The following is a 67,829-nucleotide window of genomic DNA, read 5'->3' as shown; positions in this document are numbered from 1 at the left end:
TTGAATTCGACCTAATGGTCGGAACAATAATGAATCTTTTTTTCTTGCATGATTTGAAAAAATAAAATATGGCTTTCTAAAACATTGGAAACTGTTTATTGAAAAGGTTGTGCCTTGGCACCTGGGGCGATGATTAAAATAAATAAAAATGATTTATTCAAGGCAGAAAATCTGCATTTTACAAAAAGTGAAGAAACGAGCGGGTTTTGAACTCCGATCTGTTGGAGCGTTAGCAATCTTTCTACCATTTGACTCGGGCGCGGATCTAAGAATTTCTCGAGGGGGATTTTTAAAAAAATTGAAATTTTCTTTAGGTCGACCAAATTGATTTTCTGAGCTCACACAAATCACTATAAAGACCCTTAATTTGACAAAATTTTCTGCGCCCCAGACAAAATTTTAAAAAAAAAACAGGGCCAAAAAAGGCGTTTTTAGGCACTATTTGGAAAATTTTGACCAAAAATCGCGTTTTTTTCGGCGCGCGCTCCCCCCTTAAATTTAGTATGTTTTGGCGCCAAAGGCGTCTTTAGAAAAATTTTAGGGTCAGTCAGCCAAAAATGGATATCTCAAAATAAAACAAAAGGGGGACCCTTTGGGTCGGCTGGGGGTCGTATCTCTGTGAGGAAAAGACGTCACCCCCCCCCCCCCCCCCCCCCTAAATCCGCTACTGATTTGACTAATTGATTTTTTCATAATGAAGAACATTCAAAAAATAATTTGTTTATTGGATGAATTTATAGTTCGTTATAATAAGAAACTTGCTCTAGCAAGTGCAGAAATATCGATTGGCGGTTGGAACAAGCAAAAAATTGCTCTTTTTTGTCTTCGCCCCACATTCACACCACACATATGAGAATAAAGCCTAAAAATGTTCTGTTTGTGTTCAGTGATGCCTAGCATCAATAGTATCTTCAGACAACCTGAGGGGGAACTGGAGGTGGGGAGCAGTGTGACCTTGACCTGCGAGGTGGATGCACAGGACTCATCTCCTACCATCTCATTGTGAGCAACTTTTATTTCTGACAACTTTTGATCTTTTTTAAATCATTCGTTTCCACTTTTGCTAGTTACGTCTACTCTGCTGCATATATGTGAAGAAATTAGATATTAGGACAAGAGATGCACTTATGTTATACCATGAGCCTACATTTTATACATTAGTTGTTTTAGCTTCCAGAAAAAAGAGGAGTTTGGGAAGGGGACAGAACGATTTGCTTCCCAGAAGCCAACATTCACCATCAATTCCGTCAGCATCTCAGTAAGAACAAATGTGGCTTCCCTTCTACTTTGTTTCTGAGACAATTAGAAATACATTAAGCATTTCGTAACCGTATATAATAAATGTACCAGCGGAAATATTGTACAAGTTGTTTCAAGATATTATACTTTGTCAATAAGCTTCGAAATCCTCAGTCGCTATCTGTTTTAGAATAAGTTTTTACTTTGAATGAAAAAAATAACTATAAATTGGTTGCAGGATGCCGGAGAGTGGTACTGCTTAGCCGAAAACTCAGTTGGAAGTTCGCAGTCCAGTAAACTCCAGCTCATTGTGAAACGTAAGTCACAGATACTTTTTCAAACATAGAGAACACCCGGAAAAAAAGGGTTGTTCTTTTGTAATATCATTTACTAAAATTTCAGACTTAAGAAATCGGATGAGATAAAATATAAGGAATATGGCTTTTTTCATTGTTGAGCTCAAAAATAGGAGAATTTGTCATTTACCTTTTTCTAAAACTTTTATAACGACGGCGTGGTTTCAGACATTCCTTTTGCTGTGAGTCAGAACCCGAGGCAGTTCAATGCGTCACTGGGAACAAACGCGAGACTAGACTGTCAGTTCGAGACTTACCCCGCCTTAAAGAGATCCACTTGGTATCAGGTACAGAAAACGTTTTTTCATCTCCAAAAAGATATCCATCTTTAAAACGAAATTGAAGAGATTTTTATTTCGATTCCACCTTAAAAAATGCTTTTGATCTCAAGCAGGGACGGATTTAGGGGGGGGGGGGGGGTGGGCGGGGGGTGGCGGACGCTTCTCTTTCAGGGATTCGAACCCCTGCCAACCCAAAGGGTCCCCCCTTTGGTACTTTTTAAGAAATCCATTTTTGGCCGACCGACCCTCAAATTTTTCTAAAGGCGCCTTTGGCGCCAATATATACTAATTTTGAGGGGGAGCGCGCGCCAAAAAAAAAACGCTTTTTTGTCAAAATGTTCCAAAAAGTGCCCAAAAACGGCTTTTTTTACCTGTTTTTCAAAAACTGCCTGCGGCGCAGAAAATTTGGCCGAAACAGGGTCTTTTTACTGCTTTGGGAGAGCTCGGAAAATCAATCTGATCAACCTAAAAAAAAAAAAAAAGGTCGTCAAAATTTTCGAAAATTTTTTGAAAATCAGCCCCCCCCTCGAGAAAATCCTAGATCCGCCCCTGGTCTCAAGTACCTATTATTTGATATTCAACAATTCCTAATTTCTTTATTGTGTAAAAAATGATTTTAAAGTTCAGGGTATAAAAACTAAATTCTTCATAAATGTCTGGTTTTCAAAAGTGGAGGAAAAAATGAACAATTTTTTTTGATTTCTTGTCAAATTAGTGTATAAAAAGTATGAGCTCAGTTCTAGCTTGGTTTCAGAGAGAGACGACAGCCTTCGGAAGAGTGAACTGGCTACCCGTAGAATCATTATCCCTAATTAGTCCCAACTCATTAGAGAGCAGCGAGGGCAGCAGTAGTAGTAGTTATAGTGGTGGTGGTGGAAGGTTCAAAGAAGGTGTCGCGGGAGCAGACACAGCTGTGTTACATATCAGGGCAGTGGAGGCGGGTGACTTGGGGGTGTACAAATGCAGTGCCGATAATGGGGTGGGCAAAGGGGAGTGTGAAGTCAGACTAGAAGGTATGTTCAATCATGCGGGCAAAGGAGAGGGGGTAGGGGGTAGGGGGATAGAAAAACTACAGCATTTACACAGAAGGAGCAACAGAGGTTACACTAAATATTTAGGTAAAGAGGACTGTTCCGATCTATGTCATTGGGTCGGAATTTTCTGGTTTGAATGAGTTCTTCCCGACGCAAAACTTGATACTAAAATAAAACAACATTTCCTTTTGAGGCCTTCTTGTCGCGATGTTTCAAGCCAGCCACATTGTATAATGGTAGTCGACGAAAACTGGGTTTGTACTTTTTTTTTATTTTTTTTTTTCCACGAGGGATAGGACCAACATACGAGCTGTACAGCTCATCACGGCGAACCGCTGTTGTGCCCCTGCTTAAGAACTACATGCAATTTTTTTTGGTTATTTTTCTGGGCTGGGTAATGTAGCCTCACCCTCAAGCAACGAGCACGGATCATGGTGGGCCTCGAACATCCGACCTTTCGATTGAGAGGCGGAGACGTTAACCACTTCACCACTGCTCCCCCTACTGTAAAGTTTGCAGTTTTTGTTTCTGGAACGCGAATTTCTAGAACAGAAAAAAAAAAACGACATAAAATTTTGTAAGACGATACGAGGAGCTCTTTATTAGAAGAAAAACAAGAAGGGGTAGAAGAAGAAGGAGGAGAAGAAGAAGATTTAATTCTCAAGCGATTCGAGTTATAAACAAACTAAACAGAATATGTATAGATCAAATAAATATGAAAAGACAGCCAGCGAACCATTATTAGCAATTCATGAAACGAGAAACTCCTGTAGCCCTGGACTGTTTCTGATAAGCCTTTTCTGATAACCTTGAGAGCCTAAAAAGCCATAGATTTTTCTCTTTAGTCAAAAAACTGAGATAAGCAGCCGGCATACGATAAAAGAATAACTTGTGGTATGTTTCAGAAGGCGAAGAGATCATTCCAAACACGAGCAGTTAGTATCTGTTTTAAATTTTTTAAAATGCCTAAAAACAAGAATCCGCCGTTATCTTCATTCATATAAAATTATTTTCCTTTGCTCTATGACAAAAAAAACGCAAAAACAGGAAATTGGAATCATGCAATTGAAAAAAAAGTACAATGACTAGTTAAACGTTTTTTTTTTTCAGAAAGGACATCTGACAAGTCAGTTTCGTCAAGTCCCAGTCACGGTTTTACTCTAACATTGACTTTGATTTCCCTTCTACGGACGTGTGAACTGTTTTGGTGACGCAGTTTGGCAGTCGACAGCTTTCCATTATCATCAAAAAAGCATCAGAGGCTCTAGCTTTTGGTTAAGCTCAAATTCCATTAATGCTTCAGACTCATAAACCAAGAAAATGCCAAACAATAGAAAAAAATGGTTGCCAAAAAACTCTTCTTTTATTATTTCTGTTTTCATTTTTCTGTTTCACTCAAATTTTCAATTTGAACAAATTAAATTTGTAACCAATAAAAATCGTAAATTACTTCAATGACTGATTTAGTTTGCTTATATCAAAATTATTTATGAATTTTACAAACTTTTTACTGAGACAAACGAGCGGTATGTGAGCTACTTCGATCATCAATTTCGAATATTTCCACCATCTCAATATTTTTTGGCTCTATCAACAAGAATGCTTTTCAAGTTGTCAAAAAAATTGTCAAGTTTTTTTTATTTCATCTTAGCATTTGGTTTTGCGCCTTCAAGTGATTTTTTTTACAATTGGGTAGGCGCACAATTTTGTGTCTGTATGTTCCTGGATTCCAGAGACAAGTCTTTAAACATGTCAGAAAAGGTAAATCGATTCCACTTATAAAACTTTCGTGGGTTCTGCGTACAAATACCTGTAACATAAATTTGTCGGCACATTAGTATTGTCGCGAATTCCTCAACGAGCGAATAAAATTAGCTGGTTCGGATTCCGCAAATGTAAGTAGATTCCGGAATGGTAAGTGGATCCCGCAAAATTGTGCGGGCTCCGCTTACAATTTGCGGATTCCGTTTACAATTTGCGGATTCCACTTACAGTTGCAGATTCCACGACAACAAATTTTGTTGTAGATTCCGCAAAATTGCCTGCTTTTGGAGCGAATTTGAGCAAAAAGTAATTTAGCTTGTCTGTGGAATAAAAAACATCAACGAAAATAAAATAAAACTGGCGATGTTGCGGATTCCGCAACAATAGTGTTTTTTGGCCTGTTGCGAAATTATCTTACTCTTCACAAAATGCACAGTTTGGCCTTGTAATGAAGTTTTTAACAAAAAATGATGATTTTATCAAGTGTTTTTAACAATTTTTATAAAATCCTTCTCCACATTTGCAATCTTGAATCATAAGTGATACAAATTGCTTCCATTCTAGTAATGTCTTAACTAAGCCCGTAAAACTTCAATTTAATTTATATAATATTTTTTCGTTAAAGCAATGAATCAAAGCTTCAGATCCCAGAAAATTGATCAAATGGTAATTTTTATTATCAATTTCTACTCAAGGCAGTAAAAATTTTCTGTCAAAGTTACAATTATGTGGTTTGAAGTTCGTTTAGAGATACAGTTTAATTTGCATAAATTTTCCTTTTCTTTCTTCCTAATCCAATAAAAAAGTATCATCTTAACTAAAAGCGAAATTTTTTCAAATCTTTTTAAGTTTTTTTAAGACTAATCCATTGTTTTTTAAACTTTGTAGGCTATTATTTAGTTACAAAACGAGATATTTTTAATACGTGTGTTCAAAATTTCTAAAAAAAGTACATTTTGTAAAATCTTCTTATTTAAAAAACTTTTAAGAGTTGATAAGAGCTCTCATCTATTCAAGTTTTTTTGTTTTTTTTTTCTCATTTGCTTGTTCCTAAAATAATTTTTTTTTCATAAATTTTTCTGAAAGTGTTATCTTTCAAAATTACTGTTCCGATATAAACCTCTAAATAACGCATAAAAACTGCTCCTCTATAAAAAAATTGAAACTGGCTAGAGAAAAGGTTATCAGAACCTCCAAATGATGAAAAAAAAAGAAAAATCTTCTTTTGAGGCAGTGGATTGATTTGTTAAAAAAAGGATATTATCAAGAGGCAAGCCAAAGTGAACTAATTTTATACTTTTTTCCTGAGACGGGTTCTTTTTTCTCAAATTTTAGTCCAGACGCGTATTGAATGGTCTTTTTTCAACTTTTCGCATTTTTCCAAGCCTGAACTTAGCGTTGGTTATCAGGCATAGACTTTTCAATGAAATAATTTCAATTTTTATCAATAATTTAAAAAATATATATATATATTTTTTCGTCATTTTGCACAAAAAGAGGGATTGTTTCGCGGAACAACTCAGCAAAAATCCGAGTTTCAATTTTTACGATTGCGTTGAGTTTACTTTACTCAAATAGAAGATATCAGCACAACAAAAAGATAGCTTCATAGCTGATGCCGTACCAGCATGACGTACAACAAAGAAAACTATTTAAAAAATTTAATGAAAGACTTCAAATACCTTTGCAACAGGAAAAAAATAGATATTTTGTGATGCAAATTAATTATATCTATTTAAAAGTTTTTCAAATTCTATCTAATTATTTCAGAACCTGATAGTAGGTACTTTGCGAAGTCAGCCTTAGAGGCAAACCGCCATGGATATGTGAAATAAATGTGAGATAGCAGGCAGAAATTCAAAAAAAAAATCACATGCAGCAACCAGATCTTGGAAACTCTTTGAAATGCTAGTCAAAAAAATACCATTAAAATTTTGTTATCTCGTGTTTTCTGCATTGTCTATTTTCCTGTGTCTCCTTGTAATAGAATATGACCCTGTTCTGCTTCAGTATTTGATGCGCGGTGTAGAAATTAAATCTGGTGATGATGATATTTGAAAACGAGATTCCGAACCGTTATGATGGCAAAAAACTTGTAAAAATAAACAAATTTTTGTTGGGTACTCTTTTTCTAAATTACACAGCGCTGATGATTTTTTAATTTTAAGTAGTTAAAAAATTTGAAAACGCAGACATATTCATTATACAACCATATACTGTGAAACAAGATATTGAAATGTTAAAAAACAAAAATCATTTCTTCGTTAATTTTCTAACAAACATGAGCGCTTCGTATTTTTTTGAAAAAACAATTAAAGAGATATTGAATCACAATTGAAACAATTTCTATCTGATACATATTTGATTCGCATCGAGTTTGGCGTCAACAGAAACAAGGCTTAGCCACACATCTCATCTTTTTTTTAGAAATGAGCACAATCACGTGTGTTTAACGAAGTTTTCTACATTCTTAAAAGATCTTGGTCCCAAAAAAATCCTAGTCCCCCCAAAAAAAAACCTGATTTTTGCAGAAAAAAAAACAAATAAAATTTACTGTTTTCAAAAACTTTTACATCTGATGAAAACAAAAGTACAATCCATGAAAAAAAAACTAAACTAACTGGAAAAACGGTCTAGACCACTGCAGAAAATTTATTCGAAACAAAATCAAATATAGCCAACATACAATGGGAAAAGCGTCAACGATTTCAAATAGACCAAAAATGATACAGTCAATTTAAAAAAAAATATTTGAGTTAGACACTTCGAACTGCAAACTAAGTCTGAGGATTCACTGTTTTTCAAACATAGCCAGCTGTCAAGGAGCTCAAGGAATGCAACAAACTATTTGACCCTGCTGTTCTTCAATCTTTTCATTTTGAAGGGAAAAAATAAGTCGCTTGAAGATGTTCACTTTTTAGGAATATTTTATGGTTGATTTTTTTTTCATAAAACCAACCCAGCTGCAGGACTCTACTGATTAGAAGATTAGAAACCTCTTTTCAATTCAAAGTCCATTCACGTTTTTTTTCCTATTTCAGTAATACGCTTGAAAAATTAGTTTTCTTTTTACCAAATAAATTTCAACTGAATTTTAAGGTAACCCAAAGCCAATTTGCGTTTGGCGGTTTGTTCTAAGCTCGCCAAAACGTATATCAGGGAATATCTGTCCCTTTATCACTAGCAAACATTTGTAGGCAGATTGATAAATATTTTAAAACATAAATTGTGGACCATTTTGAAATTTGAAGTTGCCAACATTAGATCAGTATGCAATTATTACGGCAGATTAGCTTGCCTCAATTCACTTTCGAATAATATTGTAGCGCGGGATGATTCAACTCGCATAGAAAAATTGCTTTTTATTTCAGCATCAAAAATCCCATTTTAGCCACGTTTATGATACTGCCCGAAACATGACCATATTGGCAAATTCAAATTGAACTTGGGCCTTAAAAATGTTAGTTGAAGATCAAATTTTATGTAGATTTGAGCTCAAGGAGTTGACTTTTTAAAGGGGATAAAAACTTCAATTAAAACGTTTTAAATTTGGTTGCCGATTATTCCCTGAATTCAAAAACCTCAACAAGCTTAAATAATCCCTTTTTTCCAACTCGAAAAAATAATCCAGAAAATGTTGTGGTTGTTTGTCCAAGATAAAATTATTCCTCATCTCATTATCCAATTTCAAAATGATTATAATTGTAAAGTATAGCTACCAAAAGCAGAACCTCATAAGCTGGCAAAAACATACTCTTTTCAATCATCGAGGCATGCACACGTCCTGGTGCTGCAAAAAGTGTCAAATGAACCAGCGCTTTTTTTTGCAACTTGGGTTGGAAAACAATGGATACCCTAAAATAAAACTAGGCATGGTTTGCGTAAATAGGCAATTTTGGGGATATTTTGTTATTTTTTCCAGCCTTTTTGACAACTTTGCCAGAAACACAAAGTATGCAACCGGCCGTGGTGCACCTCCTCTAGTGCTAACCCTTATCAGCTGACAAGAAGATAGCAAATTCGCAGGAGGACATTTGCAGACGTTTTTTTGAAGAAAAAAAAAACGTTATTTTGGGTACAACCGAATAGTAGCTGACGGTTTGGCTGGCAATACAAAACGTGTTGATTTACTTTTCAAATAAGACTTGAGTAATATGTATGATATTAGCAGATTCCGGAGAAACTGTTTTTCCGTTCCGGTATTTGATTGAGTTTATAGCAGCATGCACCACATTTGGCACATATAGCAGCATGGAACATATTTGGCATTATCATTTGCCGGAAGTGATGTAGCATACGTACACGAGGACGGGTCTAGGACAACAAGCCGACGGGACTTCAAGCCGAAGGGACTTCAGGCCGAAAATTAAACTTTACAAGCACCTCAAATCATTATTTTTTCGTTGCTTGTCAAAATCGTAGGCTATTTTACTCCATAATAAGCGTTATTTATGACAATGAATCACTTGAGATTGGCATCCGTTAATAATATCAGCCGGTTTTTGAAATGCATAAATTATAAACAATAAAGTAGCCTTCAACCCTGTTTTATTTTTCAACTTTCCTAAACATCATTTGGAGGCTTAAAATTGATGAAAACGCTAATAAGTACCGAATAAAGATAATGAAATTGAGAAATTCTTCAAAAAAAAATTCAAATTAATCATATTCCATGACTAAGAGAGAAAATTTTCGGCTTGAAGTCCCTAATTTTACGATTCGGCTTGAAGTCCCGTCGGCTTGATGTCCGGCACCCCACGAGGACAACACTAAAGTAGGTAGGTACTTGGATATAAGATTCCACTTGATTCCGATTTCAGAACATGCTAGCTGAATTTAAAAACAATGCTTTTCGCAATATAATAATGAAGCTTTTGTAATGAAGTAACCAAATTCTACTCTAAAAACAATGGAACAAATATTTAAATTATTTCAACTAAATTTAAGGTATTTGCCATAAACTTTATCACAAACTATTTGTATAATTCGAGAAACTTATTTACAAAATTTTTTAAAAATTAAATCAAAGCCTTGAAATACATTTGCACATCAGAAGAAAAGTTAAATTATTTTATGATGCAGAATTATTTAATTCTATTTATAACTAAAATTCAACTCTATTTAATTACTTTAGATTCTAATGGTAAGTACTTGGCGAAGTCGGCGTTAGAGGCAAACTGCAACTGATATGTGAGATAATACTGAGAAAGCAGACAGAAATTCGAAAGAGAAACTCACATGCAGGCACCAGATCTACGATCTCTTTAAAGTTTTCTTAAGGAAGAAAAATTCCCCAATTGAGAATCAGAAAGCTGGAAAAGATGAAAACATTTTCGTATGCTAACTTTATGTATCGTGCATGATCATGTGCCTCCCTGTGATAGAAATGTGACCTGCACTGCTTCAATATGTGATGCGGTGTAGAAGCTAAATCTGGTGATGATGAGAAAAAGCGCAAACAGAATCAATTCAACCCAAACCAAACAATTCACCCACTAACTACAAAACAAAGATAGAATGAAACCACCGAAAATTCAAAAGTGCACATCGAAATCTTAATATAATGATCATGTAACTTAAATGAAGCATCACTTCTTAATAGATGAAAAATGAGAGGTTCAACTTTTGAGTTAACTGATTCCAATCAATATATGAAAGAAGGTATTAGGTAAGTAAGCAAGGAAACTAAGCTGCACTTCGCAAGTACAAAAAAAAAATGATGAACTGAGCTTCAAAATTGCTTGAGAACACAAAAATAAATAGAAATGCTTGGAAAATCAAAACAGACTTGTCATTTAATTGTCAAATTGCAAAGCTAGGAAAATCAAAACAGATTTGTCATTAAGTTGTCATCACAATTGCAATTTAGGATCAGAAACTTTAGGTTCGAAAAAAGTAAGCTCGTTATAAAACACTAGCGCTTGCTTGTGCAGCATATGAAAGAAGATGTTTGAAATAAACATAAATACAAGGTATTTGAAATTGGCATAAATGAAGGCATTTGAAAATGGACTTGAAATTCAAAACAGCCAACAGAAAATTGGAAAAGTGTCAATAAACTCAAGAAGAGCAAAAGCGAGACAGATAACTCTTTAAAACTTCAATTTGTTAAGTTTCGAAGAGAAAAACATATAACCTTAAAGCTCTTTGAGCTTCCAGAATTGTTAATATGTTTTGTTGCTTAAATTTACCCAAAACTGGGTCATGAAATGAGTTTTTATTTCGCTGGGAATTCGAAAATTAAAACACATTTTTAAACTTAAATTCATACATTCAAGCTTCATCGCCCCATTTTAATTTTGTTACTGGAGAACATAATTTGCCTCACATATAGCAGACGAACTTTAAAAGATTTTAGCAATGAACAAATCAAACCACGAAAAAAAACGAATTTGGGTTTTACTTTTTTCATGCAAAACGTACAAAAACACGACCTAAATGAGTGTGTTCATTTTGTTTATTGACACTGAATCAAACTATTTTACAAATGAGCTGGTTAATCATCTAAATATTTAATCTCACTGATAATATGTTATCTGTCAGAGAGGGAGTCCATTAAAATGTTCACTTCTTCCAACTTGATCTATCTAAATTCACCCAAAGCCCTTACAGGATGGACGACATGTTTTGACTCCTTCCGTATGATCGATGGATTCGCTTCATCTGGCATGATCGGCCTGATCAGAGGTTTCTTCTCGGGTGCTCGCATTTTCCACACGACAACAGCGGAAGTACTATTCGCTCCGCCTCTATACTTGGTGGATGCCACGTAAGCTGCCTTGACAGTTTGCACGACTGCCTGCATTAGGTTCTTAGCTGAGCTGATGAGAGAGATTGCGGATTCAAGTCCCGACAGGACCATTTCGCCGCCGATCTGCGTGATGTCCGTTTTGACCTAAAATTGAATTGCTGAGTAAAAGCTTCAAGGAAATTTCAGAATCACTCTTTTCATCTGGACGTTTTGAAGTAAAAATAACTAGCACGTAAACAATCTTTCGATCACTCACATGAAGTTAGAGCCATTTTGCTATTATGAACTTCTGTACTGAATGTAGAAAAATCACTCGGAACTTCAACCTTACGCATCATATATTTGATGTGGTTTTAGAAAAGACACTTCAAACATCGCCCACTTGAAGAAATTTTTTGATTAATTTTCAGCAACCAACCTTGCTAGTAATGTTGAGCTGATGTGTGTAGAGTACTATATTCTTCAAGTAGTTCTGCAGATCAGTCTTGGTCCTGGACTGGACACATTGTTCCACAATCTCACCAGCCAACTCCACCATTTTTTTGCCCAGTTGCGAGATGTTTTGGGCAGCCCCGATAACGTCCATAGTCGTCTTCAGAGGACCACGACCTGCAAGCGAACCAATCAATGAGAACATCATGCAAATTTATTTAAAAAATCTTTGAGCAGACACAAGTTAAGCCGAAAAAAATGAACTTCCCCCTGAAACTACTTCCTCCCGACTTTGAACAACACTTGCACTTGCACGACTTTGAACAAAGCTTTAAGATAATTTTGTCGACCTCCATTCTAAATCCACCCATAGAAAAAGCAATCAGCATCTGAACAAATACTGACCCCTGGTGAAGTCTGTCATCTCCATCATGATGATGCACATCTGTTTGGCGAGGGTGATGATGTCGTTTCCTGTCTCGTCCCATTTGGTGATCTCCGCATCCAACTTCGCCTTTTCCTGCTTGAACACTGCCACCTCTGCCGCGATCTGCTGCTTCTCCTCCTCTGGCAGAGACCTGATCAAACAAAGGTGTCTTTGCAAGGGGTTTTAAAATGAGCCAGGAGTCACAGGAGACATTTGCAGCTCTGCTAATTGCCTTACACAACTTCAAAAAATCAAGGAAGCAGCAAATTGAAAATAAAAAATTATCACCCTATCAACCTCCTTCAAGATTCTGTTTTTAATGGCACTTTTTTGGATAAAACTAATAAACAGAATTGTTGTGATTAACTTGATGTCCAAGAACTCAAATTACGCAGATGTGATCACGAACTACCTGGCTCAGTTTTTAGTCCATTGCAAGAAATTTCGAAGACGAAACAAAAATTTCATGACGAAACGAAGTTAATATTGTATCAGCGGTGGAAAACAGCATCCCCAGTATTATACAAACTATGAAAATTGAATTCATTCAAATGACTAAGGATATCGTTGAGGATCAAACTACTAAATCTAAAGATATCCTTGCCCAGAGTTTTTTTTTGGTTTTTTAAATTTATTCGGAGGCCAAATTAATTTTAAAAATCCAACCGAAGCGCAGATAACAAGCACATCCTAGGAATACCAAAGAAAATCTATACAGGTCAAAATGCAAAAAGTAGCTACGAGAATAACGAAACCTCGACAACAAGAGTTTTTTAGATATGTCAGCAATTAGAGCGATTGTTGAGAGAAACGGAGGTGAATCGAAGCTTCACATCACTTGCGATAAAACAAACAGAAAAAACATAAGACGAAAAAAAAAGAATTTCTCGAAGTTCATTATAGGCAAACATGCCATGCAAAACATTTGAATATTAAATTAGCAAGCGAACAAAACTTACGAAGAGGAAACAAAGCCGACAATCTTTGAGCATAGACCAGTTGAGCCGAAAAAATTGCTAAAAAAATCCACTACCACCCCCCGAAAATACAATGAACAACACTTCTAACTATAATCAAAATTGCTTATAGCACAAGAAAATCCGTGATGTGGCAAGTAAGCCGACAAAACTTGAGCGAACAAACAAATCAATATTTACAGGAAAAAATTAACTAAGGGCACCTTTGGGGCCAATATGAATAAATTTGAGGGGGGAGCGCGCGCATAAAAAACGCATTTTTTTTGAAAACCGCCCCCTCCCCACCTAAAAAAATTTCTGCGCACGCCACTGATCTTAAATAAACTAAATAAACAATAGACATGGAAGAGGCGGACGAAAAACGATTCAACTTATTATCATCTTCATAGGTATTGAGAATTGAACACAAACTGATTAAATCTGAAAGTTTTGAATTTTTTTTTCAGCGTAAAGCTTAACTTCCCACATCACAAAGAGTTCCGTAAAATTTTAAAAGACAAAAAAGTGAGGCCTAGTCCAACTATCATTTTTTAACGCAGAGGCGAAGCAGTGCTTCGCAAACTCTAGCGATAATACGACAAATAGCAGCTCTACAAAGTTCAAAGGAAAAAGTAGAAATTATCCTCGAAACAGTAAAAATTCGGCTACTTCTCGGATTCGATGCTTCGACCTACTGCGACATATAGAACATGATTCTCACTCACTAACCACGAACGCTTAATCGATGACAAACACTAGCCACAAATAAACCAGAGAACAGATGCTATGCAATTTCCAAAGCTACAGTGAAATATCCCTATAAGTGAACATTTTCAATGAACACTTATTTGCGAGTTAGGTTTAAAAAAAGAAGGTTCGTACTAATACGCTAACGCTCGCAAGATCGCTACTGTGAAAAATGATTTATTCCGTCCATACTTTTCGCGATTTAACATCACAAAGAATAAGCGAATGAGATGTCTTTTTTCTGAGGACGAAATATAGGGTTTGGAAATAATATCGTATCTAGTTAATTGAAACTTTTTAGTACTTAGAGTTTTTGTTTGACAGTGTACAGCTTAATTACGGCACACACGACTAGGCCAAACTGGCTTTTTGATGACCTTACAAATCAGAATTATATAATTGATAATTGTCTGTTGAATAATCTGATATGAAAATAATTTAAAATTGATCTTTTTTCCTTTCATGCATAAATTTACTTAATTTGCATTATAAGAAACTTAAAAAACTTGAAAATCGTTTTGTAATTTTTCAAACTGATGGAGCGCGGCGTAGTTTTATGGTAACTGCATGGTGAGAAACACGATGCATTATACCTCATCATCGCCCTGTTCACTTGGTTGTCCTCTATGCTCTGTTGCCACTCCTCAGCACTCATGGGCGGCCCCGCCCCCTCCCCACTCATACTGGCAGTCCTAGACCTCGGCTGACTCAGAGTGTCTCCATTGTTCACTTGAAATGTTGCCGAAGAAGTGTGAGTCCTACTGCCTCTGCGACTGTTCCCATTGTGGTTTCCTGAAGACATTGAATGATAAATTGAACATATGTTCATAGTCAACATAATAACAGGACAATCTATTCGCTGCTTCATTCAACAAATAGGCCACATTTCGCCCCAGGTTCATTGCGGGACTTAGTGTGTGAGAATTTAGAAGCAAATAGGCAAGATACAAAAGCGTCACGAAATTTAAAATGAACGAAATGTGTTAAGACCGTATCTAACCACATTTCAGCATTATTACTCTCAGAGAACCTTACTCCGACATATTGGGTTTGAACAATTTGAACTTATTTGCTCTGAAGCAGTGTTTTGCTGTTGTGGTAGTTTCGTAGTTTTTGTTGTCTGAAGATCAATTTTGGTTCTAACTTCGTTCTAATTGTCGCACCAAATATGTCAGTTTAAGTTTTGCGACACTTTACCAACCTGTTCCAGCCGAGTGGTTCATGGAAGCCGACTGGGATTGAGTTCTTGCTCGTTCTCGTTCCGCCTCTTCGTCGAAGTCACTGTCCGAGTCCAATTCGTCGAACGCTCGGTTGAGCAACACACATCGGCGGATCTCACGTACCTAAACAGAATTACGTCCATGTTTCTCTGTAATTATTTCAATTTGCAAAAAAGGCAATGCCTGAATAACAAAGAGTGTATCACAAAAGTTTTTTTTTACAAATAGTCAATAACAAACAAACATATCCAGAAAACCACCCGCATCTCAACACATTTTTATCTCTTCCATGAGTAACAAACACAGCAGAGAGACAAAACCTACTGAGGTGAGACAGCCATTCCTCTTTATAGAGTTTGCCTCCTTTCAACAAAGAAAATGAACTGAATTTAAAACATAGAGGCGAAGCGGTGCTTCGCATTACTAGTACCAAACAAACTTGGGGAAAAATTTTTAAGCGCATAATATTTACATCTACAAAAATTTCAAGGATTTTGTCTCGAATGATGTTCAATTTAAATTAAGTTTCATACTTGAATTTCATAAAACTTGCAACTCAAGTTTCATAAAACTAGCAACATAATGTAACTGTTTCTCGTGAAACCAAATTAATTCTAGGGGCCACTTTTCACACAGGCGTAGCTAGACTTGGTTACAACAATCAAGGAAATGGCAAGAGGCCGCTTTGAATTGCAAGAAAAAGAAAAGCCGGTAAAATTTGAAAAACCGCCGCTTATAGTTAGATTCTACGGTCTTCATAAATGCACCATATCACCTTCCTGTCTTCCGACCAATGCTGATAATACACATGCTTTTTAAATGCCGCACATTTAAAGCAATATACAGAAAGTTCAGCTTTGTTGAGCACTAATTAATACGAGTTATATTGAAAATGTTAACTCGTAATAAAACACATGCATTTGCTTGTGTAAATTTCAAGCAAAACAGTTTCAAGAACCACATCTGTCTCTATTATCAAGCGGAAAAATCAATTTGACTTCATTTATGAAAATAAAATTACATTGACACAAAGCTGCACTTCACAGAGCCAATTCCAAAAAAAAACAGTCAACAGACAGTTGGTAAAAAGTCAATAAGTAAACCGAAAAAAAAAAACTTAACTTTTGAAAATAACGTACTTTCAAAATTCAAAAAATGTCTCGAAGCTTTTTTAAGTTCTAGAACAATTTATGACTGCGAACATTTGACAAAACTACCAAAATTGGAAAAAATGGATAAAAAATTCTTTTATTTTGCTAGGAAATCTGATAGTTAAAATCCATTTTCGAAATCAGAAGACGATCACGTTTTTCGCGACCTTTACACTTTCGCTATTCAATAGTACAGTTTCTTTCCCTTTAATCAATGGAAACGAATTGAACTTAATAAAAAGTCAAAAAAGAAACCGCGAAAAAGTAAACTTCAGCCTGAACAACTTTTGTGAAAAAGAAAAGACGGTAAAATTTGAAAAACCGCCGCTTAAAGTTAGATTCTACTGTCTTTATAAATGCATCATTTCACCTTCCTGTCTTCCGACTAAAGCTGATAATACATATGCTTTTAAAATGCGGCATATTAAAAGCAGTACACAGAAAATTCAACTTTTTTCAGCACTAAATAATCCGAGTTATATTGAAAATGTTAGCTCGTAATAAAACACATGCATTTTCTTATGTAATTTTAAGGCAAAACTGTTTCAAGAACCACATCTGTCTCTATTATCATGTTGAAAAATAAATTTGATTTCATTTACGGAAACAAAAATACACACAAACGAAGCTGCACTTCACAGAGAAAATTCTAAAAAAAGAACAGTCAACAGACAGTTGGAAAAAGTCAATAAACGCAGGTAAACACAAAACAAACTGACTTAATTTTTGAAAACAATATGTATTTTAAAATTTCAAAAATTGTCTCGAAGCTTTTTAAAGTTTAAGAACAATTTCTGATTGACAAAATTACCCCAATTTGGGAAAAATGAATCGAAACAATTTTTTTATTTTGCTGGGAAATCTGATTATTGAAATCCATTTGCGAAATTAGAAGTCGATCACGTTTTTCGGTACCTTTAAACTTTCGCTATTCGATAACCACATTAACCACATCTGTTTCATGAACCACATCTGTCTTTAAAATCATGTTGAAAAATAAATTTGATTTCATTTACGGAAACAAAATTACACAAACGAAGCTGCAATTCACAGAAGAAATTCCAAAAAATTAAAAAGTCAACAGACAGTTGAAAAAAGTCAATAAACGCAAGTAAACAGAAAACAAACTGACTTAATTTTTGAAACCATTATGTACTTTCGAACTTCAAAAAATGTCTCGAAGCTTTTTGAAGTTCTAGAATAATTTATGACTGACAATGATTGACAAAATTACCCCAATTTGTGAAAAATGGATCTAAATAACTTTTTTATTTTGCTGGAAAATCTGATAATGAAAATCCATTTTCGAAATTAAAAGTGGATCAAGTTTTTGTGACCTTTACAATTTCGCTACTCGATAGTAATTTTTCCCTTTAAATAAAGGAAACGAACTGAACTCAAAAAAAATCAAAAGTCAATGCTTTTGAAATGCCGCAAATTAAAAAAATTACACCGAAAGTTCAATTTTTTCAGCACTAATTAATCCGAGTTTTATTGAAAATGTTAGCTCGTAATAAAACACATGCATTTGCTTAAGTATTTTAAGGCAAAACAGTTTCAAGAACCACATCTGTCTCTATTATCATCTTGAAAAACAAATTTGATTTCATTTACGGAAACAAAATTACACACAAACGAAGCTGCACTTAACAGAGAAAATTCCAAAAAAAAGAACAGTCAACAGACAGTTGGAAAAAGTCAATAAACGCAAGTAAACACAAAAAAACTGACTTAATTTTTGAAAACAATTTGTACGTTCAAACTTCAAAAAAATGTCTCGAAGCTTTTTGAAGTTCAAGATCAATTTATGACTGACAAAATTACCCCAATTTTGGAAAAATGGATCAAAATAACTTTTTCATTTTGCTGGGAAATTCTGATAATTTAAATCCATTTTCGAAATTAGAAATCGATCACGTTTTTTGTGACCTTTACATTTTCGCTATTCGATAGTAATTTTTCCCTTTAAACAAAGGAAACGAATTGAACTTAATGAAAAATCAAAAGTCAAAGCTTTTGAAATGCCGCAAATTAAAAAAATTACACCGAAAGTTCAATTTTTTCAGCACTAATTAATCCGAGTTTTATTGAAAATGTTAGCTCGTAATAAAACACATGCATTTGCTTAAGTATTTTAAGGCAAAACAGTTTCAAGAACCACATCTGTCTCTATTATCATCTAGAAAAATAAATTTGATTTCATTTACGGAAACAAAATTACACACAAACGAAGCTGCACTTAACAGAGAAAATTCCAAAAAAAAGAACAGTCAACAGACAGTTGGAAAAAGTCAATAAACGCAAGTAAACACAAAAAAACTGACTTAATTTTTGAAAACAATTTGTACGTTCAAACTTCAAAAAAATGTCTCGAAGCTTTTTTAAGTTCAAGATCAATTTATGACTGACAAAATTAACCCAATTTTGGAAAAATGGATCAAAATAACTTTTTCATTTTGCTGGGAAATTCTGATAATTTAAATCCATTTTCGAAATTAGAAATCGATCACGTTTTTTGTGACCTTTACATTTTCGCTATTCGATAGTAATTTTTCCCTTTAAACAAAGGAAACGAATTGAACTTAATGAAAAATCAAAAGTCAAAGCTTTTGAAATGCCGCAAATTAAAAAAATTACACCGAAAGTTCAATTTTTTCAGCACTAATTAATCCGAGTTTTATTGAAAATGTTAGCTCGTAATAAAACACATGCATTTGCTTAAGTATTTTAAGGCAAAACAGTTTCAAGAACCACATCTGTCTCTATTATCATCTTGAAAAATAAATTTGATTTCATTTACGGAAACAAAATTACACACAAACGAAGCTGCACTTAACAGAGAAAATTCCAAAAAAAAGAACAGTCAACAGACAGTTGTAAAAAGTCAATAAACGCAAGTAAACACAAAAAAACTGACTTAATTTTTGAAAACAATTTGTACGTTCAAACTTCAAAAAAATGTCTCGAAGCTTTTTTAAGTTCAAGATCAATTTATGACTGACAAAATTACCCCAATTTTGGAAAAATGGATCAAAATAACTTTTTCATTTTGCTGGGAAATTCTGATAATTTAAATCCATTTTCGAAATTAGAAATCGATCACGTTTTTTGTGACCTTTACATTTTCGCTATTCGATAGTAATTTTTCCCTTTAAACAAAGGAAACGAATTGAACTTAATGAAAAATCAAAAGTCAAAGCTTTTGAAATGCCGCAAATTAAAAAAATTACACCGAAAGTTCAATTTTTTCAGCACTAATTAATCCGAGTTTTATTGAAAACGTTAGCTCGTAATAACACACATGCATTTGCTTAAGTATTTTAAGGCAAAACAGTTTCAAGAACCACATCTGTCTCTATTATCATCTTGAAAAATAAATTTGATTTCATTTACGGAAACAAAATTACACACAAACGAAGCTACACTTAACAGAGAAAATTCCAAAAAAAAGAACAGTCAACAGACAGTTGGAAAAAGTCAATAAACGCAAGTAAACACAAAAAAACTGACTTAATTTTTGAAAACAATTTGTACGTTCAAACTTCAAAAAAATGTCTCGAAGCTTTTTGAAGTTCAAGATCAATTTATGACTGACAAAATTACCCCAATTTTGGAAAAATGGATCAAAATAAGTTTTTCATTTTGCTGGGAAATTCTGATAATTTAAATCCATTTTCGAAATTAGAAATCGATCACGTTTTTTGTGACCTTTACATTTTCGCTATTCGATAGTAATTCTTCCCTTTAAACAAAGGAAACGAATTGAACTTAATGAAAAATAAAAAATCAAAGCTTTTGAAATGCCGCAAATTAAAAAAATTACACCGAAAGTTCAATTTTTCTGAGCACTAATTAATCCGAGTTATATTGAAAATGTTAGCTCAAAATAAAACACATGCATTTGCTTAAGTATTTTAAGGCAAAACAGTTTCAAGAATCACATCTGTCTCTATTATCATCTTGAAAAATAAAATTGATTTCATTTACGGAAACAAAATTACACACAAACGAAGCTGCACTTAACAGAGAAAATTCCAAAAAAAAGAACAGTCAACAGACAGTTGGAAAAAGTCAATAAACGCAAGTAAACACAAAAAAACTGACTTAATTTTTGTTAAAAAAATTGTACTTTCAAAGTTCAAAAAAATGTCTCGAAGCTTTTTGAAGTTCAAGATCAATTTATGACTGACAAAATTACCCCAATTTTGGAAAAATGGATCAAAAAAACTTTTTCATTTTGCTGGGAAATTTTGATAATTTAAATCCATTTTCGAAATTAGAAATCGATCACGTTTTTTGTGACCTTTACATTTTCGCTATTCGATAGTAATTTTTCCCTTTAAACAAAGGAAACGAATTGAACTTAATGAAAAATCAAAAGTCAAAGCTTTTGAAATGCCGCAAATTAAAAAAATTACACCGAAAGTTCAATTTTTCTGAACAGTAATTAATCCGAGTTATATTGAAAATGTTAGCTCATAAGAAAACACATGCATTTGCTTGTGTATTCTAAGGCAAAACAGTTTCAAGAACCACATCTGTCTCTATTATCATGTTGAAAAATAAATTTGATTTCATTTACGGAAACAAAAATGCACACAAACAAAGCTGCACTTCACAGAGGAAATTCCAAAAAAAATAAACAGTCAACAGACAGTTGGAAAAAGTCAATAAACGCAAGTAAACAGAAAAAAAACTGACTTGATTTTTGAAAAAAAAATTGTACTTTCAAACTTCAAAAATTGTCTCGAAGCTTTTTGAAGTTCAAGAACAATTTATGACTGACAAAATTACCCCAATTTGGGAAAAAAGAATCAAAACAATTTTTTTATTTTGCTGGAAAAACTGATTATTGAAATCCATTTGCGAAATAGGAGTCGATCACAATTTTCTTTACCTTTACACTTTCGCTATTCTATAACCACATAAACCACATCTGTTTCATGAAGTTTCATGAACCACATCTGTCTTTATTATCAGTATGAATAATCAACTTGATTTCATTTAAGGAAAAAAAATTACACACAAACGAAGCTGCACTTCACAGAGGAAACTCCAAAAAAAAAGTCAACGAACAATTTTACTGTCTTTTTTCAAAAAAAGACGGTAAATTTGAAAAACCGCCGCTTAAAATTAGATTCTACTGTCTTTATAAATGCATCATATCACCTTCCTGTCTTCCGACTACAGCTGATAATACACATGCTTTTAAAATGCCGCATATTAAAAGCAGTACACAGAAAATTCAACTTTATTCAGCACTAATTAATCCGAGTTATAATGAAAATGTTAGCTCTTAATAAAACACATGCATTTGCTTATGTAATTTTAAGGCAAAACAGTTTCAAGAACCACATCTGTCTCTATTATCATGTTGAAAAATAAATTTGATTTCATTTACGGAAACAAAAATACGCACAAAAGAAGCTGCACTTCACAGAAAAAATTCTAAAAAAAGAACAGTCAACAGACAGTTGGAAAAAGTCAATAAACGCAGGTAAACACAAAACAAACTGACTTAATTTTTGAAAACAATTTGTACGTTCAAACTTCAAAAAAATGTCTCGAAGTTTTTTGAAGTTCAAGATCAATTTATGATTGACAAAATTACCCCAATTTGGGAAAAATGAATCAAAACAATTTTTTTATTTTGCTGGAAAAACTGATTATTGAAATCCATTTGCGAAATAGAAGTCGATCACAATTTTCTTTACCTTTACAGTTTCGCTATTCGATAACCACAAAAATAACATCTGTTTCATGAAGTTTCATGAACCACATCTGTCTTTAAAATCATGTTGAAAAATAAATTTGATTTCATTTACGGAAAAAAAAATTACACAAACGAAGCTGCAATTCACAGAAGAAATTCCAAAAAAAAACAAAAAGAGTCAACAGACAGTTGAAAAAAGTCAATAAACGCAAGTAAACAGAAAAAAAACTGACTTAATTTTTGAAAACATTATGTACTTTCGAACTTCAAAAAATGTCTCGAAGCTTTTTGAAGTTCTAGAATAATTTATGACTGACAATGTTTGACAAAATTACCCCAATTTGAGAAAAATGGATCAAAATAACTTTTTTATTTTGCTGGAAAATCTGATAATTAAAATCCATTTTCGAAATTAGAAGTGGATCACGTTTTTTGTGACCTTTACATTTTCGCTATTCGATAGTAGTTTTTCCCTTTAAACAAAGGAAACGAACTGAACTCAATAAAAAATCAAAAGTCAATGCTTTTGAAATGCCGCAAATTAAAAAAATTACACCGAAAGTTCAATTTTTTCAGCACTAATTAATCCGAGTTTTATTGAAAATGTTAGCTCGTAATAAAACACATGCATTTGCTTATGTAATTTTAAGGCAAAACAGTTTCAAGAACCACATCTGTCTCTATTATCATCTTGAAAAATAAATTTGATTTCAATTACGGAAATAAATTACACACAAACGAAGCTGCACTTAACAGAGAAAATTCCAAAAAAAAGAACAGTCAACAGACAGTTGGAAAAAGTCAATAAACGCAAGTAAACACAAAAAAACTGACTTAATTTTTGAAAACAATTTGTACGTTCAAACTTCAAAAAAATGTCTCGAAGCTTTTTGAAGTTCAAGATCAATTTATGACTGACAAAATTACCCCAATTTGGGAAAAATGGATCAAAATAACTTTTTTCATTTTGCTGGGAAATTCTGATAATTTGAATCCATTTTCGAAATTAGAAATCGATCACGTTTTTTGTGACCTTTACATTTTCGCTATTCGATAGTAATTTTTCCCTTTAAACAAAGGAAACGAATTGAACTTAATGAAAAATCAAAAGTCAATGCTTTTGAAATGCCGCAAATTAAAAAAATTACACCGAAAGTTCAATTTTTGTGAGCACTAATTAATCCGAGTTATATTGAAAATGTTAGCTCATAATAAAACACATGCATTTGCTTGTGCATTCTAAGGCAAAACAGTTTCAAGAACCACATCTGTCTCTACTATCATGTTTAAAAAAGAAATTTGATTTCTTTAACGGAAACAAAATTACACACAAACGAAGCTGGCTTCACAGAGAAAATTCCAAAAAAAGAACAGTCAACAGAGTTAGAAAAAGTCAATAAAAGCAAGTAAACACAAAAAAACTGAATTAATTTTTGAAAACAATTTGTACTTTCAAACTTCAAAAAATTTCTTGAAGCTTTTTGAAGTTCAAGATCAATTTATGACTGACAAAATTACCCCAATTTGGGAAAAATGGATCAAAATAACTTTTTTATTTCGCTGGGAAATCTGATAATTAAAATCCATTTCCAAAATTAGAAGTCAATCACGTTTTGCGTGACCTTTACACTTTTGCTATTCGATAGTAAATTTTCCCTTTAAACAAAGGAAACTAACTGAACTTAATGAAAATCAAAAGCCAAAACCGCGAAAAAGTCATCTTGAGCCCGAACAACTTTTATGAAGAAAAAGAAGAGCAGATAAATTTGAAAAACCGCCGCTTAAAGTTAGATTCTACGGTCTTCATAAGCGCATCATATCACCTTCCTGTCTTACGACCAAACCTGATAATGCACATGCTTTTAAAATGCCGCACAATTAAAGCAGTACACAGAAAGTTCAATTTTGTTGAGCACTAATTAATACGAGTTATAATGAAAATGTTAACTCGTAATAAAACACATGCATTTGCTTGTGTAAATTTCAAGCAAAACAAATTCAAGAACCACATCTGTCTTCATTATCATGTTGAAAAAGCAATTTGACTTCATTTACGAAAACAAAACTACATTAAAACGAAGCTGCACTTCAGAGGAAATTCTAAAAAAAAACAGTCAAAAGACAGTTGGAAAAAGTCAATAAAAGCAAGTAAACAGAAAAAAAAAATTACTTTCAAACTTCAGAAAAAGTCTCGAAAGTTTTTGAAGTTCTAGAACAATTTATGACTGACAACATGTGACAAAATTACCCCAATTTGGGGAAAAAAAGATCAAAATAACTTTTTTATTTTGCTGGAAAACCTGATAAAGCAAATACATTTTCGAAATTAGAAGTCAATCAAGTTTTTCGTGACCTTTACACTTTCGCGATTCGATAGTAGTTTTTTCCCTTTAAAGAAAGGAAACGAATTGAACTTAATGAAAAATCAAAAGTCAATGCTTTTGAAATGCCGCAAATTAAAAACATTACACCGAAAGTTCAATTTTTGTGAGCACTAATTAATCCGAGTTATATTGAAAATGTTAGCTCATAATAAAACACATGCATTTGCTTGTGCATTCTAAGGCAAAAACAGTTTCAAGAACCACATCTGTCTCTACTATCATGTTGAAAAAAGAAATTTGATTTCATTTACGGAAACAAAATTACACACAAACGAAGCTGGCTTCACAGAGAAAATTCCAAAAAAAGAACAGTCAACAGACAGTTAGAAAAAGTCAATAAAAGCAAGTAAACACAAAAAAACTGAATTAATTTTTGAAAACAATTTGTACTTTCAAACTTCAAAAAATTTCTTGAAGCTTTTTGAAGTTCAAGATCAATTTATGACTGACAAAATTACCCCAATTTGGGAAAAATGGATCAAAATAACTTTTTTATTTCGCTGGGAAATCTGATAATTAAAATCCATTTCCAAAATTAGAAGTCAATCACGTTTTGCGTGACCTTTACACTTTTGCTATTCGATAGTAAATTTTCCCTTTAAACAAAGGAAACTAACTGAACTTAATGAAAATCAAAAGCCAAAACCGCGAAAAAGTCATCTTGAGCCCGAACAACTTTTATGAAGAAAAAGAAGAGCAGATAAATTTGAAAAACCGCCGCTTAAAGTTAGATTCTACGGTCTTCATAAGCGCATCATATCACCTTCCTGTCTTACGACCAAACCTGATAATGCACATGCTTTTAAAATGCCGCACAATTAAAGCAGTACACAGAAAGTTCAATTTTGTTGAGCACTAATTAATACGAGTTATAATGAAAATGTTAACTCGTAATAAAACACATGCATTTGCTTGTGTAAATTTCAAGCAAAACAAATTCAAGAACCACATCTGTCTTCATTATCATGTTGAAAAAGCAATTTGACTTCATTTACGAAAACAAAACTACATTAAAACGAAGCTGCACTTCAGAGGAAATTCTAAAAAAAAACAGTCAAAAGACAGTTGGAAAAAGTCAATAAAAGCAAGTAAACAGAAAAAAAAAATTACTTTCAAACTTCAGAAAAAGTCTCGAAAGTTTTTGAAGTTCTAGAACAATTTATGACTGACAACATGTGACAAAATTACCCCAATTTGGGGAAAAAAAGATCAAAATAACTTTTTTATTTTGCTGGAAAACCTGATAAAGCAAATACATTTTCGAAATTAGAAGTCAATCAAGTTTTTCGTGACCTTTACACTTTCGCGATTCGATAGTAGTTTTTTCCCTTTAAAGAAAGGAAACGAATTGAACTTAATGAAAAATCAAAAGTCAATGCTTTTGAAATGCCGCAAATTAAAAACATTACACCGAAAGTTCAATTTTTGTGAGCACTAATTAATCCGAGTTATATTGAAAATGTTAGCTCATAATAAAACACATGCATTTGCTTGTGCATTCTAAGGCAAAAACAGTTTCAAGAACCACATCTGTCTCTACTATCATGTTGAAAAAAGAAATTTGATTTCATTTACGGAAACAAAATTACACACAAACGAAGCTGGCTTCACAGAGAAAATTCCAAAAAAAGAACAGTCAACAGACAGTTAGAAAAAGTCAATAAAAGCAAGTAAACACAAAAAAACTGAATTAATTTTTGAAAACAATTTGTACTTTCAAACTTCAAAAAATTTCTTGAAGCTTTTTGAAGTTCAAGATCAATTTATGACTGACAAAATTACCCCAATTTGGGAAAAATGGATCAAAATAACTTTTTTATTTCGCTGGGAAATCTGATAATTAAAATCCATTTCCAAAATTAGAAGTCAATCACGTTTTGCGTGACCTTTACACTTTTGCTATTCGATAGTAAATTTTCCCTTTAAACAAAGGAAACTAACTGAACTTAATGAAAATCAAAAGCCAAAACGGCGAAAAAGTCATCTTGAGCCCGAACAACTTTTATGAAGAAAAAGAAGAGCAGATAAATTTGAAAAACCGCCGCTTAAAGTTAGATTCTACGGTCTTCATAAGCGCATCATATCACCTTCCTGTCTTACGACCAAACCTGATAATGCACATGCTTTTAAAATGCCGCACAATTAAAGCAGTACACAGAAAGTTCAATTTTGTTGAGCACTAATTAATACGAGTTATAATGAAAATGTTAACTCGTAATAAAACACATGCATTTGCTTGTGTAAATTTCAAGCAAAACAAATTCAAGAACCACATCTGTCTTCATTATCATGTTGAAAAAGCAATTTGACTTCATTAACGAAAACAAAACTACATTAAAACGAAGCTGCACTTCAGAGGAAATTCTAAAAAAAAACAGTCAAAAGACAGTTGGAAAAAGTCAATAAAAGCAAGTAAACAGAAAAAAAAAATTACTTTCAAACTTCAGAAAAAGTCTCGAAAGTTTTTGAAGTTCTAGAACAATTTATGACTGACAACATGTGACAAAATTACCCCAATTTGGGGAAAAAAAGATCAAAATAACTTTTTTATTTTGCTGGAAAACCTGATAAAGCAAATACATTTTCGAAATTAGAAGTCAATCAAGTTTTTCGTGACCTTTACACTTTCGCGATTCGATAGTAGTTTTTTCCCTTTAAAGAAAGGAAAAGAATTTAACTTAATAAAAAATCAAAAGTCAAACCGCTAAAAAGTATGCTTGACCCTGAAAAACTTTTGTGACTTTTTCATCACGACCTATCTTATGTAAGAATCTGAATTACGTTCAATGATTCTTAACAAAATTGGAACAAATCTATCAAAAAATGGAGCTTTATAAAAAAACACATGCCAAGGCTATAGAAAGCAATATTTGCAATGGAACAAAATTTAACAAGCGGCAACAAACTTGAGCAGATACACTTAAATCCGAAAAAAAAATCAAAGACCTTAAAACATTTATTAGTCCCCCCTCGAAGCACACACACACGGAAAATCAAAACAATCACTCCTCAAATGACGCAAAATTTGGTCAATGAGCCGATCTAAACAAGGAAATGTATGAAGCCAAAAAAAGCTAACAACAAAACTTGAAATTTTAGCAAACCGATTTGGTAAAATTAGAACCAACAGAAAAATTTCCACTACGAGGCGAAGCTTCGTTTTGCAAACGATTGCGAGAATACGACCAAAAAGCAGCTCTGTCAAGTTAAATAATAAAAAAAACTAAGCCTCGAGTTACCAAAAACTCGGCTACGTGTCGGATTCGAATCAGCAACCTAGCAAATTTGTACCTAACGCACTAACCACTGATGCTTAAAATCCCCAAAACTAGCCACCAATAACGCAGATACATATGCTAATAAATTTCCAATTCGATGCAGCAAAAGTAGCACTAAATACAAAAATACACAATTGTGCAAGTAACAAATTGGAAAGCATAAAGCCAAATTGTATAAATTATGCATTTCAAATATATGCGAGATCCATTGAGTTTGAAAATTTCTGAAATCGAGCTTTTCATCATTGTACTGCTGCTCGAAATAACTTTTTTCGGTTCATTTGATGAACTAAAAATGCATCAGCTGTGTTAACTTGTTACTAATCAAATTTTAAAGCACATATGATATTATACTGCTACCGCAACCTACCGAATTCAAAATTGCCACCAAAAGTAGCACTTTTATTTGCAATTTAGGTTGGAAAAAAAGAAAGTTTGTACTAATACCCTTTGCTTCGCAATTGTAAGTAGGGCGGATATTTAGAATGCTAACCTGGTCAAAATATATCTGTTGCAGTATTTCCAACAGAGGGGACCAGGAGATAAGCCCCTGAACAAAGTTATTTCCGGTAAAATGTCTAGTACCCGGTTGCAACTGACTTGCTATCGCAAGTAAAAAAATACATTAATAAGCTCAGAAAGACAACATGAACCCACAACGGGATTCGAACCTCGGAATTCCGAATTGTGAAACATGCGTCTTCCTGGCCAAGCTGATTTATAGAGTAAAAAACGTGCTGCCAAATCACTCGCCAATAAAACAGCACAAATTGCAAAACTACGAAGTGAAAAAAGTTGTCTTATACAGGAAAAAGTCTAGTTTCCGATTTAATAACATTTATTAATAGCTAGTGTAATTATGCATTTCACAGAGAAAACCTTATTCATGTAACCTTTCATTTTCAAAGTCACGTTCCCACTTTCGAAGGTTCAAGCAACCGAAGGTTCAAACAAGGAAAAAGTGTCAACAAACTTGGACAATATATGCTGTTTTGTCAATCTTGAACTCAGTGGGAAAAGTAAAAGAGTCTAATATGAAAAACAACTTTATAAAAACGAGAACCTTACCCCGTCGTAGACCCATCTGCAGGCATCTATGAACTCATTCTCATCCATAGTCCCACTCTTATTCACAGCCAGACTCTCCATCGCATTCTCAACCACCTTACTATAATGAGGCATGATATTATCTCGAAACGCATACACTGCCTGCATAGTTTCGTCTGTGTATGCACTGGGCTGCAAAGCGTCCATTTCTTGACTCACTACATGACAGATTCTGTTAGCTCGACCTCGAACCACCGCCGCTGTTTTGTCCAATTCTTCGCCTTCCCTGTCTTGCAGTGCGAACACGCACTTGTTTACGTCATCCAACATGTGACTCTCAGAAACCGACAAGAAATCTTCAATCGTCAGAATATTATCAACCGAAGCAATCAGAATTCTCATTTGCGTTTCCCATGCAGCTTTGAACACCTCCATGTTTTCATTGGCCACTTTATTTCGAGGACTTATGCTCAGAATCTTCGCCGCATTTATGACTTGAGGGTACAGTGTTTCAATTTCCCGAACTGAATACCGTACCAACTTCACGCCTTCTACGTCGCTACTCATTGTACAAGCGAGATCCGCTACCTCAATGATTTTCTTCGTATGCTCCTCAAAAACAGCGGCGAAATCTGGAAACAATTTACCATTTCCCTGTTTTGCCGTTTCAAACATCATTAGAATCGGGACGTCGGTTTGGGCGAATGAATCCGACACATGATCAACAACTGCTCGTCGTAACTGACGTCTCAAGTCTTTGGACTTTTTCTGCGTTTTACCCAGCTTCAATTCCAGTTCTCGACTCTGCTCGGTCTTTCCCGCATCTTTCTCGTAGCCACTCAACAGATCCTGTAATGCTTGACGAACTCCATTGCATTCGTTTACGATTCGTTCTCGTCTCGCGTCCCGTGTATTCGGCCGGTCGGCCATGTGAGCAGCAGAAGATATTATGGTCTCCAGTCGCTTTTCCAGAACAGGCCTTGATACCGAATCCTTATAAGTTGCGGTATCCGTAACACATCTGCGGTCAAAATCGTCCATTGCTGCAGCTAAGAACCCGGGCCCATCTTTGTTTCTATTAACCCCCGATGGCTTGTTAGTTGTCACTTTACCAATAGTGTTCACGGCGTTTTCCATTTGTTCGAATGCAAAGTCACGATTGCCTCTTGCTTCGGGCGCGTTCGGGTTACTGATGTATGCTTTAGAAGCAGTCAATAACATCATGCTATTCTTCTTCATCGTTGCTCTCGCAGATGCCATGTCGTCTCTTTGCTGCGGATCTTTCAGGTCCATTTGTCTGTAATATGCCTTGTGATCTAATTCCATCATATCTTCACCAAACGTTTGAAACTTCGATGTCAACTCTTGCTGCGAATTCGCCTTTTTCATTGTATCTAAATCCTCCCGCACTACTTTCAAGGAGTTCAATAGAACATGGACGTCAACCATGTCAGCAATGATAAGAAGTCTTGTAACTGCCGAAAGAAGCTCTCGTGAAGCCTTCACGAGATGTTTCCGAACATTGGCCGACAAGGGATCCTCGCAGAAATCAGTAGTCACAACTCGCATTTTATCGCCCGAAGACTTGACATCGTCAAGAGCTTTCATGATATCATTTTCCACAACCGGGTTCTCTTTTGCGATTTGCTCTGCCTTTGATATAAACTCAGCAGTTGCTCTTTCAATTGCTAGAGATAATACATGGGCGTTTTTGGATTTTCCCTTCTTGAGTCCCGAGTCTCCGTTTGTGTTCATAAGGGCAGTCACTTTGTTCACAAGGGGTTCTAGAGCCAGTTGTATGGACTTTGTATGGACTTCGACTGCCTGTGGATCCCATTTTATGTCCAGAGACATCTGTTCAAGGTTCCCTGGGGAATTCATATATGGCTGAAAACGAATGTGTGTGAACTAACATTGAAAGATACCTCATAGAAAGCGTCTTAACATTTCTCCTGAAGGGCGCTTAAAATAGTTACATTAAATTTCACTCAATGCGCGTTAAAAAAGTCACAAGATTTTATTACTGGACAAGATCGATGTCCGAAGCCACGAAAACGTTTGAATCTAAAACTAAGAAACAACAGCGGTACCAAGTTTTAATACTCAAGAGTCATAAAACACATGATTGACTCTGAAAACGCTGAGTGAATAAAAATGGTTAATTTTAATTGACACTAGTAGGCCTGTTCAACTGCATGTCTAATCGTAGAATTATTCAGCAATAAGTCTTTCACAGTTCATAAAGAGTGAATTTCTCTAACCAAAAAGTTTTGCGTATGGAAAAAATTACTAAACCAATGTGAAGGGAATAAGCTAAAAAAAAACAAGCTAATTAAAGGATTAGAAGTTAAATTATTGTTGCGATTGCTTGAATTCAGGGACGGGTTTAGGTGGTACTATTTTGAGATATCCAGTTTTGGTGACGTACCCTAAAATTTTTCTAAGGGCGCCAATATATACTAATTTTGAGGGGGGAGCGCGCGCCGAAAAACGCGATTTTTTGGTCAATATTTTCCAAAAAAAAAGCCTAAAAAGTCTTTTTTGGCCTGTTTTTTCAAAATTTTGCATGCGGCGCAGAAAATCTGGCCAAAACAGTGTCTTTTTAGTGCTTTGGCACAGCTCGGAAAAACAATTTGGTCGACCTAAAAAAAAAGTTCGACAAAATTTTCTAATTTTTTTTGAAAATCCGTCCCCCCCTCTAGAAAATCCTAGATCCGCCCCTGCTTGAATTGGTCACAAAATAAAGTTATTTCAAAACAAACAGCTCAAGGAGTCAAAAAAATTGCAAAAAAAAACACTATTTTTTTCCAAGACTTAGGTTCAGCCGAGACAATTTCAAACGTTTCAAATGGAATATAAAGCCTTGTATAATCAACATAAAGCTCAGTTTCTCATAAAAAAAAATTTGACATAGCAAAAAAAGTCAAGTGGACTTCAGATATTTGACGTGATTTAGGAACAATTTGACATGAAGTCCTATATAAAGCGATATTCTTGACAAACGATTTGAATGCCTTCAACTGATTCGTACAAGATTTTCACGCACGCAATTTGATTGAAGAAACTTTTTAAGTAATTCAAAAGGATCCTAAAGGCTGGAATTTAATCACAGATAAGTTTTTGAAGCAACCAAGCAACTTCAAAGTTGTTTTCATAGCCTGAATTTGTTGGTATTGAAAATTTCAAGCAAACTAATGGAACAAACAATGAAAGTTCTTTTTTGATAGGTCGAATGGGTTGACTGAAGGATTAAATTCAACAAATGAAGAAAATTTGATTTTTTTTTCATAAAGCTTCGATGGCTTTGAGTGTTTCGCGAAAAAATTCCAAGACAAGATCTAGAAGGATCAAAAGCGTTCAAAATTACGTTTCGGGTTTTTTAGTTAGCACAAATTGGTTCGCTCAGGTTTTTGAAGCAAGCCTTTCAAGTGAAACTGGAAATATTTCAGTTTGACTCTAAACGGTTCATGCTCTAATTCATCCCTGCAGTTTCTCGCTTGATAACCTTTAAATACTTTAATTCAATTTGATAGCTTGAATTCATGCACAATAATTATTTCATATTATAATAGTTCTTTTTGAAAGTTTTTAAAATTTTCAAGTTCATTTTGATAGCTTGATATGTTTTGCAATAATTCTAATTTTTTCATGCAGGTAAACCAAAAATTTCAGGATGCTATTGATAGCTTGAAATGATTGGCAGAAAATACTTAAAAAACGAGCAGGCAAGCAAATCAAGCAATCAATTTGAAAGATTTCAAATTGATTAAAAGATTTTAAACGATCCTCGAAATTTAGATTGTTCAACTAAGCAAGTGAAGCGATGAAACAATGAAATAACTCAAATTGTTTTGATAAAATAATTAATTCGCGAAAAGCTATATTTATTTCATATAAGCTTTCCAAGCGATGAAACTTCGGGTTGTTTCGATAACTCATTTCAGTTCGCAAAAAGCTTGTCTGAGAAAACAATTTAAGCAATGAAGATAATAATTATAACTCAAATTGATACATAGAAAATTTCAAGCTTTCAAGGGAAAAAATTTTAAGTCAGTTCGAAAAAATTACAAATTATTAAGGAAGCTTTTGAGCAAAGAACCTTTGAAATATTTGTTTTGATACCGCTCGAATCAATTCGAATAAATCAAATTTTTTCCAGCCAGCAAAAAGTTTTTCAAGCAAGCTTTTCAAGCAATGAAACTGAAATATTTCGAAATATTTTGAAAACCTCGCAAACAGCTTGCTTGAAAAAAATTCCTAAGCTAGGTTTTACAGCAAAAAAAAGATAAAATTATCACTTCAGTTCGCTCGTTTCAAAAATCAAGAAACTTCTACAGATTGAAAAATTAACTGTCAACCGTTTATTCTACGAGTCTTTTAAATATAAACATGAGCGAACTGTTTATATGAACAAAAAGAATAAAAAAACTTTTTTCATTAAATGTTAAAAAGCAAAAAAACATGGAATTTTATTTAGCAACGCTAAGATTATATTTAAAATTTGGGCTATTATAGAACTCGAGATTTAAAAGACTAAGATTCGGTCAAAGCTGGATAGCAGCAAAACAATCTGCAAACCAATGGAGCAAAATCAAAAAAAGTTTTAAGAGTTGATCTGCAAAAGAAATGTCTTTAACTTAACTACAAATCATTAGTCAACCAAAATATGATCAGCGGTAGGGCATGGAGCGGATGGCCGGTTAAAATATGTAAACGGCAATGTTGGTCAACAGCGGTCACTACTAGTAAACATTCAGTTCTCTTTTTGAACACTTTCCGAAATTTTTGTTTGAAAGACATCATTCATCTTCCTTATATTTCTTTTCAAAAATTGTTATACATCACAAAAATTAGAAACTTAGCCGGTTAACCGGTTGATTGCACCACGTAAACCGGTTAGACTAAGAAATTAACAACTTTATGCCTTAGCCAGTAGAAAATTGAATGAACACAATGACATGTCTTGATAATTCAAAAATCAGAATTATCACTCTTTGAATACTTCAAATAATTTATCAACTTTGAGTTTTTTGACTGTCTCATTATTCAAATGCTGATCCGATATCTCCAAAAATTGCTAGCTACTAAAGTGATGTCCATGCACACAAAATCAACAAATTTCCTACAATGGAAAAAATACTAATTCTAAACAGGAGCGGATTTAGGAGGGAACGGCAACCCGCAACAACTTAAGGTTTAGAAGCCTATTCACTGAAAGATTCGACACCCTTTTTGATCTAATTTTCAATATGCATTTTTTGGCCGTTGACCCCTCAAATTTTTCCAAAGCACCAATACAATCTACTATTGATATCAATGCGCGCAAGAAAAAAACGAGATTTTCCAGTCAACACTGACATGATTACCCGCAGAAATAATCATTTCTAAGTTATCGAGTTCTGCTAGTGTTTTCGTTGCCAGGCTTAAATTCTGTGCGATAATAAACACAGCATATATTTAAGTTCAATAGCACAAAAAGTTCAATTCACGTTCCTATGCAATTTGGGAGAGCCATTTGATCCACTAAAATTGAGTGAGTTATCCATGTACTTTTGTCTTTTTTCAAAACAGGTTTATTCGAGCAGAATTATTTCTTTTAAATGAGATGAAATGCAAAGCAAGCAGCCTAAGCAGACAACTGAAAAAGTGGCGATTCTTTTATTCAAACCTCGAGGCACACAAAAAAAATTGATTCACTGTTGAGATCTTTCAGTTTCAAGAAACTTAACCGCCGAACCTTTCTTGATAATACCAACCCGATTTAAAACTTTGAGGCAAAGCTGCAATTCTCAAACAAGCAAAATTTGGCTAATGGGAGCTTTAAATCCAAATAAAAACAAGGGAAACCTTAGGAAACCAAAAAAGTTTGCTGCCTTCCCCTACCTCCAGGATTAAAGTTAAATTTCTTCACAACTGTGCCATAATACCACCAGTCTTCCAAACATCCGCCACAATTCAAGCGGATAAAACACAGACCATCAAAGTGCCAAATACAAACATGGCCAATCGAAAATTGGAAAAGAGTAATGAAAGCAAGTAAACAAAAAAAACACTTTGTTGAAAAAATCTCAAGTTTCGAATTTCAAAGAAAAAATAGATGCCCTTTAAGCTCTTTGAATTTCTAGAACAATTTATGACTGGCGCTTTTTTGATAACATTAACCCAACTTGAGATAGGACAATATAAAATTACCTAACAATTTTAAATCATTTAGCAAGAACCAAAACAACTAGGATCAAATAGACCACATACCTCAGCTGAAAAAACTTAAAACGTTTCTTCTGAAAACAATAGAATTTTGAAAATGATAAATTTCAGAAAACAATTACAGAACCATTCAAAGTCTAATAAGATGTAGAAACAACTTAGAAACACTGCTAAAAACAAATAAATGATTTTTAAAAGTTCTGAAGCCGTCAAACAAACGCCGATTTTAATTCCTAAAAAAAGAAACTCCGCTCAGATATCAACAAGTTTAAAGAAAGAGAAAGTTGAAAAAAACCTCAACAAAAAGATGCAATTTAACTAATATTGATAAAAAAATGAATGAGTCTGGAAACGTATCAATATTATCTGGAAGCGAACAAAATTAAATAGAACGATTTTTTTTCAATTCCCAACGAAAAAACTAAAACATTGAAAAGATATTTCGTTGCAATTTACCAACATGCATCTACTTTAAGCTAAAGGAATACAAGTTAATCAGGAAAAGTAGCAGACAGCATCTCAAGTTGGCCAAGTAAAACAACAAATACGTCTAGCAATTTTGAACAAACTAACCGAAAACTTTGAGTTGATTTAATTCTGACTAGATAGGACTGCAGGCTTGCTTAGTCTTTATTTTTCAAATAAAATGGCCAACTTTAAGGGTTAGAATCCAATAAAAAAAAACTTCAAAAAATCAAAAAAACTCAACAAAACTTAACAAAAAAATGTGCAAAAAACTAATGAGCTATTTTTTCTGCACCAAAAAGAATGCGACCGATCAAACAACCAAAAAAAAATTTTTTTACGTTTAGTTTTTTTGACTTTTGATAAAGCCTAGAGGGTTGATTTTAATTTTTCTAAAATTACATTAGAGATAAATCACTCCCACAAAATAAAAAAACACTTAATCGAAAAAAAAAATACTCGCAAAATAAGCTGACTAAATTAAAGCCGACGTCTTTTCGCAAAGAACAAAATACTCTTGAAAAAACTCTTAACTCTTAATATGCAACTACTACACACTACACTTAACACGGTGTTATTGAAATGATTAACATCGCGTTCATTGTGTGAACAGTTCTTTACGAGGAAAAAGTCTAGTAGCCAATTGCAATACCCTTCTTATCACAAGGGTGAAAAAAAATTCAGAGCATATCAAAGTCAACCCTCAAAAAAAAGAAAAAAATAGCTATTTATAATTCAAACGTGAATAAGCCGATTTGTAGGAAATTTAGCGTAAGTCTCAAAATTTTACACAATCTTTGATAGCAAAAATGATTGGTTGAATTCTAATGATGCGTTGGCTCTTTTTCCTTTCCCCCACCTCGCACGAGCATCAATTTTTACAAGTGGGGGTTTTTACAAGTTTAAACGTGAAACTCAAATGTGTTTTTCATGGCCAAATTAGTGTGCATGCCAATTTTTGTAACAGTTGGACGATGTGAATTAAATTTTACTAGTGATTGGTTGGTGGGAAAAAGAAAAGAGCCTATAAATTATATGAGTCATATAATATAGATTTCATAACGTATAACTTTCCAAGTGTACCATTGCGTTTAAGTTTTTAAGTTTATGCTGAATCAGACTTCGGTTCAAACTATTATTGGACGGGGTGTGGCTGATAAGTAATTCTATTTTAAGAACTCCAAATTTTGGTTCCTAATTTTTCCAAACTTTTGTGCCATAACGTATATTTACTGAAAGTAAACGTAGTGGGATTATACTGAAAGAGATCTACACCAAATGAGATTCACCCATTTCCCGAGCTCAAAAGTTCCACAAGTTCAAATGCTAGAGCACAAAGCGGCTCTTTTTCCTTTTCCCCTGCAAAATTTTTAGAGTAATTTTTCTGTTCACATTGTCGGATTGTTACAAAATTTGGCATACTAACTGATTAGGCCATGACAAACATATTTGGTCTTCATAATCCAACTTGTAAAACCACGCGTTACACCATAAAATCGATGCTTATGTGAGGTTGGGGGGGGGGAGGAAAAAGAGCCCACAAAGCTATAACTTCATTTGTTGCCGAAACTGATTTAATCAACTTCAACACTGCAAGACCATTTAGAACTCTAAGTTTCTAAATTTCCAATTAATATTTTTTAATACAGGCTATTTCAAATGATTGCACGTGCAATTTATGAAAATTTGAAACTATTGTGTAAATCTGGACCAACAACAGTTAGCATCCAAAGCAAAGGTTACTACAGATATTCACTCTCAATAAAGAAGCAGACAGCACAAGAAAGAAGAGAGAGAGAGAGAGAGAGAGAGAGAGAGCAAGAAGATGGTGTTGAGAGAGGTGCAGCAGACTCTAGTCATCGAGCAGATAGTCAACTGGTATAACATATTTATACATACCTAAACAGACCCTAACTATTCCCCCATAATGACTCAAATTCTGAAGTCCAGACGAAAGTTTGAACAAAGAAAAAAGGTACAACAGACTTAATACTTTTCCTAGGTTGGGTTTAACACAAATATTTTATCGAAGCCGTACTGTCAAGCAGAACTTAATTTAATAAATGACGATACATTTAGCAAAAAAAAAAAAAATTTGTGAAAAAAACGCGAAAGATTGGATGCCATTTTGTGATAACATAGTGTGATAACGTTTTGCCAACTGCAGCGTGGAGGGATTGAAGTTTCTGATTCTGGATGACTTCACGACTAACATGATGAGTGCAGTGATGAAGATGAAAGACCTAATTGGGAATGGGAGTGTGATGGACACCCGACACATCAGCATGTCCCTCCAGGAACCCACAAACATGCCAGGCAAGCTGTAAATGGGGGCCTCTCTTATGCTCCACTTGCATTAAAAACTGACATAAAAACCGCTCAACTAAATTCGGGAAACACAAATCAACCGTCGGCTTTTTTCTCTTATCATCAAAAAGCAACATTTTCAAAGCTTATTTCAAATGAAGATAATTTTGAGGAAATCATGAAAGACAACTGCCAACATTAAATTAGCATTCAAACAAAAAAAACTAGGCTCTTTTGACTCCCCCTCCCCTCAAGGGGAGGGGGAGTTTTATGTTTGTTTTACGAGTTATTACGGCTAAATGCGTGATGTTACGCTGTTAAGTATGAAGAACAAATCTGTTCAGAATTGTCGATTTGTTCACCACGCCAAATTTCATTGCATTATGACAACGTTAAATAAGCTTTTCAAAATCGAATTTGAAAGGTGGGGGGGGAAACTGGAAAAGAGCCATTTTCATAACAATCGGACAATGTGGTCAACAAATTTACGTGTAAAAATTTTTCCCCCACCTGCAAATTTTTATAACTAAAATTTTTGTTCACATTGTCCGATTGACATGAAAATTGACATGCAGACTGATTATGCCATGACAAACATATTTGGTCTTCATAATCAACCTTGTAAAACCACTCGTTAGACGATAAAATTGATCGTCGTGTGAGGTTGAAAAGGAAAAAGAGCCAAAATCCTAAAATACTTTGACTTTTTTGAATATTATTCCGCTTTCGAATTTCGGCGAAAAAAAATCATATATCAAGTTTCGCATCAAGACTTTGCTCAAACTTAAACTTTCTTCTTGACACGACGACAAAACAAACAACAAAAATAGCCGAAAATTGATTTTATTGTAGTGATCTACTTCATAATGCCGTCTGAGGACAACGTAAGCAAACTGATCGCGCACTTTGACACAGACGTAGGGGAGCCCCTCTACGGGGACATGTACGTATTTTTCACCAGCTATTGCTCCGAGATCAACATGAAGATGCTGAGGAGCTCCAAGAAGGTTATGTCCAAGCTCAAAGCACTGAAGGAGGTCAACTGCGGATTCATCAGGCAAGCATAATTACATGTCCTACTTAACCAAAAAGGAATCTGATGATTCACACTTGATATGGGCTCTTTTCCACCACCCCCCCCCCCCCCCCCAAACACGCACACACACACACACACATTTTGAATTTCAATTTTGAAAAACTGCTAACATTGTAATAATGCAATCAAGTTATGAATGGCGAACAAACTAACAATTGTGAACAAATTTGGTCTTCATGCTTTACATCGTAATATAAGAAGAAGAAGAATTTATTTCTCCATATAGTTGATAATACAAGCATCAATTTATTTAAATTATTAAATCAACAAAATGGAGGGGATAGACAAAAGGCGCAGTATGTGCCTACTTGACGTCTACCCGTTGAACAAATTAGGATATCACGCATTTAGCCGTTATAACACATAAAATGACTAAGAATATGGACAATTTGAAGTGTGGGGGAAAGTAGAAAAGAGCCTTGAGATAAAAAACATACGAAATTGTTCAAACTCAACTCTATTCGAAATCTTACTGAAAAAAAGATAATTTCAAACATCATATGGAAGATACAAACATAGTGTCAATGAAATCTACGAGACTTGAAAAACGACAGACTTTAAAGGAGTTTTAAAGAAGAAGATAACAAATTACAGCTTTTGAAATTCCAGAATTTCTTTTTATGATATAGCTTTTTGATAAAAACTAACCCAATTTGAAAAAACTGGATTAATGGGGAATCTAAAAATTAAAATTCACTTTCGAAACTCAAAGCGCGATCATATTTTTAGCGCCAGATGCGCTTTCGTTATTGGTGAACCTAATTTTGTTACTTTAACAATTGAACTTGAATTGAACATGAAGTTAAATTGAAAAATTCCTGTAAAGAATTAAATTTCAGACTTCTTTCTTAAGAGAAAACGACAAAATGACGCTTTAAAGTCCTATTATTAAAGAAAACAAGTCTGCTCGTATATCAGGGCAAAACCTTGAATATTCTGACTGCACTTTGAGGCTCATTAAAAAATCTATTGTTTGAAAAATGGACGAAACAATTATTTAAAAAATTTAAAAACGTTTTTGTTTATTCTTACCAATTTATTCTCCTAAACGCTAATGTGAAGTGCAAAGGGATGCAATTAGCCTCGATACTAAAAATCAGAACAAATGGTTCACCTCAATTCATTTTGGAACGCATTAATCCGCCGCTTACGCTTGTTTTGAGAACGCGATTTATCGCGCGTTAATTGTCCAAAATTTGCAATCTTTAAACCCCCATAATTTTACACAAACTGAACACAGATGAAATAACTTTCTAAATTTCAGCCTCCGATAACAATATTTTTCAAATGGTATACAAATTTCCGTCAAAACTGCTTAGTCCGACCCAAGCCCAAAACTGCTTGAAAAACCGAAACAAGCATAAATATTCCATTTTCTGCTTAGTCCGAAACAATAATAGGAATAATACGACAAAGACGAAGCAAATAGAAACACGACTGCTCATATCAGGGCGAAGCTTTGAATATTTTGACTGCTCTCTAAGGTCTATTGAGTAAGGTTCGCTGATGTTGTATGTAAATCGTAAAGTGTTAAATAAATCAAATAGCAAACCTCAATTCAATTTGGATCGAGTTCCATGACGAATTAAACCTCCGCTTATGCGTTAATAGTTTAAAAAAATATCGCGCGTTAATTATACCAAAGTAGCCAAATTAACATCCTTTAAACCCCCAAAATTACAACAAAAAAATGTCACAGGTGAAATATCGTTTTAAATTTATGCTCAGGACAACAATACCTTCCGGCTGAAACAATTCCGTCAAAAATGGGTAGTTAAGTCAAATATTGTCTGGAGAAAAAAAACACCCGAGCACGAATATCCTGTCACTTTCTTGGAAAATCCAAACATTTAGTAGTTCAACCAGATTTAAGCGAAAATAATAAATAGCTACAGCAGATACGCGGACATGGAGAAGAGTTTTGGTCATTTTTTTAACATTCGGGCTTAGGATTAAACTAGCTGTAGAAAACTTTACCAACAGGCTTTACCAGCGTACAATAATATACCTTCAGCAATGGTAGCATTTAAAACGACTCAATAAAGAGTGACAAAAAGCAAATTTGTTCTTTTCTCTATTCAGAGAAACATTTCTGATAATCAATCGAATTACAGTTTAAAAGTCTCAACTATGATATATCGGCTCGTTTTTACTCCCTCACAATATAAATTTTGTTTTCGTTAGAACTCTGCATGCTAATATGGCTAATAAAAAATTTTCGTAATAATTCTTGAATACGTGAACATCTTACGAAGTGAAGCTGTGACCGCTAAATCTTGATACCGTGTAAATGTGCGGCAAAAATGTCGTTGCATGTCGTTGCAAATCAGTTCAAAATCTCAGTGCAGTGACTCGATGCACGACCAAAGTAATCTAGAGGGTTCGATCGGACTTTAGGCAGACAAGTAAGTTCTGCATGACGACTGATAATGAGACTCAAATGGCTTGAAACACTTCCAGTATCTGTTGAAAAAATTGTTTATCTATAATTTTCTTTAAAAAATCCACATATAACCTGCCACTTTGTAAAAATTAATATTTAACCGTCCATACAGCTAGAAACGACAGCCTTTTTAAAAGTCTCATTGGTTATTAAACACCCTGCAGATAGTTATGAAACACCCTGTTACGAAATGCCAACTTTCAGAAAATAAAATATGAACAACGGACATAACTTCCAAAACATGAACTTCAAGGGCACCTTTCAGATACACAGAGGCGAAGCTGCGCTTCACAAACACGAGCGAGAACACGACAAAAGCAGGTCTATACTGTCCGATTAAAAAAATAGAAATAAGCCTCAATTTAGTACAAAATTCGGCTACGCCTCGGATTTGATCTGCGACCTAGATATCATAAACCTCACACACCAACCACTCAGCCACGGACACTAAATTACAAACAGTAGCCACAAAAAAGCAGAGAACAGATGCTATGAAATTTCCAATGCTACAGAACGTGATTATAGCCAAAGTGCCACCAATTCTAATACACTAACGCTTGCTAGTGTACAAAAAAGTAATGATAACGAAAAAAAATTTTTTGACGAGCGAGTAATGCGACAATAACAGTGGCATGCCGTTGATCTAATGAAAAATATTTTGACAGCTTTACTTTCGACACCAGTTTATCTTTTAAGAGGCAAAAATTACATGCAAAACTGAAAGGAAAATTGGAATCTTGTGAAAATATGAACTCTGACTCAATTATACACCATATGAACTAGTTCATATAATATAAATTAGTTAGCAGGCCTGTCCTGGAGCAAAACTAAGCTTTTCAAAGCATAAATGCAAAATTTTCTTTCGCTCGAAATTAGACTTAAAATGGAATCAGGACTGAAAGGACTTAATTATGATCTATCAGTCGATCCATTCTAATGATTATTTGCCGTGCCTTATTTCGCGTGGAAAGCAAACTAAAACACAGTCGATGACTAAGTACATCCCCATTTTCAATGGTCGGAACAAACAGGGGAAACTCAAAAACAGTCCAAAATTTAATATATTTATTACCACTTTTACACACCTTTTTCAATCATTGCACTCAATTTTTCATATTGGCATCACTCCAAATCATTTTAGCCTCAGACGAAAAAAAGAAAAGCCACCAAATAATGTACCAGTTAGTTATCTTCAATGCTTTCGAAAAAGGTTGAAGTTATCCAAAACTATTCTACGTTCTTTAGCGTTTAAATATCGACAACAAGCTCAAACTGTTCCAACTTGATTTGAATTATTTACAAAAGTTATAACTATATGGCTTATCACTGGTTGAAACAATTTCTTATTGTTATTATTGGCTATCAAAACAGCTATCAAATTGGCTACTTCTTTACCTTTCCATATATATGATCGAAAAGAAATGCTAAACCATAACTTACCATTTGTTCTGCTGTCTGCTCTTTAGTTCAATGTCCTGTAAAGCACGAAATTTGAGATTAAATCCTTTAGCTTCAAACTTATTTTATGTACTCATTTCTGGTTGTCCCAAGTCGATATAAAAACCAAAAACTGTGAACAAAACATGTATAATGACCTTAAAAGAAATTAATACATGCCAGGCAAAGACATGGAGTTCAAAGAAAACCAAATTCGTAGTCCGTGAACAAGTAATTATAACACCGAAGATTTTGTCAGTCAAAGCTGACAAAGCAATGCACTGCATTGGGAGAAAAACAGGCTAGAAGCTGATCGCATTTGGGTTAGTATTCCACCAAAATCAAAGTTCGATCGAATTTAAATAAAAAAGAATACTGCACCTTTTATCATATGAAAATAGATACAAAGATCGCTGAAGCTCTTCAAGGCTAGTTTTGTCCTATTTTAGCATGAAAAATCAAATCAAGTTTTTAATCAACTGCCTAAATATCTTCAAATAATCTTAAAATACTAAGCTGTGAGATTCTACAATCGTTAACCTTGTGCACTTTGTTTTCGGATAATCTTTGCCGATAGTTAAACCCTTTGAATTAGGTCCATTGAGGCTTATGTAAACATGCTAGGGAACAGAATGCAAATCCCGTTTTCGGAAAACAAGATCCGGACATGCATAGACCTGGCAGAATAACGCGCGAAATGGCGTCCACTTGAAACGATTAAATCGCTGTTCTATTAACTCCTGGTATAAAGTCCCTCTTTGCCCTTGAAATACCGAACAAAGTCAGTCTTTTGCAGTATTAAACCTAAAAAACTATCGGAAAAACTTTTTACCTACCATACATAAATGAAACGGACATCGAGACATTGAAGAAACTACATTAATAATATCTTATATTCGAAAAATTACATCCTGGTGAATGCGTGATTTTCAAAAAAAATCAATGTGCTTGTTCAGAAAAAAATCAATTATTCGCTGGTAAAAAAAACGTAGAAAAACTTGATGTTATTAAGATGCAATGACTACGCGTTCCACATCAGTTCGAGCCAGTGTTTCTCCATGTACTACAATCCAAAGATGAGACACCTGAGGGACAGCACGTACCTCACTAAATTGGCCACCCAGGTCATCTCAGTCTGCATTCAACTCGGACATTTCCCCGGTAAAATCAGGTGAGGGCGAGCATCTAGTGTTTATGATGATCGCCCCAGTTTCTTGTGCGGTATCAAAAAATCTTGATCGACCAACAGTGGCGGATCTAGGATTTTTTCTATGAGGGGGGCGGATTTTCAAAAAAGTTTTCGAAAATTTTGTCGACCTTTTTTCGGCTGACAAATTGATGTTTCGAGCTCTCCCGAAGCACTAAAAAGTCCCTGTTTTGGCCGAAATTTTAGCGCCGCAGGCAAAATTTTGAAAAAACAGGCCAAAAAAGGCGTTTTTAGGCACTTTTTGGAAAATTTTTACAAATTGCGTTTTTTTTGGCGCGCCCTCCTCCGCCCCCTTAATCCGCTGTCGACCAATCTTGATTTCCTTTTCTTTCCTTATAAAAACTCCCATATGGATTAATGTAAGAGGACTATTCATCTTAGAGGTTCCAACGACCTGCTCTAAAATGCACAGAGCTAGAACTATGGAAACTTTATTTGTCATCATAACACTGGCACCGGTAGAAATTTCGGCGGCATGGATGATTACAAAAAGGGTTGGCCAGTGGTTTTTAAAGCTCAAAAAACCTTGAGTAGCTCAAAAATATTAAAGACCGTGGTTCACATGTATGTATTTATGAACAAAATTTAATCCTGTTTCAGATATCTGAATAACTTCTCCTCGGCCATGAATCGTGAGTTTGCAGAGGAGGTGAGGAGACTGATCCAACTGTACCATTTGGAGAACAGGGAGACCATGGTATGGTCCAACATAGACTCCACCATCATTATCATGGACAGGAGTTTTGACACCATCACACCAGGTGAGTAGATATAAACCAGGAGGCCATTTTTAGAAGAACTAATTATTGTCCACTCCATATATCTCTGCTATGATGCAAAAATACAATGTAAAGTTGCATGTAAAATCAATACGTAAAAACTAATAAACCTATCATTATGGTCAATTTTCAAATTACTCATTTTAGTTCTTCACGATTTGACCACAGAAGCATTGGCCCGGGACTATTTGGCTATCGGATTGGAAGGTAAACCAATGTTGACCTTCAACCTAAAAAGGGCTAAGTCTTCGCTTTTGTTATCAACAAGACAATGATTAGTGAAGTATACGATTGAAATTTGAAGAAATTTGAAAAATTGAAATGGGCTGCTTTTAATATTTCAAGGCAACAACCCAAACACACTAAAGCAGAATGAATACATCTACTCTGTGCAGACAGCAGCCGAGGAGGAGATGAAGACCGAACGAGTTCTCTATTTGGACGACTCCAATCATTTCTGGAGAAACATGCGATACACCAACATTGTCGAGGCCATAGGTTAGCAAAAAATAGTTTAAATGCGCTTTTGGAATTCAGTGTTTTAATTAACAACATTGAATCACCCAAAAAAAATTAATGGATGTTCAGACACTGAAGCAAAGCTAAGCTTCGCATAACTTGCGATACAACAAAAGCGCACCGTTGCAAGATGGAAATAACTAAGTGGAAAAAAACTTAAAAAAACTGGAAATTCGAAAAAAAAAAATCCAATCACAGAAAAACAGACGAGAACACAACCAAGCCAGATTTAAAAGTGTTCCGAGTGTCCATTAAGCGAACAACACATGGTTAGACGCCAATCAATCCGAAAACGAAATTGCCAAAATAAATGGGTGTAACGAAAAACTTATTATTTTGGAAACAGGAAAAGTTCAATCTCAGAAAAAAACAGACGAAAAATACAACCACAAGCATTAAGCAAGCCTTTACCATTTATTAAGGGTAAGCCAACAAACACTAAGCCAACAAACATGGTTAGATGCCAATTGATGCAAAAACAAAAATACCAAAGTAAATGGTTGTCATAAAAAAGTAATCAACTTTCTTGGAAATACGAAAAACTAATTTCCAGGTAAAGTAATTTTCAAAAACTACAAAGTAGTTAATCAGCGACACTTGAGACTACAAAGGAAACTGATTACAGCGCAAAAAAAATTATGGTTTGGCAACAAAGCCGAAAAAACACAAGCAGACAAACTAAAATCCGACTTATCAATATTGCCCGGAAAAAAATTCAATTTCAGACAAAAAAAAAACAAAATCCGGTCGGGACTCGAATTCCTGGCATAAGTTTTCAAAGGCAACTTCATTACCTCCAGGCCAAGTGCAATGAAATAACTTATGAACCAAAGGTAAAATGATACAAGTGATTTTAACCTAGTTGTTAACCAGAAAAAAAGTCTATATTTCGATTTGATAACTCTTGCTAATCGCAAGCGTATTTTATTTCTGCACTGTGCAAACTAATAATACATCAACCATAGGTCAAGTCCAACAGCTCATCGATGATCTCAAAAATCAGGAGAAACTGGAGCAAGGTAATGTCAAGCAACTATCCCTGACCAAACTACAGGAACTCATGTCCAAATACCCAGAACAGAGATTCTTCAAAGAAATGATCGGGGCTCTTTCTCATCTCGTGGAACAAACACTGCAGGTTTACAGCAAAAAAGTAGTAGAATGTGAGCAATACCTGGCGTCTAATCTCGAGCAAAAGAAAGGCGAGCTTATAAACTGGAAAATTGTTCAAGAAGTTCTGAAAAGTAACGCTGACGGCACGCTAGGCCGCCAGCTGAGTCTCAATGAACGAATCAGACTTCTATACTTGTACGCAAGATCCTTATCGTCTATTGGCGGGATATCTATGGATGAACTAAATATCCGATTCGAAGAGGCTGACATTCCAGACGACTACATTCCCGTTTTGTCCAACATGGATTTTCTTGGGACTCCGATCATCGCTCAAAGTGGCTCCTGGGCCAAATTTAAGGAGCAAAACAGAGACTGGAAACAGGAATTATCATGCGAGTTCATACGGAAGGTTCGATTTCCAACAATTTTTTCTGTCATGTAATTGTCAATAAATGGAACCACCGACTAGGAAGAGATCGAAATTATTAAAATATTCTTAAAATACTCTTGGATCCATCTGAAATCGCAAAATTTTATCCAAAAGTCATATTTTGCGCATATTATTAGATACCAATTAGACCAGATAAAATGCCAAGCATCGTCGACTGGTGTCCCAATATTTATCACCTGGTCAAGGAACTGGTTCAGAATCCGAGCTACAACTTCGACAAATTTCCAGCTCTCGACGTCCACCCGAAACCCATGATGGCAAAAAAGCGCAAGACTAACATCCACAACCAACATCCTCATCAACAGCGCCTTGCGGAACGCAATTCCGTTGTCGTTTTTGTATCCGGTGGACTAACATATGGGGAAGCGAAGTACGCACAGCTATTAAATGACTTCTTTCACAAGAACGGAGGACCTTTCGTATTTCTAGGGAGCCATGTTCATAAATGCCAACAATAACACTTTTCAGGTCTTACAGTAGTCATTGACTTGCCACAGCAACTCTAGGCACCCCGGTGCTTCATTCACTATGCTGGAACTTTTATCGAATCAAATGCATCATAAGCCAACACAGCTATATTTTCCAAGAGGATTATTCATATACTTAGAGCACATTGTCGCAACAGATTTTCATAAATTTCAAGAAAATAAAACATATTGATGATTGAATATTGAACATGGCTTGACCAGGTGGTTCCCAACTCATCAATCCCGACGATTTTCTTGAGAAAGTTAACGGTATAAACAGTCTAATTAAGTACGACACAAATTATGGACCTAGTCCGCCCATTAGAGCAGCTGAATCGATACCAAAACGCTCTGGACTGTTGAGGAAAACAAAGTCATACGCGACAATGAAACCTTATGGGAACAACCCGGTCAGAGCATCGGACTCCAAAAAGATGAAAAATCAAAAGAAAAAAGGTAGAAGTCTATACCTACACGCCTAGAATAAGTTTCATTTTAATCACGCTAGACCCATAATTACTGAGACTTGCAAAAACGAAGGAAAAATATCCAACCTATTTTGGACTTTACGAATTACGTAAAAACTATCTTCAGACATTTTTTGCTCTTCTATTATAAAAAACAAACAAGTATCAAACTCTTCATGTTGAGACCGAAACTAAAGATTTTAATGAGATCCTTGCATTATTTTTTCAGATGCAAAGAAGCGCAGAACTTCGACTTCTTCGCTTTACAGCCTAGACAATAGAATTGCTGGCATGAACAAATCGGCATTTTTCATGAAAGGACTGGCTGATGAGGTGTACGGGAGCTATAAAAGCAGTGATCCAACACAGAGCGAACTAAAAGAGGAAACAAAATAGGTACAAGATGAACCCCTATAGATAGACTCAAACTCTTCGTGTTTCATGTTACATTTTTTCAGCAATAAAAAATCATTTTACCAATACTTACAATAAATTCACAACCCTGTTTTTAAACTAGGCCCATATTCACTATGCCTGTTTTTAAAGGCGATGGTATAATTTAGATATTTAGAGACCTAGCCAGGAAAGCGTACTTATTTCTAACTAGAGAGTGAATGGGGCTTTATTGGTAGTAACCTTAAAGCTGTAACGATTCTTAAGTTCCATGTCCTAAGCGAACCACGAACTTCGGCGCGCTTTCTCGGAATGAAACAACGAGTGAGTATAAGTTGAATTGAAAATTCGAAAAATCTTTAACTGCTTTAATACTTATATTCAAAGTTGGTCCCACAGACTAATGTGATAATTACAGGAATTTATTATTAAAGATAATCAGAAGGTCAAAAGTATCATAGTAACCGAGGTTACAGTCATGAGTCCCTTCATCATGTATTCCAGTCAAAATCCTTGGAATTTTCTAGATATGGAAGTGATAATGATAAAAGAAGATGTCAAGTGTTTAAGTCCTTTTCAATTAAAATCGATACGGGTTACGTTTCTTCAATAAGAACACGCAACTCGACACGAGATAATATAATATACAAGTGTTACAAGTAAAAAATTTCGTCGAAAGTTATTTTGTCATTTATTGTTCCGAGTACGCAAGCGGCGTTCGCAATCTGTATTGCCAGGGAGATTCTGTTTTAAAAAGCTGCCTGCTCTGGGTTCCTCAGTGCATATGCTTAGGTTCTTACAAAGCTTGCTCAAAAAAACTTGTGCTGGGGCCGGCCGCGCCCTGAATTTCAAAAGCTAGCGGTTGAAAAAGATATCCATCATTTACAAGATCTTTATATTTGTCAATTTTTCGCTCTTCCGCTTCAGCGGCAGCCGTACCAGTGTTACAAACAGACCCGGCATTAATCCTACAAGGAGCTAAGGAGTCTACTACCGTTACATCCCACAAGAGCTGCTTAACCATCAGCCCATGGAACGAGCGTCAAAACGTCTGGTCGCTTCTGAACGGTCCTGTAGAGGTGTCGTGGTTCTAAAACAGACGGAATGTGAGTAGATGATAGACTCTGCTTTATAAGGGCATTCAGGTTTGAATGTCTAGAGAATCTCCCTGCACTTTTGAGGCAAGAAAGACCATGCCAACCATCCTCGGAAACGTCTTTTCCGCACACGCATTTATGCCGTTCGCATATTTTTGATCCTAAATGAAGTCCTATCGCAATTCTGAGTTGTTGGTTTGACAGTTTTAACCTTAAATTTTTGCACGGGATGACGTTCAACCTGTAACATTCGCCCAAATACTACACAGCGACGGAGCGTAGAAAAAGTACCTATTAACGACTGGCAGGCGTCAGTTACCTTAATCCTACTCGTTATTCACCGTCTCGACCTTGCCAGTTGATTTTCTGGTCTGTTTAGGGCAAAGTAAAAAGTTACCATTTTTAGGCCATCAGTCAAACGACTTTTGATCAGCTTTCGTTTACATGCGAACACAACCACATAGCTGAGTCTCGGATCCTCAGACTACGTGATTGTCATTAAAAACACGGCTCGAACAACCTATTTTATTATGTTTTTGTGTGACAGTTCTATATTAAATCCATTAGAGATGGTTTGACCCTTTCCTTTTTCTAGCCACTCATACTCTGAAATATTAAATAATAACGGTGTTAATTAAGATCTATGACATTATAGCAGCTATACAGTCAGTCTATACAGTCCCTTTACATAGACAGTCTCTGGGGACCAAGCCCCCGCTCCCGTAATATTCTTGAGATAACACTCTTATCTCTTATATTTCGTGTCCCGGGAGGGTCCCGTGGTATATTTCTTCCCCCACTGAAGCCTCCTTCTCCACAAATTTCCGTCGCTAAGGTTCTTATCGTGTGTTATTGCCACGATAAGAGGCTTCGTATTTTTTGTCTCTGATACGACTGTTCTTCACAATATTTTTCGTTGTTCTCCTTTTCGTCTTTTTTATTCAAAATGGCCGATTTTTTTCTATTTCTCAGAAATGTTCACTCTTCAATCGAAATTTTAAAATTAAAAATTCTAGAACATTCTGACCCTCCTTCGCAACACTTTTTCGTTCATAAGGCCTTTAGCCGTCCTTTTTTACGTCGCCGGAAGGTTGTGCTGTGTCATCTGGCAGAATGGCACATACTCCCCGGACAAGTCTCCATCAATGTCCCTATTGATTTCATAACACCGGGTTATCGTCAAGTAGTTATCCAGTTTTCTGTAATCAATCTTACAAATTGCATAAGAAAATGAAATTTATCTACTCCACCTCAACTCACTACGTGTTCACAAATGGCATCGTACTACATCTCACTGACTTTCAACATTTTCACAAATTTTGCACCATGAGGAGTGTCCTGGATAAAATTTCTTTTCTGACTACTTACGTCGTCTTGCCATAAAACTTCTTTTTGCTCTTTGTGATTAAAAAGTGGGACGTGGCATGGCCACGCACCCGTTAAAAGTAACTTAACTTCACTCACCAAGTTAATCAGTCATCTATGCGGTCCTTTCAATATTAAAACTAAGAAACTCTGTGGCTAGGAAAGTTCTTGAGTTACCCACCCTTCCAGAGCGAGTTTACTCAAACTTACCATGTCGCCACACAGTGAATTTGTGTTTTACACAGGTTAAAAACTTCAGTCGTGAATAAATAGGTAAATATACTCACCTATGTTCCTTATATACATACATAGATAATAGTAACTAAAATCAATAATTTCAACAATTTTAACAATTGCAACAATTTTCAAAGTTTGGTCTGACCAAACTAGATCAAAACAAAAAGTTTAACAAGTTCAATAATCAAAACTTGGTTGATTTGTTCAAGTTTTTACACACAAAGACAATCAAGTTTTTTCTCCTTCTCTTCTCTTCTTAGGTCATCTTCATTCCATCCTTTCTCCATCCTGATGTTCAGCGTCACTGTCTTCCAGGACTTTCTCTAACATGTCCAGAGAGTTGCGGGCCGTGCCCCAACCCTCCTGTTCCAACAGCCTCGGTTTGCAACAAGGTAGCAAGTCCACATTCACCTTCTGCTCCCGGTTCCTACAAAAGCTGTTGTGAAGACATAGGCTCACGTTTCGTTCTAGGTCAGCTCTTAAGACCTCTTTCTTCTCATCTTCAGTAACACAAGGCGCTCCAGCTACCCGCTTCACCGCTGTGGTGACCGCGTTTCTGTGCGTCAGGAATGCTCGTTTATAGGCTCCTGGTCCTATATCTAGCTGGAAAGATTGATAGGCTTCCGTGTTCCTTGACATGTGACGCTTCGCGCGTTCATACATCCAAGATGTCATCACTGCACGGAACCAAGGCATCAATCTTTGCCTTGACCAGATTCTTTCAATGGCTTTAGGTATCCTCAGAACCTTGCAGGTGGTTCTGAAAAGATCCAATTCATGACTCATTTTTACGTTGCTCAGCTGTTCAGGAGTCGGCACGGCCGTCTCCTGCTCACTTGTGTCCGCGTTAGCCTCCAACCATCTAACTGCTAGCATGGCGCTAACCACCACGATTGACACTTGTTGATTCTGATCGGGCAACCCCGTGGAGTACAACTCCTCCACGTCCCATACTAGGATCAGATTCCCGCGTTTGGGGTACCACAACGTCTGCGCCAAGCAGTGGCAAGGATATTCCCCATGGGTCCTCACTATGTTCCTTCGGGTCCGATACCCTGAGGCTCCCAGCAACGGTTCCACTTCCATCAGAATTCTATGTAAATCGTCTTTCTCTTCTATGGTGGGGAATTCAGTGGGTAACGCTCCACTCGCTTTCTGTTTCTGAAACTCACTCACGTTACCTTCGTTCAGTCTCATGAACTCTTCACCCACAACGTCTTGCAACTCGCCTTCGGATCTCTTCGGGACTGCCCGAAAGATCTTTGCCAACAAGTCATATGACCTTTCTGACATTCTGGCCAACCTCACGCACTTTGGCACAGAGAAAAGTTGGTCAACCAACACTTGTTGCGTCCTAGCATCCATCACTACCATGTGCGTAGGATACTTGCTATTACAATATGGCGCGGAGCTTGAACCCACCATATATTTTGAACCAAAAGGTCTGTGATAGGCTTCACTATCCTTCAGATTCATTTCGTTTTCTAGAGCTTCTCGCCAGCCTCCAATCTTCTGCTCTGTCTGTAATGCTCCAGGGAATATTTCCACGCTGAGGGACGTCACTAGCTCATGGGCACGCTCCAGGCGCTCGAGTGATTCTATCGAACTCGTCATGCTACAAAATCCCAAGGCTGTGATCAGGTTTACAACCGTCACCCCATGGCAGTCTGCAACCAACTCCATGGCACTCTTACCTGACATGCTCAATCTTCCGTACAATCGTGCCAGTTGTCGATACTGCTCGCTCAGCGTAATCAGGCAGTGTCCCAAGTTGCAAACATGCCCTTCCATCCCACTATGTTGAGCCAAGCATGTGCCTTGCTTCAACCAATTGCTCGATGGATTTTCCTCAGACAGCTCGGTGGATGGATTGCTCTTCCGCTTCGTCGACTTCATGGCCAGCAGATGGTGTATCATGGCCAGATCATGTAAACTCGCGTCATCATCTAGGTCTAACGTGATATCCGCCGTCATGTCCCAGATTAAACCGGCATTAGGATGAGGGCACCAAGAAGGCTTCATGAGTTCCCACATCGTCACTAGACTGGTTTTCAAGGGACCGTCCCAAGAACCACAATCAAAACTCACTTGCCCCTTTAGCTCGGGAACCGAGGGTTCGACCACTCGTTCTTCCAAAATAATTCCCAGCTTGGGTTGTTCCACCTTCAGCATCCCAGTTTCTTTAATACGTTCAACCCAGAAATTGAGTACTATGACTTGCTCATAGTCGAAGTACGCTTCCCTGGCTTCTTCATTCACGAAGGGATTATACGCCATCCCCGGTATGCCAGACACATATTGGAATGACTTCAGTTTCCCCAGTGTTGCAAACTCTTTTTGTCCTCTGACCGCTTCAATCAACTCCCGGCTCACTTTCAATTCTTTGTTGGAATATCTTCTCACCTCTTCCAACTTGCGATAGCTCTCCATGTCATTCGACTCCTTGTTTGATCCAGTCAACGGCATGTCCTGATATAGTTCCAGGAGTGCCCTAAGGAAGTTCCTTTCACAATCAACTCCCTTTTGCCGAATGATCTTTATACATTCTCCCAAAACAGGAGTGGGGATACGATCCACCACGAACCTGACAAAGCAAAGGGCATCCTTTCGCTTAGCCCATGCTATCGCTGAATCGTCTTTTGAGATCAATGCTCGCAGAGCTTCCATCAATTCTAGCTCCTGTTCTCGTGATCTCGAATCATTACTGGCTTCATACTCCGCCTTCTTGATGCCCATCAAGCACCAACCCAGTCGTACTTGTAGATCAGTTCTCGTGCATGGATGAGCTAGGTATGCTGCCACCGTCGCAGGTGCATGCATCGTCTCATCGAAGTATTTCTGGAGGGCCGCCCTCCAAGAAACCTCTAGCAGTTTTTCCAATCCAACTTCGTTCGCTTCTGATGACATTACCGTGCCATACTCTTTTCGATTGAAGTTAGAGTTCTCCGTAAGCCCTTTCAGATATTCTTGCATGGCTCGCTTCTCGCTCCAAGCCATCAGGTGCCCTCTCGCGGAGTTCCTCGCTTTCAACATCTCCACATAACCCCCTGCCGGATCTCCCATGTGGACCGATTCCGGCACAGTTATTCGACTGTACTCGACCACGTCGAGTTGTCCTTCCAGTTTCAACTTGGCCATGTTGATTCGCGAGGGCCTATAATCTTCAAGTCCTCCAGATCCACATTGACTGATGATTTCCATTTCTAGCTTGGTGTCTGCCAGGGTTCGCGCCGTCTTCTTCGACCTTGTGGCGGTTATGGTCAGACCCGCCAAGAGCATAGGGGGTATCAGGTTTTCTTTTTCTCCCCCGGCTGGTGTCGCACCATCTCCTTGCCCGCTCTCGCCTGACCGACCCGTACTAATCAGAGAGGTCACCACGGTCTTGGCTTTTGACTTCACCACCCTCTGGTTCACGACTCGACTCCCTGTCTTTCCTTTCAGTCTCTTCAGCCCTTTTTTGGCTCGTCTAACAAGTAACTTCTTTGTGCCCTGCTGATCATCGGCACTGTCTTCTGTAACTGACTCGGTCAGAACATCCGACTCCATGGAGTTCACTATTTTCTCCAGGACCTCACGCATGATGGGTTGATTCAATCCCACCTTCATTACGGATTGTGTCCCATATCGTTGTATCACGTCCCACAATTTTTCCATGAAGTTCACTCGGCTCCAGGTTGCTCCTGTCTTGCCTTCCAGTTCCATTTGATATCTTTCCCATTCCTCTTCTGGTAACGTACTGAGGAATGATATCTTCATCGACTCTTCGATTTTCTCCCTCCTCGGTGATTCATGAAGCAGTCTCTGCGGATCCCTGCTTCGGCACTCTCTAGCCTGGCTTATTGGGTCCATCGGAGATAGATCGGCCGACGCCTCCTTTGTAGGAGACATGAAGGACGATGGTGCCATCAGCAATAAACTCCCATCGACTTCCCCATCGTCGTCTTCACTGAACCGGTATTCTAGCAAGTCCCTCTCCAACGCTCCTAGATCGGTCTCTCCCGGTTTTTCAGTCTTACTTCCGGTCTCGTCATCATTATCGTCCTGATCCATCAATTCATCGTCATCCGCATCAGGCTTCGGCTTGGGTCCCGAGGGTCCTTGTCGTGCGTCTGTGCCCGAATCCGGCCGAGCCGGTACGGTCATGTCTCCTGCGTGATAAAACAATTCACCATCCACCAGGAATTCTACTAACTCCTCGCCATGTGGAGCCAGGTCTTCTATCGTTATATATGAGCCTCCTCTGCTCTCCCTTGCCACCTCCAGCATCACTACTTTCGCTTCTACTGACCACTTCAGTCTCGATAAGTCATCCGTGGGAGAATACACTTCGTTCCACGTTTCAGCCGAGACCTCTGGTCTCCTGGAGGGTAGTGCCTTGATCTTTTTCCTGCTCCAAGCATCAGGGAATGAGAAGTCAAACGTGTGCGCGGCGGCAGCGTTCCAGCTGATGAAGCGCGGCTCCATCCCTCCACTCCACTTCAGCATTCTCTTCTCTGCGTCACGAGCTGCTCCGATGCGAGGGGCAAAGATGGGAGATGTGACTCCCAACAACATCCTCCTTATCGGTGGATATCGAGGGCATTGGTCCGGCAGCGGCCTGGACCCAGGAAGCCATGTTTGCTGATTCTCTTTCGCGTGGGTGTAGGCTCCTGGCAATTGAGGTACTCCCACAGCCTCTCCTGTATCTTTCACCACTGGTCTCAAATTCCAAAGTTTTGGGTTAAACTGGATGTGGGACAGATCCTCACGGCCCATTCGGCACTTGAAGTGGTTGTTGAAGTCCATCAACACCCAGCCTGGCTCTGCTATTCTTCCGAACAGCCTATCGTCGCTAGCCAGCCTTCTCAGTTCACTCTGCTCTACCCAATTCAGCACGGAACAATCCACGACTGAGACCAGGTTGACGTGCAACACCGAATTCCTGTACGCTTTAACTTGCACATCCGGGAACGCAAAAGACATCACCGGTCCATACACCACTGTGACGAATTCCCTCAGCCCGTGGACCAGAGCCAACGGATCAATCCGCATCATGACAGCCAAGTCCGTCAGTAAGGGCATGCCACAATACTGCTTACATTCGCCTGCGTTCGTCGCCACCTTGTCTTCTCCCGTGACGCTTCTGTTCTGTTGCAAGAGGTATTGAAGCAGGAGAGTCCTCCAGTCTTTCATCTTCTTGAGTGAGGCGGTTTCCAACTGTGCATTGAACTCACGACTGGGTCCCTGTAGTTGTTCAGGGTAACGCAACAGCACAAGCAAGTCACCCAGTCGACCGTAGGTCATGGCAATCAGAGTCAGGAGTCCATCCAATCTCAAATCTGCCAACGCTTGGGTAAAGAGGTTTGCCGGTCCTTTCACAAAGTTTTCATGACCAAATGTCACGTATAAGGCTAGCACCAGGCCAATCGACAACTTCCTGATGTCCTTGACGAAACTCGCGATCAGGTTCCTAGATGCCTTCGGATAGCACTTCGATAGGAAAGATGGCGTCCATCCCACTCCCATTCCACCCAAGATAGCGTCTGATCGTTCATACTGTGCCTTCGTGGCCAGCACGTCAGCTTGGAACTTGTCCAGCGACATCGTGTTTACGTCTTGCATCAGTTTCAACATCTTGCCTCCAGCGAACTCCCGGGCATCAAATAGGTTCTTTAGATACACGTGTATCTCTTTAATTATTGCCGGCGCATGCTCGAACGCGTCCTCACCCAAGGTGCACAGCCTCGGTGACAAATACAACCATACGTTGTTGTGCGGCTTCGTACGCAAAGCCATTGCCATGAGGTCCTCCTCCGCTGACGTCATGTTCTTTCTGATCGTCCTTCCCTGCTCATTCTCTGCATGATCCATCTGTCTGAACCAGAGATCATCAGCCACCTGTTGTACTAACAGATGATCGTCATCTACCCCTGGTCTTAACTTCAGTAATCTGGCGAAGTTGGACAGCTCCAACCCCAGAATCTCATCTAGCACCAACCGAGTTGTGCTACAATCTCTGAGCCCTTGTATGGCATTGGAAATGTCAGCCCAAACAGCGGGAAGCTCAGATCGGGATGGGTAGTAATTATCTGAGTCTACTACTCTGTTCGGGGCAGGAATTATCACGTTGAATATCCCCTCTGCTATCGTTGTGACCATTGTGTACACAAATTGAAGGGGTTCTGGCAACGCAGCTTAGCCTGGTGACAATACAAAGATCACCTTGACCACATTCATGGTGAAGCGTTGTCTTGCTGCTGCCTCTACCTCGGCCATCGCCGAGAGCAGTGTCATTATCGCCTCCCCTATAACCTCGTTACTCGGGATCGACCCATCCGTCAGACGTGACAATAAGCCCCTGCTTTGCAAATGATCATATGAGCCTGCAACCACTATTACCTGTGGCTCCATACTGACCACCCTTCGCACACTTATCATCATGCCGATTGCTTGTCCCCAGTCCAATTTAGGTGCCGTCAAGAAAATAACATCGGGCCAGAATAGAGAACGGGGCGTGTAGAGATAATCGGAGCCGGACACAATCAGATACTTGGCAGCCTTCATATCCAAGGGATCATAAGCTGCAAAAAGGCCATCGCCTATTGGGGCCTTCAGTTTCCCATATCTCTTATCGTCTCCAACCACCGTTGTCGTTCGGGGGTAGTCCCTTGAATACTCGCCAGGCGTCTGACCGGGTGGTTTAGCAAACTGCCTGTACATCTTGTGATGCTTGTTATTGGGCTTGTTCTCTGTCTGGAATTTGCCCTTGCGAGCAGGTGGTGTCCTTTCCCGGGTCCTATCTCGAACATCGGTGAGCGACCGGGTGTTCAAAGGTCCAAAGGTATTGTCATGAGGTAATCCATTCAAGTCTACATGTCGGAGTGAGGTCGAGGAGCTGAATTTCTCCTGCTCTGCTAGCAGCCAATCCACGCCCGGTATCCGATAAAGTCGCGATACTGTAGGACTTTCTCCGCCAGTCATTCTCATCACGTCCTCCCGACACGTCAAGGTATTCATGTTCAACTTCGCCGACATGTCCGTCTTATACTGACCCCAATGACTAGGATCTGATCTATTCCAAAGCAGCCTGCTGCCTGATTCGATTCCCTCCGCTGGCACGGTACTTGTAGACGGTCCTGCTGTCGAAGCAGGATTTGTCGTGGCAGGCGGATCGTTCCTCCTAGACGCGGTCTGGGAGTTATTCCTGTTGTTCTGTTCCACCGATCTGCCGAGTCGGCTTCCAATCGATTGCGGCCTGGGAGGAGGAGCAGTCCCTAGCCTGTCTCGCACGTTTGAACTTGGAGCAATGGTTGCGGCTCCAACCGTCTCCGTTGCCAAGGGCCCTAGACGGTTGGTGAGGGATTCGGGCACGGTTGCCCTTATTCTACTCTCTCCGGTCGAATTGGTCCGAGCCAAAGAACCGGTCGCCCTCGACTCTTGCTCCGCTTCCCTCAATTGCGTCTGAAACACATCATTAATCCAATGCCTCCCTCGTTGGGTATTGAAGTGCACTCCATCTTTAGTGAGCGCGATGTGGTCAGTCATGCGCAGCATATTTTCGAGATCCAGGAGTCGCAACTCGCCAGGGTTGTTCCTCACCAGACTGCGGGTCATTTCATTCCACCGCGTCACGTTGCCATTCATGAAATCTGCAGCTATGGTGCCCACCAAAGGATTTGGTGGTATCGTGCACAAGATCACGAGCTTGGGTCTGTACTTTTCTTTCAATTCGTTCAAGAGACACACCAATAGAGGTTCCCACTTGTTCTCCGGAGTCACGGGGGCTCTCGAGACGTCATTGGTTACCAGCATTATTATTAATGTATCCAGATGATCCTCGCTCTGGAATTCCATCATTTTGATGACCTGAGCCACTGAGGCTCCTCCAAAGGACAGAATGGTAGTCTGACCATAGACGAAGATCTCATTCAGATCTCTCACCAAACTGTCTCCAATGATCAAATGGCGACTCCCTGGGGGAATTACCTGGTCGTTCGTGGCGGGGTTCCAGCTCATGTCATTCAGACAGGCTCGAGGATGCTCGGCTGGCACTTGCGTGAACTGATGACGTGCCATCAGATTCTTCCTGATGTCTACCACGCGAGACTTCTCAAAGAATCCACCAGGCGCAGAACACGCTATCGTGCGGGTTCTTCGCTCCGAGCTATTTGATGAATGATCACGACGTTGGGAAGGAACGATCCTAACCAGTGTCCGCTCAGTGCCTCTGTTGATCTCATCCATTGCGGCTCTGGCCACTTGGTTAAATGATTCCTGGAATTGAGGAGCTAGATAGGTGTCAGAAGGGTCTGGTATCGTGAACCTTTGACTCGAAGCAGACGGTCGTGTCTGCTGAGGAGCCTCGGGCCCCCTTGATGCACGCAAATCCAGAACCTCAGGTCCTCTCGATGCGCATAGCTCCTGCGCTGTTGTCTTGGGGCGCGTGTCGTTGGATCCCTCCGAGGATCTCATGCTCGCTAGGACTTCCGGTGACACTTGGCTCACCTTCGCCATATACAGCTCCTTCAGGTGCTTTATCTCATCCTCCTTGTAGGCCACCTGCAGATCTTCAAATTTCTTTTTCCATTCGTCTCTCTCTCGAGCTATCGCCCTGTACTCCTGAAGTTTGGCACACAGCTCGCTCTGATCTCTCTCCTTCTTCTCCAGTTTCTCAATCGTCTCCGACGTCTGGATCTCTATCTCGCTCACTCTCACTCTCTTCGGGGGAGGAGCAGCTGTTGGAGAGTCGACCGGGTGTGACGGGCCTGGCCCATCACGTTGTCTCTTCGCTCCGATGAGTGGCTGCGCAGGTTGGACGGGTAAGGGCATCTCACCTAGCCGGTGGTCCCTTTGCTCACCTAGTCCTGGCTCACGAGCCAGGTCGTGGCCAGACATTTCTCCACGCCTCCATCTCATCAATCGGTTTCGGCCTCTCTCGGCGGTCCCGGACTCACCGAAGGCCAACATCAACACGACTTCTGTAGGGCGATTCCCTCGACCCTCTCGTCCTAGTGCAATGAGGAGTGCGACCACAAACATCGCCAACCCCGGGTCTTCTCGTGTGAAATCACAATCGATCAGCCGCTGATAGATCTCGTCTAGAGTCGCTCCTAGACTCGCTGAGAGGAATTCCATGAGTTCGTTCGTGTCACCCATTTCTTATCGTGTTGATTCTTGTCGTCGTGTAGTTTCTTCGTTTGATTCAATGAATTCAATAAACAATCTTCGATCAATCAAGATCTAAAAAACAAGTCGCGACCTAGAACCATCATTTTTGGATACAACATCAATCAATTCTTTAAAACTCTCCATTGAAATTCTTTTTTCAATTCTGATTTAAAAATTTAGCACCAAGGTGGATCGTCCACCTTTACCTTTGTCAGAGTAGCACGAATGTGCGCTGTCACCTTGATGACCTGGAGTACTCCAGGTCCTTTATGACATAAAACAAAAAACATATCATAATAATAGCATAACAAGACACATAAACATCACCCACCTATACTATCATATAAAAACCTAATCCCTAATAAAAATTTAATCCTAATCTAAACTTAATCCTAATCTCTGTCAAGTTAACTTAATAAAAACCACTTACCGCCGAGCGCAACTCTTAGCATATGCTCAATAGTATTTTTTATGTAAGTAAACTTCTATGTCAGTCTCTGAAAATATCACATGTACAAGTGCGTACAACTCTCTCGGATGTAGCTTTCCCGTATTAGGATCGTATACTGGCAACGAGAGAGAGGTCACACCTCTCTCAACCAGGAAATCCCTAAGTCGAGTCAAGGCCAATACCAAGCTCTCCGGATTCACGTGTTGCCTACCAGTAGCTTTCGTAACCAAAAAACACAAATATTTCCCTGGTATCTGTGATGCGACAGGGGGCAGCGCTATCATCCCTCCCACACCAGGCCTCTGCTTCCACAAAAATTCGATATTTTTATACTTTCTCTTGAAGTCATCCGCTAGTGCTGTTTTGAAGCTTACGTCCGCGGTTATCGCTATGGCGCACGTGCATTCCGTGAGTATGAAATCGCTGTTCGTTATGACGATATTGTTCGAATAATGGTTCGGTAGATCAAAATACGATTCAAAGATTCGTCCAAAAGGCGATTTTTTAGCATTCTCGCCCTCTGTCTCTAGTTCTCCGGTTTCTCTTGCCGATTTCAATTTTTTTATTATCAGATTTTCGGTGTGGGTGAGTCCTACCCCCACTCCCCGGACAAAAATATCCATCGACGTCCCCGTCGATCGCCCAAAGTCTAGCAGATCGAGGTTGGATTGTGGAACACGTAGAGGACCATCTGGGGCGACCCAGTTGGACTCGGTATTGTCATGACTGATGTATTTGACGCCGTCTCTATCGACGTCCTGAATCGTCAGGATCGTCTCTTTTGGATCTGTCGGCAGATCATGGAGCCATTCGAGCACGCGCAAGTTTGTTAGTTCTTGCTCATGAGTCTGTTCCGCTTCTGGTTCGAACTCCACTTCCGGTTCTGATCGATCGTCGATCCAATCTTGATCCATATTGTTCACAAGGTCGATTTCTTCTAGCATCGCCACTTCGTCCAGTCCCACCAGCGAGTCCATGACATCACTTACTACTATCCTGTCTACAACGAAGTCCTCGCCGTACGGATTGTATTTCTTCTGGTTTTTTCCTCTCTTGCTTTGGCGTGTTTCCATAGTGAGAGGAAAGTCAGGCTGTATTCCTTTGTCAATTTCGGTTTGTTCCGGGCAGTCCCAGTCTTCTTCGGCATAAGGTAGAGTTTCATCGCCCACCTCTACTCGCTCGGTCAACTCGAGATCCAGTGGTAGATCGCAATCGTCCACCACCTCATTCCCGTCGTTCTTGTCGCGAGTACCCCTTTCATTCACTTCACAAGCAGGATCCACTATCAAATAGTCTCCCTCTTGTATGTCCGCTGGGATGCACCAATCCTCTGACGAGGCATTGTGGGGTTTGATATTCTCGTAATGAGCCGCTCTTCAAGTGCTCAGCCGATAAAAACGACCTCCTTGGTGCACCTCTGTTATCTGAAAAGGACCACGCCATTTCTTTAATAATTTCTTGGTTCCTTTTGGTGGAACCACTTCCTGGAACACCCAGACGTAGTCGCCAACCGAGTAGGTTTTCGCATCAGCTGTCCTTTTATCAAACCTCCTTTTTTGTCTAATTTGCGCCTGTTGCGTATTCCTCCTGCATAAGTCATTGAGGTCCTGTTGTCTTCTAATAACATCCCGCACGTACGTTTGCGGTGCTGTCCTCTTCCCCTCATATTCAGGGTAGAAAAACGTCAACGGGAGCGCTTTTTCATGACCCGTTAACATCATGTGCGGACTTATTCCCGTGGTGGAATGCTCCGTGCTGTTGTAAGCACCCATCACTTGCGGCAAGTGCTTGTCCCAGTCATCCATGTAACGCGAGCAATAGACTCTCAGCATGGATACCAGTGTGCGATTTTGCCTCTCGACTAGGCCATTCGTTTGCGGGTGATAAGTGGTCGAGTGGGCCTGCGCTACCTGCGACCTCTTCATCAACTCCTTCGTGAGATCGCCCACGAATGCTTTGCCATTGTCCGATTGGAACGTGATGGGGCAGCCATGCCTCGCTATCCATACATTTATCAAATGATCGCATGTTTCTTCCGCCGATGCTGTCATGCAGGGTGCTGCCTCCGCATACTTCGTAAAATGGTCGATCATTACCAGCACCTGATTATAGCCCGTTGCTGTCATGCAGATTTTCTGATGATCAATTTGCACCACTTCGTTGAAACCTGACGACTCTATTGACTGTAGGGGGAACCTTAGTTTCCTGGGATCCTTTGCCTGTTGACAAGACAGGCATGCGGCTATCCATTTCTCACAAGCCTTCTTCAATCCCGGTCATTCGAATCGTTTCTGTATCCTGTTGTATACTTTGTCCACGCCTTGATGACCCATCTGATCATGTGAACGAAAGAGCAATTCGGTCTGGTACAACTGTGGTAACACTATTGAATTGTATTTATAAAGGACCTTGTCCTCCCCCTTGCGTTTACAGGCTACGATTCCGTCCTTGTTCAGGTACAACAAGTCGTTTTGCTTCAGGTAGAATTGCTTCAGGATGTTGTAGCTGTCTTCTTCCAAATCTCCCTTGTCTGGTGCTCCATTCTCGATCCATCTCTTCAGACTGCTCGTCATTCTGTCATTTCGTTGAGCCCTTAGGAGATCCGACAGCCTGTACCTGGCTTTCAAATACGTCTTCACCACGTTCATTTGCCCACTCATTATTTCCGGAGCATGAGCATCGTCCATCAACTTGACACACCATATCTTTTTCAAAGGCGTCGCTTCCTGCACAGATGGTTCCAGATTGGTACGGACGACCGTACCATGTGGCAGCAATCTGGTTGGGCGTTTCGAAACTGCTATCAGCTCGAGCTCGTCCGCGGCATTATCTACCACAGTGCCCTCTTCATCTGAGGTGTATCTGTCCCTGTCTGGATCCTGATGAGTTTCCCGGTCCAGCCCACGCTGCTTCCAGTCTACCAATAAGGAGTGGATTGCGATTTCTGACATATCGGAATTGGAAGTTGTTTCAGACGTGTTGTCCCAGGACTGGGGTCCCGAGTCAACACTTGAGTCGACTGATTCTCCAACATCATATTCCAAGTTGTTTGAGATGTTTCTCGACTCCCCGGACAAAATTTTGCCCCTAGGTGGTCTAGTCAACCTCTCCCCGGACAAGTCGTCCTGCACGGGCTCAAAGGTGTCCGACTCCTCAGACGAGTCGTCCTTGACTGGCTCGAAGGTATCAGACTCCCCGGACATTGTCTCGTCCACGGACGAACAGTCTGGGCTCGGCTCGTATTCCTCTTTTGCATCCGTGAAGTGCACTCTCCTCGTGAAGTTAGATTTCGACCTGATCCTGACTTCCTCAGTAGTTTGGTTCTGCTTCAGTGTTCCATATTCAGTGAACGAAGTTCTCAACAAGACTTCCTTCGGCATCGAGCTCACCAGCTGGTTGACAATCGACCTGCAGTCCCGTTCAACGCCTCGGCTGCGGATGGACACTGGCCTCTTCTCTGTTCTCTCGGTGACAGTCAACCGCTGCATGGTCTCCATCCATTCACGATCATGCCTATCCACTTCCCTGTCCAACAAGTCACGGAGTTTTCCCATGACCTCCGGCGCCACGTTCACCGTCCTGTTCAATAGAGCCACACTGTTTATACCCAGCCTGGTTAGTTCTTGCTGTACCAAGTTGGATCGGACTAGCAGATCCAACGGAACGGGCTCGCCTCTGGCTAAAAGCTTTATCTCCGCGGCCGTCTCCACTGGAAGGTCAGGGTGTCCAGGTATAGGATGTCCTGACTTGTCTAACCACCTAGTAAGTGGCAGCTTGTCGTAGGTTTCTTTGTCCAGAAAGGAAAACCCGTCTTTGATCTCTGATTGGTTAGCCTGCTTCTCCTCGAGGCGCTCATAAAATTCTGTCTTTTTACTGAGGCTATCTGCGTTCTGGTGCTTGTCACGGGTACGGTGCTCTATGATCATGTGGTATCCATCCAGGCGCACGATCCAACGACCAATATAGCTTTGGTCCATCGAATAGGTTTTCAGCCAGGCAAGGGCACGGTTATCCACACGTAACTTGAAGGGAGCACTCCCCAGGTAGGCCCTGTATTTTTCCACGAACGTGATCACAGCAAACATCTCCGCTTTTGGTGCGCCGTACTTCATCTCAGTATCACTCAGGACTTTACTTCCGTAAGCTATCGGACGAAGAACCGTTCTCCCGTTCCACTCCTGCTCTTGGTGAAGTATGCCCGATATCGCAACCACTGATGCATCCGTGTCCAGTACGATCATCCCTTTCTCTGTTGGCATGCCGAGGACGGGTGCCTCGCAAAGTTCACGCTTGATGTTCTCAAATGAAACTTGTGCTTCATCAGTCCAAGGGAACTTTTTGCCCTTGTTTCTCATTAACCGCTGCATGGGGTATATTTTGTCAGCATACCCCTTGATGAACTCTCTATAATAATTTGCGAATCCCAGAAAACTCATCAGCTGTGTATCTGTTTCAGGTGCCTTCCAGGTCAGCACCGCTTCAACCGCTTCAGGATCTGGTCTCACTCCATGTTTGTCAACCAGGCGGCCCAGATACTTTATGGAATCCCTGAGGATTTCACACTTAGAGGGTTTGCATATCAGACCCGCCTGCTTCATGCAAGAAAACACCTCCTCCAACCTCTCTATGTGGTCTTTTAAGGTTGGTGTTGCAATCACGACATCATCGACATAACACATGATGAGATTCCCGTATTTCTTAGTGACGCTCGTGAGTGCCTGGGCCATTAGTCGCTGGAATGTGGCCGTCGCGTTGCACAATCCGAATGGCATCCTCTTCCACTGGAACAGTCCCAGCTCACACGCGAAGCCTGTCTTCTCTCGATCTTGCCTTCTAAGTGGCACTTGCCAGAATGCAGAGCCCAGATCCAACGTCGTGAAAAACTTCGCGTCTCCCAGCTTGGACAGGCTCTCATCGATGCGGGGAATCGGGTATGCGTCCTTTATAGTCACTGCGTTCAGATAACGGAAATCACAACAAAATCTGAGTTGTCCCCCTTTCTTTTTCGCCATAACCACACCACAAGCCCATGGAGACTTCGACGGCTCGATCATGTCGTACTCCATTAACATCTCAATTTCCTTCCTACACGCTTCTGATTTGTTTGGGGTCATTCTTCTCGCCCCTTCCCTATGAGGTACCGAGCCCTCTTCTATTTCAATCTCGTGCTCTACAAAATTGCAACAACCTATGTCAGCCTTATGTTTCGAAAAAACGTCTGCGTTCCAATTTAGCACCGCCCTGAGCGAATCTAGTTCCTTGTCTGATATTTTACCCTTCAGATGTTCTATCTCAGGTAGGACAGGTTTATTCACTGCTAACTCTGCCTCCGTCGGTCTCTCAGGGAAGTTGGAACAACTAGACAGCCCATCATCTGTTTCCGACTTCATTGAAAACAATTTCCTAGAAGATTTCAATTCATTCACTCTTTTCATTATACATTCTTGGTTCGCATGCAATGGACATTTAGTTACATCAAACTTTTTCAAGTTCTCCACACTCAGAAAGTCTGTGTTCAGAGGCAAAGCGTAGCCAAGTTTCTTCCCCGCTGTATTGTCACTGTTGTTGCTTCTGTGTTCAATAACACACTCACACACAGTCCGCTCTGAGTGAGTGAGAAGCTTCTTCCTAAAATAGCCGAGCTTTTACTGTTTGGATTTGGTACCAGACACACCTGTCTGTCATTGCTGAGTTCACTCAAGTTCCTCATCCTAAACGTCGCTACTACGGCTTGGTTCGGTTTTAATCTAACTTTTCGATCCAGAAAAATCGGCACCTTGGCCTGATTAATTAAGATCTTATTAAGAGGTCTTTTTTCATACTTTCTCTCAGGATCCTTGATCCTAATCAATCCGTCATTGAGATCGATCGTGACGTCAAAGTTGCGAACGAAATCCCTTCCTAAGATGAACTGGTCGGATTCGTCCAAATTCTCTGCTACTAGGAAGCTCATCCAAAGATGTCTTCCTTCGAGCTGCAGTGAAATGATCGGGGTTCGTCCGGCGACATAGATCGCTCCCTGATTGGCAGCTGCCAACCTGATGTTTGTCGGTATGAGATCCGACCTTTCGAAACCCATGTCCGTCCAAGTTTTGACTGGCATGACACTAACCACTGCTCCCGTGTCTAGCAGTCCCTTTACTGAAAGTTGTCTGCCTTGCACGTCCAGAACGTGTGCGGCCAGATCGGCCTCGCAACCAATATGCACCGCATCTTGTTCGAGCATCGCGTTGTGTCCGATTCGTCTGACCTTCAGCTCCTCTTTACTAATGTATATCCGGCCAACCTGATCGTTCGCATCAGTTATGAGAGCTTTCGTGTAGATATTGATGCCATCTACATTCATCAGGATCGGGTAAGGGCCATGGACATCGATATAATGTCCGTCCACTTTCATCAGCCTCGGACCTCCCGTTGTGAGCAGCACTCGCACTGCCCTGGAGTCCAGTTTGGGATCCTTCTCCTTCAGGTAGTCGGCATAGATGTCCAGGTGGACTAGTGTAATCTCGGATGGTTCACTCAAGTTCTTGACCACCTGGTGCCCTGCGACTGAGATGATGGACATTATTTTGGTCCCCGCCTTCGTCATGCCGAAAGTCTTACCAGATATAACGTTCAGTTTTAGTCCCCGTTTCTTGGGCTCCTCTTTGTCTTCTGCTTTTGCCGTCTTACCCAGGACATTAAGATTTTCCCGAAGATCTGTGCCCTCCAGCTCCGACCTTACCCATTGCTCCACTTCTTTCGTGGCTAGGTCCTGTTTGACATTCTGCAGCGCTGTCCTTGCCGCCAGGCCGTAATCCACCTTGAGTGGGCTAGACGACTCTGCTTCGAGGTTCGAGGCTACCACCTTGTCAGGCCATGTCTTAACCTTCTTGGTCGTGAGGGTGCTCGGTGTCGTCTCCTTTCGCCGAGATTCAGCCTCGTTCATCAGACGTGCTCGACTGGCCTTGACACCCGAAAGCGCCTCTTCGTGGCGGGGATGTTTCGCGTCCGCTACTGCGTCCCAAAATTGAGTACAATCCGACTTGAGTGTCCCTCCAAATTACAGAAGAAACACCTCGGACCATATTTCATGATGAGCCCTCTGACGTACTCTTCATGATCCTCGTCGGTCGCGTCGCCGTCCTCGAGAAAGTAGCCTATGGCCTTCATGTTCTGTTTGTATGCAGAACACGCGGAAACGTGATGGTCCATCGAACCACAATTCGCACACGACCTCCTCTTGTCCATGTCATCGCGAGGTTTGTACCAACTGGAATTCGCACCAGTGTTTGTCCCGCATTAGTTGCCATAATTGCTGTAACGGTTTTGCGCCCTTGGTTTAATGAGTAAATACTCGCGTGATTTCATACGCAAGTCGTCAGGCGTGGGTACCTGGTCAAGCGACAGGGTGAAGTGAGT

The 67,829-nt window shown here is 38.4% G+C and overlaps 2 protein-coding genes across 2 annotated transcripts in view; one reads left to right on the top strand and one right to left on the bottom strand.

Moving 5' to 3' along the window:
• Positions 1–4,363, top strand: part of LOC134846341 (lachesin-like) — a gene marked incomplete in the record, with an annotated part of 44,140 nt that extends 39,777 nt beyond the window's left edge. The window contains 7 exon segments of the mRNA XM_063863650.1: positions 888–1,002; positions 1,171–1,258; positions 1,478–1,556; positions 1,764–1,882; positions 2,631–2,889; positions 3,816–3,845; positions 4,021–4,363. Coding sequence (XP_063719720.1) covers positions 888–1,002; positions 1,171–1,258; positions 1,478–1,556; positions 1,764–1,882; positions 2,631–2,889; positions 3,816–3,845; positions 4,021–4,121 — 791 coding nt within the window.
• A 6,620-nt stretch (positions 4,364–10,983) lies between these two features.
• On the bottom strand, positions 10,984–42,902 carry LOC134845574 (catenin alpha-like). The gene is made up of 7 exons (XM_063862525.1): positions 42,739–42,902; positions 28,802–30,667; positions 15,189–15,330; positions 14,581–14,779; positions 12,263–12,435; positions 11,844–12,034; positions 10,984–11,569 (listed from the first exon to the last, which is right to left on the bottom strand). The coding sequence occupies exons 1-7, from the start codon at positions 42,739–42,741 to the stop codon at positions 11,258–11,260; spliced, it is 2,886 nt and encodes a 961-aa protein (XP_063718595.1). The 5' UTR covers positions 42,742–42,902; the 3' UTR covers positions 10,984–11,257.
• Between the last annotated feature and the right edge of the window lie 24,927 nt (positions 42,903–67,829).

Source organism: Symsagittifera roscoffensis, chromosome 5 (assembly GCF_963678635.1).
Source record: "Symsagittifera roscoffensis chromosome 5, txSymRosc1.1, whole genome shotgun sequence".
Taxonomy (NCBI): Eukaryota; Metazoa; Xenacoelomorpha; order Acoela; family Convolutidae; genus Symsagittifera; species Symsagittifera roscoffensis.
The sequence above is the reverse complement of the archived record's forward strand: the minus strand, read 5'-3'. Positions and strand labels throughout refer to the sequence as shown.

Coding starts and splice junctions, on each gene's coding strand:
- LOC134845574 (XM_063862525.1), bottom strand. Junction 15,331..28,801: donor GCAGATGGGTCTACGACGGG/GTAAGGTTCTCG, acceptor AATTCTGTTTAG/GTACGTGAGATCCGCCGATG. Junction 11,570..11,843: donor AGCTCAACATTACTAGCAAG/GTTGGTTGCTGA, acceptor ATTCAATTTTAG/GTCAAAACGGACATCACGCA.